Source organism: Triticum aestivum, chromosome 6A, assembly GCF_018294505.1.
Source record: "Triticum aestivum cultivar Chinese Spring chromosome 6A, IWGSC CS RefSeq v2.1, whole genome shotgun sequence".
Lineage (NCBI taxonomy): Eukaryota > Viridiplantae > Streptophyta > Magnoliopsida > Poales > Poaceae > Triticum > Triticum aestivum.
In genome coordinates this window covers 584,964,611-585,036,699 of record NC_057809.1, presented here as the reverse complement: position 1 = coordinate 585,036,699, position 72,089 = coordinate 584,964,611, and the positions used below count along the sequence as shown (strand labels likewise).

The following is a 72,089-nucleotide window of genomic DNA, read 5'->3' as shown; positions in this document are numbered from 1 at the left end:
TACAAGTGTTGTGATTGTTGTGTAGTTTCCACACTTATATTCTGTCTATGCTGCTTTGTCTTAAATAGATATGATTTGAACTGTATCTATCTTTATTTGGCAACATAAACTAGAATGATATAGACCATATAGTGAACATACTACATAGATATATGTTTGTTTCATGTTGTTATCCTATCCACCTTACTACTGAACTGGTTTACCAAAATGAGTTTCATATACTAAATTATACACATGTGATGTGTTTGTTTGTTTCTCTTTTAGAACGCGGATAAAATATTGGAGAAGAGTACCCCGTTATGCAATGGTAAAGGAAGTAATGCAGATAAGGTTCAAGATAGTGAGACATCCCTGTTGGTCTCCAAGAAAGCTGATAAAAACTATATTGAAGACACTGAGACAACCCCAAAGTCCTGTCTTGATGTAGTGTTCGAGTTACTGGCTACTACTGCTGGCACCAGCTCTTCGAACTCGCTGCTTGAGTCAGTTCGGCTTCTTGAGTCTCAACTTTAAGTTGAAAGACATTGATCAGATATTATGCGACAGGAAGCCGAAGGACTGAGGAAGTCCATGCAGAATTCAGATGCATACTTTCTGGTTCAATAGCAAGTGCTGGAGGATTTAAGCGCCAAACAAGAGAAAGTTAATAAGCTTGCTAAGCATCTTGCCAGCATTATGGGTACCCAGGATATTGTTTCTTGAGCTCTTCTGAAGTGGTTTCAGTTCTGGACTTGTTTTGTTGCGGTGTTTATATGATGCTTTGTTCCCTATATTTGCACTGGTGGCAAACTTTGATGCCCAGTGGATGTAATATGTGCAATAGCCGTGATAGCCTAGCGTAAGTTGCTTGCTAATTTATTTCCTTATTGTCTTGTTTATTTGTTTTCTTGTAGTTAGTGCAGTTCTTTTTCCGCGGCTTGCTAGTGGCTGCAATAACCTATTTTTTAAAACTAGGCCATAATAACCATGGGCTACATATTTACTGTAGTTAACATGGGGCTCCTACGGGCCGTAGAAACAATGGGCCTTCTACGGGGCGTAGAAACAATGGGCCTTATACGGGCCGTAGACACAATGGGCCTTCTTCGGGCCGTATCATCAATGGGCCTTCTCCGGGCCGTATGATCGGTTGGCCAAACATGAGCCAACAACAGACCACATTATGGTCGTAAATGGGCTAGAGTTGAAATCGTCCGTTCATGGGCCGACCATAACGGGCCGTCGTTAATCGGCCGTATTTGATGACGCTATGAAAATGGCCCAACATATTAACGGGCCACAAACGGGCCGATTGTAACCACGGGATGAATTTGGCCCACAAGCAGAAAATGACAATAATGGGCCGTAAGTAAACGAATACTAGAAATGAGCCCAAGAATAAATGGGCCCTGAGAAGGCCGAAAGATAACATGAGCTGGAAACAGCCCAACGGAATAATGGGTCGTTAATGGGTATAAAGTGATACACTAGTCATTACGGGCCAGTTTCACCATGTGTCGTTAATGGGCCGAGGGTTACTAAGGGCCTCATATGGGCCGAAAGACGTCATGGGCCATACATGGGCCAGAAGTTAAAACGGGCTGGAATTATATTGGACGTTCCAGATGACGCTACTAGGCCTAATTCGGATAGGCCGTAAACGGGCCCTGGGTTAGCGGGTTGTAAATGGGCTATATGCGAATAGGTCGTTAACAGGCTTGCCGTGGGCCGGCCCGCCACCTTTTGACCAAGTCAAACGGGCCGGCCTTTTCACAGGAATGGGCCTTTGTTGGGTCGTGCCACGTGTCGACGTATCATAGGAACTTTGGGTCCAATGAGTGGATGACATCTGTCCCAAAGGTGAGCCGACACGTGTTTCCTCCAGCCAATGATGATTTTACACGTGGAAAATCCCCATTGGTCGGGGCTGTTAACGGGTTATCGGATCCAAAGCCGGACCCGATAGCTTAACGGCATTCCATTATGGTGGATGCCACATGTTGCTCACCCTTGACGAAAGCACTTCTGTGATGCGTGATTTATCGTCATGGAAGTGGACACTTTCGTGATGATAATTTTGATAATGTCATGGAACACTTCTACGACAGCACGGGTATGACTATCTTGATTCTGTCATAAATTAGTCATGGATGTACATGCATGACAGAAAATGTGACCTACTATGACAAACACGTATCATCACAGAAGTGTATTTTTTTTGTAGTGTTAAGTCAGGGACTTTGAAGTAATCGGAGGGGGGACCTGCCTTGCAATGCCGAAGACAATCTGCACGCCGGACACCTCGTCATTGAAGTCTGGTTCGGGGGCTACTGAGGGAGTCCTGGACTAAGGGGTCCTCAGGCGTCCGATCTGTTGGACATGGGCCGGACTATTGGGCCGTGAAGATACAAGATAGAATACTTTCTCCCGTGTCTGGATAGGACTCTCCTTTGCGTGGATGGCAAGCTAGGCGGCTGGATGTACTATTTCCTTTCTATGTAACCGACTTTGTACAATGCTAGTTCTCTCCGGTGTCTATATAAACTTGAGGGTTTAGTCCGTAGGGACAACCATAATCAGATAGGCTAGACTTCTAGGGTTTTAGCCATTACGATCTCGTGATAGATCAACTCTTGTAACCCCTATACCGATAAATATTAATCTAGCAGGATGTAGTGTTTTACCTCCATTGAGAGGTCCCGAACCTGGGTAAACATTGTGTGCCATGTCTCATGTTACCATCAACCTCAGACGCACAGTTTGGGACCCCCTACCCGAGATCTGCCGGTTTTGACACCGACAGTTACGACAAAAACTGGATCCACTTCGTGTACAAAATGGACAATCTCTTTCAAAGTATTAGGGTTTCGGACGAAAACTCATCTGTTACAAAGGCATTTCATTTTTTAAAATAACCTAGGTATTACCAAATTGAATATAATGATAAAACAGACTAATATTAAATGAAAAATAAATAAATTAAAAAAGCCCGCCTACTGGGCCACAACGGCCTGCATACGACTAGAAACCCAACCTGTAGTTGGGCCAGGATGCAGGCCCACAGGGCAGCGCAGCACAGGTCGGCCTAGAAGGCCTGCTTTGGAGAGGAGCTCGAAGGAGCAGTTGCTACCTCTTGAGCACTTGTGTTGGTTTTCCATTGAAGAGGAAAGGGTGATGCAGCAGAGTATCCTAAGTATTTCCCTCAGTTTTTGAGAACCAAGGTATCAATCCAGTAGGAGGCCACGCACGAGTCCCTCATACCTACACAAACAAATAAATCCTCGGAACCAACGCGATAAGGGGTTGTCAATCCCTACACGGTCACTCACGAGAGTGAGATCTGATAGATATGATAAGATAATATTTTTGGTATTTTTATGATAAAGATGCAAAGTAAAATAAAAGGCAATAAAAATAACTAAGATTAATATGATGGAAGATAGACCCGGGGGCCATAGGTTTCACTAGTGGCTTCTCTCAAGAGCATAAGTATTCACGGCGGGTAAACAAATTACTGTTGAGCAATTGATAGAATTGAGCATAATTATGAGAATATCTAGGTATGATCATGTATATAGGCATCACGTCCGAGACAAGTAGACCGACTCCTCCCTGCATCTACTACTATTACTCCACACATTGACCGCTATCCAGCATGCATCTAGAGTATTAAGTTCAAGAGAACAGAGTAACGCTTTAAGCAAGATGACATGATGTAGAGGGATAAACTCATGCAATATGAAATAAACCCCATCTTGTTATCCTCGATGGCAACAATACAATACGTGCCTTGATGCCCCTACTGTCACTGGGAAAGGACACCGCAAGATTGAACCCAAAGCTAAGCACTTCTCCCATTGCAACAAAGATCAATCTAGTAGGCCAAACCAAACTGATAATTCGAAGAGACTTGCAAAGATAACCAATCATACATAAAAGAATTCAGAGAAGATTCAAATATTGTTCATAGATAAACTTGATCATAAACCCGCAATTCATCGGTCCCAACAAACACACCGCAAAAGAAGATTACATCAAATAGATCTCCACAAGAGAGAGGGAGAAATTTCTATTGAGATCCAAAAAGAGAGAAGAAGCCATCTAGCTAATAACTATGGACCCGTAGGTCTGAAGTAAACTACTCACACTTCATCAGAAGGGCTATGGTGTTGATGTAGAAGCCCTCCGTGATCGATGCCCCCTCCGGCGGAGCTCCAGAACATGCCCCAAGATGGGATCTCGTGGATACAAAAAGTTACGGCTGTGGAATTAGGGTTTTGGCTCCGTATCTGGTAGTTTGGGGTACGTAGGTATATATAGGAGGAAGGAGTACGTCGGTGGAGCAACAGGGGGCCCATGAGGGTGGAGGGCGCGCCCAGGGGGTAGGCGCGCCCCCTACCTCATGGCCTCCTGGTTGATGCTTGACGTAGGGTCCCAGTCCTCAGGATCATGTCTGTTCCAAAAATCACGTTCCCGAAGGTTTCATTCCGTCTGGACTCCGTTTGATATTCTTTTTCTGCGAAACCCTAAAATAGGCAAAAAAACAGCAATTCTGGGTTGGGCCTCCGTTTAATAGGTTAGTCCCAAAAATAATATAAAAGTGTATAATAAAGCCCAATAATGTCCAAAATAGAATATAATATAGCATGGAACAATCAAAAATTATAGATATGTTGGAGACGTATCAGCAGCCGCGGCTGGGTTTATAAACCAGTGCAGCTGCCCTTCGCTCGGCGAGGTGGGAATAAACTTCATGCACCACGCACACGGGAAGCACATGCCTTTAGTCCCGGTTGGTGGCTCCAACCGCGACTAAAGGGGGGAGTCATTAGTCACGGTTGGAGCCACCAACCGGGACTCAAGGCCTGCGCTTCCCGCCACTTGGCCTGGCCAAAATTGACCTTTAGTCCCGGTTGGTGGCTCGAACCGGGACTAAAGGTCCCTCCTATATATACTGACACTTCAAAAGGAATTAGTTTATTCTCTTCTCTTCTTCGTCCTCTGCTTCGACATCACCGTCGCCGCCTCGCGTGTCGTCATCGTCCTCATCGCCGCCCCCGTCCTCGCCGCCTTCCGCATCGTCACCACCCCCCATCCCCGTCGCCGTACGTCCCCGTCGCCGGCCCTGTCGCCTCGCCGGCCGTCGCCCCGATGTAAGCCCATGTGCCGCCATGGCGGCCCCTCCCATCGAGACCGCACCCCCCCCCCCCCCCCCGCACACACACACACACATTTTCTTAATTATTTTCTGTTTTCTGTTTTTTAGTTGAATTAGATATATGTAAATGTTAATTAGATGAATTAGATATATATATATATAAATGTTAGATGAATGTTTTTTTAGTTTTTTATACTTTTAGTTATAGCAATGTTTAGATGAATTTTAGATATATAAATGTTAATTAGATGAGTAGGAATTTTAGTTTTTTATACTTTATGTTTTGATGTTTTATTGAGTAGGAATTTTTTATGTATATATGTTTGTTTTGATGTTTTAGATGTTTTAGATGTTTGAATGTATTAAAAGTTTGTCATATTGAAAAAAGTTTGAATGTTGCATATTTCACGATGCAACATTTTATCCAATGTAACTAGATGCAATAATTTTGACAAATGTCAAAGTTTGATCATATGTCAAAGTTTGAATTTTGACATATGCAACATTTGTTCATATGTCAAAGTTTGATCATATGCAAAGTTAGAATTTAATGTTGTATTTGCAAAAGTTTGTTATGTATTTGCAATTAATTATTATATGTATGTATAGTACAATAGATTCTCTTAGTAGTCCTTTAAAAATAAGGGATTTATCAAGAATAATGCCCCCATTATGGATGTGCACAAGTTGATCCATTTTTTTTCTAATCTCATCTACGTACCCTAGCTTCTATGTCACGTTGTCTTGCGTCAAAGTATTGAAGAAATCTATGGTTTCATCATTAGCCGGAAGTAACAGGCGCATGATGGTATGAAGCTCTCCATAGTCATTTTGGAACGGAGTTCCTGATAGAATAATTCACTTTTTGGTACGAAGTTCAACAAAGGCCTTCCAAATAGCGATATTCGGAAGGCTCTTGCTGAACTTCATACCAAAAAGCGAATTATCATATCCTGGACTCCGTTCCAAAACAACTTTGGAGAGCTTCGTACCGTCACACGCCTGTTCTTCCGGCTAATGATGAAGCCATATTTTTCTTGAATCATTTGACACTAGACAACATGACATATAGAAGGGTAGATGAGATTAGGAAAAATATTGACCATTTTCTGCACATCCAGAATGGCGCCATTTTGTTAAATCCCTTCAAGGTTAAGAGAATCCGTTATGATTCTGAATCTTGTTCCTATAGCCAGGGACTAAAGGTTTTCCTCGTATATAAGAAATCACAATCCAATCATTTAGAAAAGTTACATTTGCATAGAATTTGTTCTCAATGTCAACGATGCCCGGCCCGCATCCTCGCTGTCGACCCGTTCGCAACGATGTCCTGTTTCAGAGGAGCCATGTCCGGGATTGGGCTCCGCCGGGCTGGCATTGGGAGGTGCTACCTTCAGGGGGGCGCCGCTTGGTGAGGAACCTGGCCCCGGGTCCCGTCGTCGACTCGGAGCTCCTTTGGTGGCGTTTGCGCGGGCCACTTTCGGTGCGGAGGCAGCTGGCCCCGCCGGAGGTGGTACATCGTCGTGTCAGGTAGGAGGACGAGCATGTCCGTTGCTACATGGCTGCGTTCGATGTCAGGTTCTCCAATACCTGGCAGGTTCTTTGAGGATCTCACCCGTGCTATGATCCTATGATGATTCCTTCTCTTTGGGTGTCCACCGCCCGCACCTCAGGAACCATGAGTGAACTAGATTATTCGATAGTATTCGATCTGTATTAGCTAGTGATGTATTCAAGATATTCGAGACGATGTATTTGAGATTATATTATTCGATAATATTCGAGACGATGTATTCGACATTATATTCGATGATGCATACTAATTATCTGGATTATTCAAGATGCATATTATGTACTATGATTCAGTTTTTCTTTATTGATTGTATGCATGCATTCTAATTTGAATACTTAATTGTTTTATATTTCTTTTCTATTAGTTAAATAAAAGTTATGGACAATACCGACAGAGAAGGAGAGGAGGCCATGTTCAACATCATACGCTCATCCCCTCGCCCACATGAGTTTGAAAAAGATGACGGCTCGCAATATTTGTAACCTACCCGTGAGGGTATGATATTTGATGAAGAGGAACGAATAGATAAAGTCGAGAACTATGATGACGAAGAAAATGTTGTTCTTGAAATAACAAAGACCGGCGAGGTATATTTATATAAGCAGGCATCTGGTGATCATCACATGTTTTAATTGATTTATATATATATATATATTAACGGATCGATCTTTCTTCTTTCAGCCCTCCGGATCGAGCAAATCTTCTACAAGCAGCAGGACAGTTCGAGGCCCGGCCAAAAAGTTGAAGGATGGCGTAAAGTACAACATCGATGCCATCAAACCTAATGGCGAACCGGGCGAACCTAAGAATAATGCGAACAAGTTCATTCGTCAATGCGGATTTCTTATGAAGGATCAAATAATCCCGATCTCCATTCAAGAATGGAAAAAGCCAACAAAGGAACGTCCAGATCTTTCTTTTGTCGACCAAAGAGCAAAAGATCGGCTTTGGGAATCTCTCATGTCACATTTCACCCTACCAGATCATTTTCGCAGATGCAAATGTGGAGAAAGTCAAGAATGCTGCTCTTAGGAAGATGGCGGTAGCATTCAACAACTTCAAGAAAAGTATATGGGCCAAGTACGTCGAAGGAGGAAAGATGACTCCAGAATTCAAGGGAACACTGGAGAAGGCAAGAGATCACTAGGACAATTTCATGAAATTCAAGGAATCAGAATTAGCTCAGGAACGGTCAAGAATAAACAAGATCAATGCCGCGAAAAAGGAGTGGCACCATAAGCTGGGGCCAGGTGGCTGCGAGGTGGCCCGACCTAAGTGGGATCTCGCTGAGCAACAGATGGTGGATGCAGGGGTCATTCCAGTTACGTTGAGCTGGCACCCTAGGTCCAGGACTTGGTTCTATGCGCATGGGGGCGTTGGAGCCAAAGACATGCAAGGTTTTGGAGCGGGCAAGTCTTAAAGGAGTCGACCTTAGTATACTTGTTGCAATAGAAGAGGCTCGAATGGGGGTGTTCACGCCCAACAAAGAGAACGACGAGCTTACGTGCACCCTAGGAAATCCTGAACACCCAGGAAGAACATGAGGCAAATGTGTTGTTCCATGGTTTGAGGGGTTTGCGGACTAGAACGCCGACTACAGAAGTCGTGGGAGAAAGAAGATGCATGAGGAGAAGAAGAGGAAGGTGGAGGAGGAGCAGAGAAAGCAGGAAGCAGACCGCCTTCACATCGTAGAATCAAAGCACGCGGATTTGGAACTCGCTTTCCAGCGGCAGTAGCAGCAGATCGACTCACTTAGCCAGGAAAGGGGATCTCAGCAGCGGCAGCGGCAAGTGGATCCCGCATTGGATAGCACCGTCCCATCCATGCCGAGAAGCAGCATGGGTTTCGCCTCGGGTGATGGGGCACTGTTGGATAGATACCATGTGGATGACATCATGGATAACACTAACTGTGAAATACACTTTAAAATGAAGAACATATCCATGAAGGTGGCGGATGGCATTGCTTATACAAATCCCCCAAAAGCAACCTTCCTTTGCAATCTGATTCTAGGTGGCTATGCTTGTGTCACGGTTGATGAAGTGGTGGCACAATATTCGAGGCTAGATCTTGACATTCCTGGAGGTGACGACGAGCGCACACTGGGAGAGGTCATACATCGTATCATTCTATGGAGAAAGGATTGCATCATCTTTCCAAGGCCACCGACACCGCGTCAGCCGACTCCTCCTCCATGTCTGCCACCGCGTCAGCAGACTCCCGCTCCTCCAAGTCAGCCACCGCCCTAGTAGACTCCAGTTCCTCCAAGTCCACCAATGCGTCAGCCCACTCCTCCTCCTCCTCCAAGTCCGGCGTCAGCCCACTCCTCCTCCTCCAAGTCCGGCACCGCGTCAGCCCAGTCCTCCTCCTCCAAGTCAGGCGCCACGTCAGCCGTCTCCGCCGCCTAAGCAACAGCAGAAGAGAGGCGCCGCAGCTACGGCGGCTAGTGGTACAACAGGAGGCAAGAGATACCAATTTGGTCCAAGCCTTAAGACTCTTCCTCGGTTGCCTTATGACCTGACCGAAGAGGAGAACGAAGCCAAAGTGAGGGCCCAGTTGAAGGCCCATTTTGGACCGAAATCGCCATCGCCGTCAGAGGAGAAAGTACCTGAGCATGTCATTGACCACTTTATTCGTATGGCTGAACCACCAGCTCCCAAGTATAGGGACTCAGATTATGAGCGCCAAATCAAGAAGCCATATCAAGCACACAAAAAGGAGTTGAGTGAAATGTCTCCAACGTATCTATAATTTTTGATTGGTCCATGTTGTTATATTATCAATCTTGGATGTTTTATAATCATTTTATATCATTTTTTGGTACTAACCTATTGACATAGTGCCAAGTGCCAGCTGTTGTTTTTCCATGTTTTTTATATCGCAGAAACTCAATATCAAACGGAGTCCAAATACCACGAAACTTTATGGAGACTTTTTATGTGTCAGAAGGAACACAACGGGTAGCCTACATCTTGAAGCAGTAGAAGAGAGTAGATGGTAAGTTAACCAAGTATCGTCGCATAGCATAATCCTACTTGGCGATTCTCTCCTCATCGCCCTGTGAGAGAGCGATCACCGGGTTGTATCTGGCACTTGAAAGGGTGTGTTTTATTAAGTATTCGGTTTCTAGTTGTCATAAGGTCGGAATACAACTCTGGGTCATCCTTTTACCGATGGAAACGGCTATTCGAATAGATAAACTTCCCTGAAGGGGTGCACCACATTACCCAACACGCTCGATCCCTATGGCCGGACAAACTTTCATGGGTCATGGCCGGCCTTAGAAGATCAACATGTCGCAGCCCTACCTAGGCACAACAGATAGGTCAGCACGCCGGTCTAAATCCTATTCGTGTAGGGGTCTGGGCCCATCGCCCATTGCACACCTGCACGTTGCGAACACGACCGGTAAGCAGACCTAGCCTCCCTAATACAAGAGCAGGCGTTCCAGTCCAATCCGGCATGCACCGCTCAGTCGCTGATGTCAAGAAAGCTTCAGCCGATACCACGACGTCGAGTGCCCATAACTATTCCCGCGTAGTTGGTTAGTGCGTATAGGCTCGTGGCGAGACTCGGATCAAATATCCAGATCTTGTTAAGCGAGTTATTTGAAGTATCCGCGGATGCCGGCCAGGGCCAGGCCCACCTGCCTCCTAGGTGGTCTCAACCTGCCCTGTCGCTCTGCCACAAAGTATCACTCGGGGGCCACCAGGAACCTAGTCCGACCACTACCTGGGTGGAACGACCGGCCCCTTCAGCCCCAATCTCTGAACAGTACCATAAGTAATGTAAAAGTATATAGTATATGTACCCACGATCACCCCCGAGGTGATCACAGCCTAGTACTATAGCATGGCAGACCAACAAGAGTGTAGGGCCACTGATGTAATACTAGCAACCTATACTAAGCATTTAGGATTGCAGGTAAAGGTAACAACAGTAGTAACAAGGACAGGCTATGCAGCAGTATAGGATCAAATCGATGAAACAACAACACTACTCTAATGCAAATAGTAGAGGAAAAGAATAGGTGATATCAGGATGAATAAGGGGGGGTGGCTTGCCTGGAAGCTCTGTAGACAGATTCAGATCCTCGACGATGAAGTAGTCGATCACCCTTTCAACCACGGTCTCGGGGTCTACCGAAAAGAAGTAACGAAGGGGGACACAATAAATAACAGAGCAATCAAAGCATCACAAAAGCATAACATGACAATATGTGGTGCTAGGGGTGACCCAACATAGTACTAGGTGATACTGGCGAAGGGGGAAAACATCCGGGAAAGTATTCCCGGTGTTTGACGTTTTCGGGCAGATGAAACGAAGGTGGGTTGTTGCATGTTCGCTATGCTAGGGATGTGCGGCGGGCGAACGGACTGCATGTTCGGATTCGTCTCTTTGTTCTGAGTAACTTTCATGTACAAAGTATTTTCATCCGAGTTACGGATTAAAGTTTTTCTGAAATTCTTGGATTTATTATTAATTCGAAATTGAAAACAGAATTTGCTAAGAGTGCCCAAAAGTAAACCCACCGAGAGGCTGACTGGTGGGTCCAGAGGGCCTAATTGACCAAGTCAACAGCCCAGTCAATAGTCAACTGGTTTGACTATTGACTAGTCAAATATGGCAGGTGGGGCCCAGTTGTCATACCCTGTAGTTTTCTAACAATGTTTAGTTAATTCCTAATTTAGGGGTTATTAGAGGGTGGCCCATGTGTCAGTGTACATCTATTGAAAATATTTTAGTTAAGCAGTTTAACTAAACACAAACTAAAAAGTAACTTAACAGGGGCTAATCCCCAATCATTAAGGGTCGACCTGATCTAGTACAACCAACCTCGGGGCCTGCATACTCGAGGCAAGGGCTGGCCACGACGGCAGAAGTGGCAGCGGCTGCAGCGGCAACTACAGCGAGCTGCAGGGGGAGCGCGGGCACGGGCCAGGCGAGGCCAGCGGCGGCTGGGTCGCAGCTGGCAGCGGTGCAAGAGCACGGCGCGTGGAGTGAGCAACATGGAAGAGAAGGCAGTAGCAGTGTTAGCAGCAGAACGCAGAAGCAGCGGTGACAGAGTGCGGGAGGCTGGGCGAGGCCACACACGGGCTCTGGGCTGTCCAAGCGGCCGGAGCACGACGGCAGTGCATCCAGGAGGCGGCTGGGCGTGGCCACGAGCGCGCGTCGCGTGCGCGACGGGTCGCAGGCGAGCACGGGGCGGGCGTGGGTTGCTCGGGTGAGGCACGCGGGCGTGCGGCGGCCGGAGGCGGCCTACAGCAGGGGCTTCGACAACAGGGGCGAGGGGGAAAAGTGGGGGACGCGGTGGCTCACCCCGGGGAGGTCGGGATGCGCTCGGGGTGCACGGGGCAACACTTGAGTGGCGGTTCCGACAAAGACGACAGGCGACAGAGGTTGAAGGAGGGTTAGATCCCGTTGATGGAGAGGGCCTCGGCTTGAGCCGAAGGGCGGAGCTGACGTTGACAACGACGGTGGTTCTCCGGGACGTCTGCATGAGGCGCGGGGTGAATGGAGGCCGTGGGATCGACGGCATCGCGGCGCCAGAGGCGTTCGGGAGAGAGTGACCGGGAGTGAGGGAGTGAGTGGTTGGTGCTAGGGTTAGGAGGGGAAGGAGGGAGGGGGCCTAGCGATGTTAAGTAGGGCGAGGGGGCGCAGATGTGCGCCACGACACCATGGCGTCCGTGGATGTGCTCCACGATGCCCCTGCTACAGGTTGAAGGAGGGAGAGATGGGCTGACCTGGGTAAGTTGCTAGATGGGCCAAAAGTGCCCAGTAGCTGAGGCCTTTTGATTTGTTCTATTTTTTTTCTTTTAACAGTCACCGTTTGCATTTAAATAAGCCACCAGATGACCTTGCAAAATTGTGAAGCTAGTCAAAACAAATACTAGGAAATATTGAGCATTGCCACAAAAAGTTTGAGGTCAGTATAGTTTCATTTGAATTTTTCATAATTTGAAAAAGCTTTTAGAACATTGTTTTGGCCCCTGTTTTAATTATTTTAGGGCACTTAACCACTTCATAACATGTTGGTTTCACCATGACAATTATTCAGGGACTATTTGCAACACTATGAACATTTTAGTTTTGCAGTTTGAAAAAACATTAATTTGACTTTCAACATAAATCTGAATTGGAGTTTGAATTTGACCAAGTGGCACTTAACCTTGAGAAACATGATGACATGGCAAGATTAGAGGGGAGATTACTGTAGCATGATTCTCGAGGTGTTATAGATGGCTTCCTCTCTCTCTCTCTCTTTATTCTCAATACAATGGTCTCTTGGAGATCCATATGATGTAACTCTTTTGCGGTGTGTTTGTTGCGATCCGATGAACTTTGAGTTTATGATCAGATCTATCTCTTTTTATATCCATGGAATTATTTGAGTTTATTTGATCTCTTTTATGCATGATTGCTTATACCCTCGTATTTCCTCTCCGATATTTGGGTTTTGTTTGGCCAACTTGATCTATTTATCCTGCAATGGGAAGAGATGCTTTGTAGTGGGTTCGATCTTACGGTGGTTGATTCCAGTGACAGAAGGGGAACCGACACGTATGTATCGTTGCTACTAAGGATAAAACGATGGGGTCTATCTCTACATAGATAGATCTTGTCTGCATCATGTCATCATTCTTATTGCATTACTCCGTTTCTCCATGAACTTAATACACTAGATGCAAGTTGGATATCGGTCGATGTGTGGAGTAATAGTAGTAGATGCAGGCAGGAGTCGGTCTACTAATCTTGGACGTGATGCCTATGTAATGATCATTGTCTGGATATCATCATGAGTGTTTGAAGTTCTATCAATTTCCCAACAGTAATTTGTTCACCCACCGTTTGCTATTTTTCTCGAGAGAAGCCACTAGTGAAACCTACGCCGGGTCTCTTTCTCATATTATTTGCCTTTGCGGTCTACTTTTATTTGCTTTTATTTTCAGATCTATTAATCCAAAAACCCGAAAATTCCTTGCTGCAGTTTATTTTTTTGTGATCTATTTATTCAATCTATTACAACTTTTTCCCGTCACGCACCAATTTCTGGCACCGTTACCCGAAAGGGATTGACAACCCCTTTAACACGTCGGGTTGCGATGATTTGTTATCTGTGTCTAGGGGCTGTTTACGTTGTGTTGCTTGGTTCTGCTACTGGTTCGATATCCTTGGTTTCATATTTGAGGGAAATACCTACCGCCTTTGTGCTGCATCATCCCTTCCTCTTTGGGGAAATACCGACGTAGCTTCAAGCGACATCAAAAGGAATTTCTTGCGCCATTGCCGGGGAGGATCTTCAACACATACCAGGTTCCTAATCACAAATATCATCTCCTCGTAATTTATATTATTTTCCATTTGCCTCCCATTTTCCTCCCCTCCCACTTCACAAAAATTTGCCGTTTTATTCGCCCTCTTTTTTGTTTCCCTTTTTCTAGTTCGATCTTATGTTTGCTTGTGTTGCCATGTGTCTTCTATATGCTTTCATCTTCTCTTGCTAAAAATATATTGATATGAATCCCCATCCACTTGCTAATCTTTTTAAAAGATCCAATCATGATGAACCAATTGCTAGTGAGTTGAGTGCACTAGATTATCTTTATGAAGTTTTGCTTGAGATTCGTGAATCTGGAAATTGTGATGAATAAATTTATGAAGTGATTCATGACAGCTCCTTGAATGAAAAGCATGATTGCAATGATTTTACTATAAATTCTATTATTGTCAGTTGTGCTAATAATATGCAAAACCCCAAGCTTGGGGATGCTAATTTTGCTATGTCCACTACTTGTTGCAACGATCATGATTGGGGTGATTCTTCTTATGATCTTGAAAATTTATTTAAGCCTCATGAATATTTTTGCAATAATATTGAAAGTGGGTTTGGAAGAGCATCAACTCTAGGTAAAAATAATCCCACGTATTTGGAGAGTGTTCAATCTTATGACATTTTTGATAAAAGTGGGATTGGAGAGGTCATGACTTTATTTGAGGATAATCCCACTATTTTGGAAGAGTGTCAACGTCGCATGCATGTGGATCATATAGATAATAATTTATGTGATAGTTATTTTGTTTAATTTGATTATGATCCTACATGTAATTATTATGAGAGAGGAAAATATGGTTGTATAAATTTGCATGTTACTAAATTACCTCTTGTTATGTTGACATCGTCAATATTTCACTCCTCTTCTTTGCATATGTTAGATGTTTCTTGTCTTGATAATTTGTTTGCTTATAAAATTCCTATGCATCGGAAGTATGTTATACTTAAATGTGTTTTTCATATGTTTCATGATGCTCTCTTTGTGTTTCTATTACTATCTTTCATGTGAGCATCATTGAAATCTTATGCCTAGCTAAGGGCGGAAAACTATAGCGCTTGTTGGGAGGCAACCCAATGAATAAAATTTATTTTTGCTTTTTTTGCTTCCTGTTTTCGAGTGTTAGCACAATTGTGCTACTGTTATGATTGTGTTTTTATGTTTTAATTAGTGTTTGTGCCAAGTAAAGCCTTTAGACTTCTTGGGTGATAGTTGTTTGATCTTGCTAAAAAAACAGAAACTTTTGCGCTCACGAAAATAATTCTCATTTTTTTACCAGAGAGCAATAAAATACCCATTCCACTTGCAGTAGATCAATATACAAATTTCTCAGGTCTTCCTAATTTTTCAGAATTTTTGGAGTTACAGAAGTATTCGAATAGTCAGATTGCTACACACTGTTCTGTTTTGATAGATTCTGCTTTCTTTGTGTTGTGTTCTTATTTTGATGGCTCTATGGTTTTCTTTTATGGTTTTTTGCCATAGAATAGTTGGAATACAATAGATATAATGCAATAACAAAATATGAATTGGTTTAATACAACACTTATAGTAGTGATTTATTATTCTTATACTAACGGATCTCACGAAGGTTTTGTTGAGTTTTGTGTGATTGAAGTTTTCAAGTTTTGGGCTATCTTACGATGGATGAAGGAATAAGGAGTAGAAGAGCCTAATCTTGGGGATGCCCCGGCATCCCAAGCTATTATCCAAAAATGAGCAACCAACTAAGCTTGGGGATGCCCCCGAGTGGCATCCCTCTTTCTTCTAACGACCATCGGTATTTTACTCGAAGCTATATTTTTATTCGTCACATACTATGTGTTTTGCTTGGAGAGTCTTGTATGATATGAGTCTTTGCTTGTTTTATTTTTCGTTTTAAGTCTTTATCCCTTGCTGGACACACCTATTTGAGAGAGCCAAAATTATGTCGTGACTTGTTAGAATTGCTCTCTATGCTTCACTTAAATTTTTTATGAGCTATGGACTTGCTCTAGTGCTTCACTTATATCTTTTTGAGCATGGTGTGCTTAGTATTTTTGAAGAAATGCTCTCTTGCTTCACTAAGATTTATTTGAGAGTTAGTAAAATTTTCAAGAAATTCTCTCTTACTTCACTTATATTAATTTGAGAGAAAGAAAAATTATGCTCATGATCTTCACTTATATTTGTTTGAGCTTGTCAAAAGCAACAAATGAAAATTAATCCCAAAGTGATAGATATCCAAGAAGGATATAATAAAAACTTTCATGAATATCATTGGATAAAATAAACTTGATTCTTAGTAATAGTTTTGAGATATGATGATGTGATATGTGAGTCATCTTGATGAGTAATTATGCTTTAGTGAGAATATTGGTGTTAAGGTTTGTGATTCCCTATGCAAGCACGAAAGTCAATAGTTATGCAATGAAATTATATCCTACTTGTGGTGCATTATTTGGTGTTAGTTATGCTTAACGCTTGCTTATGAGATTATTCGTTTCTTGGTTGGTCGCTTCTCAATCTTTTGCTAGCCTTCATTTTGCACTAAGTATGATCACTACTTGTGCATCCAAAAACCTTTAACCCAGTTTTTTCACATGAGTCCACTATATCTACCTATATGTGGTATTCTTTTGTCATTCTAAGAAAAATTGCATGTACCATCTCTAATTTTCAAAAATAAACTTCTCTTTTGTGTGTTAATTTTGCTCACGGAGCGGTGATGGGTGGCTAATATTTTCCATGCTAGATATGTTATTCTCGCGATGAGTGTTTATTCACTTGTCATTGCACGAGAGTAAGGCAAAGGTATTAGGGATGCCCAGTCCCGAAATGAAAAAAAATGAATTTACTTTATGTTGTCAAATAATAAATTCCTTGGAAAGTGTTGGTATGAAGGGCAACCATGGATACGACTAGCCATCGAAAGTGAAAGTATGGTGGAAAAAGGAATAAATTTTATTTTCTGTTTGGGAACCGCCTATGATATTTCTAAGCATGTAAAGTATTGGGAACTCTAACTCGTTTTCATTGGTGGGATGGATACACCTCCCAAAATGTTTTTATCTCTAAGTTTTTCGCTTTGAGCTCTGGCACCTGTACAAATCCCTACTTCCCTTTGCGAAGGGCCTTTCTTTTACTTTATGCAATTTTTATTTTTGAATTTGAGTCTCCATATTCTCTTATAAAAGCACCAACTAGGAAGCAATATGATCATACTTGAGTATTGGATGTAGCTAATATGTGAGTGTGTTTCATGAATGGATCAATGGTTGAGCATGATGGGCTAGGGATAGTTTATTTTAGCGTTGATATTTTGAAAGACATGGTTGCTTGTTGATATGCTTGAGTATTTAAATTATCATGTCAAAACTACACTATTTCTTTGAACAATATAAATGTCCAAATGTCCATGCTATAAAGAAAGAAATATGATATGACATGTTAGGCAGCATTCCACATCAAAAATTCTGCTTTATCACTTCCCTACTCGAGGACAAGTAGGAGTTAAGCTTGGGGATGTTGATACGTCTCCAACATATCTATAATTTTTAATTATTCCATGATGTTATATTATCAATCTTGGATGTTTTATAATCATTTTATAGTCATTTTATATGGTACTAACCTATTGACAGAGTACCAAGTGCCAGTTGCTGTTTTTCCATGTTTTTTACATCACAGAAAAACAATATCAAACGAAGTCCAAATGCCACGAAACTTTACGAAGATTTTTTATAGGCCAGAAGGAACACAACGGGCCCTGGCTGCACCTGGGGGGTGCCCCGAGGGGAGCACAACCCACCAGGGTGCACCAGGAGGCCAGGCGCGCCCTGGTGGGTTGTGCCCACCTCCAGTGCCCCCCAGACCGCTTCTTTGCTCTATAAATACCCCAATATTCCCAAAACCCTAGGTGAGTCAACAAAATATTGATCCAGCCGCCGCAGAGTCTAGAACCACCAGATCCAATCTAGACACTGCTACCTCTTGAGCACCGTTGGTTTTCCCTTGAGGAGGAAAGGGTGATGCAGCAAAGCAGCGTAAGTATTTCCCTCAGGTTTTGAGAACCAAGGTATCAATCTAGTAGGAGACCACGCGCAAGTCACCTCATACCTACACAGACAAATAAGAACCTCGCAACCAACGCGATAAAGGGGTTGGCAATCCCTACACTGCCACTTGCAAGAGTGAGATCTGATAGAGATAATAATAATAAGACAATAATAATAAGTTCATAAGAACAGAATAACGCCTTAAGCAAGATGACATGATGTAGAGGGATAAACTCATGAAATATGATATAAACTGCATCTTGTTATCCTCGATGGCAACAATACAATACGTGTCATTTCCCTTTCTGTCACTGGGATCGAGCACCGCAAGATTGAACCCAAAGCTAAGCACTTCTCCCATTGCAAGAAAGATCAATCTAGTAGGCCAAACCAAACTGATAATTCGAAGAGACTTGCAAATATAACCAATCATACATAAACGAATTCAGAGAAGATTCAAATATTGTTCATAGATAAACTTGATCATAAACCCACAATTCATCGGATCTCGACAAACACCCCGCAAAAGAGTTACATCCAATAGATCTCCAAGAAGATCGAGGAGAACTTTGTATTGAGATCCAAAGAGAGAGAAGAAGCCATCTAGCTACTAGCTATGGACCCGAAGGTCTGAAGTAAACTACTCACACATCATCGGAGGGGCCATGGAGTTGATGTAGAGGCCCTCCATGATCAATGCCCCCTCCGGCGGAGCTCCGGATAAGGCCCCAAGATGGGATCTCTTGGGTACAGAAGGTTGCGGTGGTGGAATTAGGTTTTTGTGGTGCTCCTGGATGTTTGCGGGGTACATAGATATATATAGGAGGAAGAAGTAGGTCGGTGGAGCAACGAGGGGCCCACGAGGGTGGAGGGCGCGCCCAGGGGGTAGGCGTGCCCCCTGCCTCGTGGCCTCCTCGATTGTTTCTTGACGTCCACTCCAAGTCCCCTGGATCACGTTTGTTCAAAAAATAACGCTCCCGAAGGTTTCATTCCGTTTGGACTTCGTTTGATATTCCTTTTCTACGAAACGCTGAAATAGGCAAAAAACAACAATTTGGGCTGGGCCTCCGGTTAATAGGTTAGTCCCAAAAGTGTAAATAAAGCCCATTAACATCCAAACAGGTTGTATAATAGCATGGAGCAATCAAAAATTTATAGATACGTTGGAGACGTATCAGACACCATCTCGGATGGGGTTCACCACCTCCATTGGTGCCTCTCCGATGATGCGTGAGTAGTTCTTTGTAGACCTTCAGGACCATAGTTAGTAGCTAGATGGCTTCCTCTCTCTCTCTCTCTTGATTCTCAGTACAGTGGTCTCTTGGAGATCCATATGATGTAACTCTTTTGCGGTGTGTTTTTTGGGATCCGATGAACTTTGAGTTTATGATCAAATCTATCTCTTTTTATATCCATGGAAGTATTTGAGTTTCTTTGATCTCTTTTATGCATGGTTGCTTATAGCCTCGTATTTCTTCTCCGATATTTGGGTTTTATTTGGCCAACTTGATCTATTTATCTTGCACTGGGAAGAGGTGCTTTGTAGTGGGTTCGATTTTACGGTGCTTGATCCCCGTGACAGAAGGGGAACCGACACGTATGTATCGTTGCTACTAAGGATAAAACGATGGGGTCTATCTCTACATAGATATATCTTGTCTACATCATGTCATAGTTCTTATTGCATTACTCCGCTTCTCCATGAACTTAATACACTAGATGCATGCTGGATAGCGGTCGATGTGTGGAGTAGTAGTAGTAGATGCAGGCAAGAGTCGGTCTACTAATCTTGGATGTGATGCCTATGTAATGATCATTGCCTGGATATCATCATGAGTATTTGAAGTTCTATCAATTGCCCAATAGTAATTTGTTCACCCACCGTTTGATATTTTTCTCGAGAGAAGCCACTAGTGAAACCTACGGCCCCCGGGTCTCTTTCTCATATTATTTGCTTTTATTTTCAGATCTATTAATCCAAAAACCCAAAAATACCTTGCTGCACTTTATTTTATTTGTGATCTATTTATTCAATCTATTACAACTTCCCGTCACGCACCAATTTCTGGCACCGTTACCCGAAAGGGATTGACAACCCCTTTGACATGTCGGGTTGTGAGGATTTGTTATATGTGTGCAGGGGCTGTTTACGTTGTGTTGCTTGCTTCTCCTACTGGTTCGATAACCTTGATTTCATATTTGAGTGAAATACCTACCGCCGTTCTGCTGCATCATCCCTTCCTCTTTGGGAAATACCAACGTAGCTTCAAAAGACATCATCGAGCTCGAGCTCAAGCCAAGCAGCTGCAAAAAAGCGGGAAAACTAATCCCCAGCTAGGAGAACAGGCGGTGCAATTGACCCCCCCCCCCCCCCCCCCGCTCATTGTACCTACACATGTGAGTACCGGCACCGATCAGTTGGTAATAACTGACGATCATAGAAGGCATGCTGAAGAGGCCGGTGTCATTGTAGACAACTCCTAGGCATCGAGCCCATGGAAACTTTTACCAAGGAGCAACTAAAACAGAAATATGCTCGCATCCAACCTCTGGTGAAGCCTGAGGACATCAAGAGTCTATCAACGAGAACGTATGAATTGCATGAATGGTACATCAAAGAAACCAAGACTACCGATCGAGAGTTCCTCATGGCGAGAGTCACGCCAGAGCATTACTACCATGAAAATGCTCTATATGTTGAGTTTAAAGAATTGTTTTAGTTATTCAATCAAGACGCACTTGACAAATATATCGTAAGTTGTTGTTGTTTGTAAATGTTTTTTTTCTGTAATTTAATTAAGTTTCTAGCTAGCTGTAGTGCTCGTTGATCATTACCTGTAATTATCCCCACTATATTCTTTTTTGTGATATTATGCAGAATGAAGATGTATGAAATGAGCCCATTGACCCAAATACCATTAATCAAGATATATGGACACGTCCATAAGAACGAAAAGACACAGAGAAAAGCTTGCTAGAGTTCTTGGTGTGCCTAAATACCTGTCCAAAAATACTACTTCCTTACAACTTCAGATGAGTCACACTGTCTTGTACTAAAAATTATATTTTTGCTTAATAGCTAGATGTTAATAAGTGTACAGAGGGTTTAGGTAGTTGATGAGTTATGCACATGCCTGCTTAATTATACATGCATGCCCGCTTAATTGTACATGCAAGCTATGCGCATGCCATTTCCACTGGATCTTGTTAATCATTGAAATTAACGAGGGAAAAGTTCAAGTACTGGACTCACTTCTTAAAGACGTTAACGACTACTCAATCGGTTTCCACCGGATGGTCGACAGGTAATTTAAATCATTATCGAACTATATGTCGGCCTGTTTAGTTCGTCATTTCCTGATATCAACTAATTAATAACTCATTTATTCATTTTACTTGCCGGCGGGCAGGGCTTGGGAAAAGTTCATCAAACAGGTTGATGGCCAATGGAAAAAAAGCTGAAATGGTGTCTACCCAAGGTAATTAATTAAGTACCTATCAGCTAGCTATCATCTCTTTAATTCTAGTTTTAATACCATTATCTTGCTTGATTAATTATTATTTGATTGAATTCTATTGTCCTAAAGGCCCTGAAGCAGACGTCGGGGACTGATTTATGTGCATACTATGTTTGCAAGAACATTCGCATGATGGCATCCGAAAGGACTAGAATTGATAGAGACTAATGGGTACGTTTGTCAGAACACTATTCATAATTTTTACATTATTATCTAATATACATACACACAACTAATACATGCATATTGATCTCTTTCTTTAAAAATGAAGGAGATGCGGGATAAGCTCCTACCAGCGGCTCGCGTACGAGCAATCCAAGAGGAAATAGCTGGATTTTTGCATAACGTGTACAATATGTAGTGTCGTAAAATATGTTTGAAATGAAAAAGAATTAAATGGAAAACACAAAACTAAAAGAAAAACTCTGAACGTTTTCTATGACAAGTTTATTGACGCGAGGATGACTCGGATAGCAAATATTAGTATTTTTTGTCTTTTTTTTCCTTTTCGGATGGCAATTTAGTTGTAAAAATGTCAAGGCGGGATTGCTTCGTGTCACACGCGTGGAAATTATCATTTTGGTAAATCTATGCTAACGGTAACTTCGTTGAACATAATTTCTATCAACATTGAAATCAACTGCATCCAACAAGCAAATTTTTTTGTCAGCCCATGTATAGAACACTTTATCAACATGTCTCTTGTTTGGAGATGTAAAGCCAAATATAACACTCGCAGTATTCTAAATTCATGTATGTCGTGCTTCGCACTAAAAAATTATTGGAATTTCTACACCTACGAAATATGATGACACTCAAAGCATTAATAACAACCAGACAACAACGGACAATAAGCGAGATCAATCATTTACCACTATCGTAATATACATCATCAAAAAATATTTCTTAATAACGCTTACTATTTACTAATAGGAAACTATCAAAATTGGAGCACGACCGACGCTGGAGATGCGGCTGCAGCTGCCGCCGGCGTCCTGGGAGGAGTACCAGCCCCAATCCCCGATTTTTGGTTCGCTGATCTACGATATGCTTCATGGAGGGAAGCCGCTGCCCGCCGAGGTCAGCTCCAACGACGAGGACGACGAGTGCTACGACAGCGACAATGGCTCCGGCGAGGACTCCGGCGACGAGTAAATCCCCTATGCTATGTTTTGATTATGTTTAATTATGGTTTGTACTAAGAACTTCCCTATGCTATGTGTGCTGAACTCCCATGCGCTATGCTATGTGTGTTGAACTCCCGTGCGCTATGCTATGCTACGTTGGTTTGATGAACTCCGGCGAGATGTTTTTAGCGTGGAGTATAGTTTGTTTAAATTTGTGTCATATGCAGGATCGTTATGCGGGATCTGTTCTTGCAGCGCGGCCGGCGTCCTACAAAAATCGTTTATTGGATACCGTAAACGATTTTTCAAGAACAATGGTTTACGGGATCTACTAAAGATGCTCTTACCGACTGAAAATTAGGCAATAGGTGGTCTCATATGCCACGTTCAACCACGAGGCTCTAATTTCTGGAAGCTTAGTAACTTTATTATACTGATATATTAGATGCCATAGGCATCATAGCATACATACATGGGTTGAACCAGAAGGAAATTTGCACGACAATGTTAAAAAGAAAAAAAAACTGTGAACACATGTTGTCCATGAAAACTTAAACCAAGATACATTCGCTTCTCCAACGACCAAGTGAGCTAGGTGAACTAGACTCAATCAATTTATATGCGGTGGAGTATTATTCTGCAAAGGTAGCGGCCGTAGGCAGACCGGGCTTAGTTCAGTCCAGGCAGCTTCTCCTTGATCTTGTCCATGAAGCTCTTCTTCTCACCGGTCCCGTCGGTGCCGTGTGTCCCAGTGCCAGTTGTTTCGTTGTGTCCTTGCTGCCCGCCGTCGGTGGCCGTGGTTCCATGCGTCTCCGTGCCGGTCATTCCAGTGTGTCCATGCTGCCCGTAGGTGCCAGCGGTCTGCTGGTGGTCACCATGACCACCGGGGAGCTTCTCCTTGATGTTCTCCATGGCATCCTTCTTCTTGTCGATGCCACCGGTGCCCTGTGTTCCCTTATCGGTCACTCCGGTGTGTTCGTGCTGCCCGTAGGTGCCGCCAGTGGACGGGGTGCCATGTGTCGCCGTGTCGGTGTGTCCTTGCTGCCCAAAGGTGTCACCGGTCTGCTGGCGGTCATTGTGGCCACCGGGGAGCTTCTCCTTGGTGTTCTTCATGATGCCCTTCTTCTCGCCTGTGCCGCCTGTGCTGTACGCCTCTGTGTCAGTCACTCTAGTGTGTCCGTGCTGCCCATAGGTGCCGTCGGTGGCCGGGGTGTCATGCGTCCCCGTGCCGGCGTGGTGCCCGTCGGTGCGAGCAGTCTGCTGGTGGTCGTCATGGCTGTCGGGGAGCTTCTCCTTGAAGTTCTCCATGACACCCTTCCTCTCGTCGGTGTCGTGTACCACTGTGCCGGTCATTCGGGTGTGTCCCTGCTGACCATCTGTGTCGTCTGTGGCTGTGGTGCTATGCATCCCCATTCCAGTCATTTCGGTGTCTTCCTGGCTCCCGTAGGTGCCACCAGTCTGTTGGTGGTCACCATGGCCACCAGGGAGCTTCTCCTTGATGTTACCCATGGCGCCCTTCTTCTCGCCGGTGCCATATGTCCCCGTGTCGGTGTGTCCCTGCTGCCCATAGGTGTCACCGGTGGCAAGGGTGCCATGTGTTGCAGTGTCGGTGTGTCGCTGCTGTTCATAGGTGTCGCCGGTCTGCTGGCGATCATCGTGGCCACCGGGGAGCTTGGGCTTGATGTCGTCCATGACGCCCTTTTTCTCAGTGTTGCCGTGTGTCCCCCAGCCGGTCATTTCGGTGTGTCCCTGCTGGCCATGCATCACCGCGCCGGTTTGTCCCTGCTGACCGTAAGTGCCACCGGTGTGCTGGTGGTCTTCGTCTCCACTAGGCAGCTTGTCGTTGATGTTCTCCATGACGCCCTTCTTCTCGCTGGTGTCGGTGTCATGCATCCTCGTGCCAGTGGCTCCGGTGTGTTTGTGCTGCCCGTAGGCACCATCGGTGGCCGGGGCGCCATGTGTCCCCGTACCGGTGTTTCCTTGCTGCACATTGGTGCCGCCAGTGGCTAAGGCACCATGCGTCGCCGCATCGATGTGTTCCTGTTGCCCGTAGGTGCCACCAGTCTGCTGGTGGTCCCCGCGGCCATCAGGGAGCTTGTCATTGATGTTCTCCTTGACGCCCTTCTTCTCGCCCGTGTTGGCGCCATGCAACCCCGTCCCGATGGCCCCGGTGTGTCCATGCTGCCCATAGGCGCCATCGGTGGCAGGGGCACCATGTGTCCCCGTACCGGTGTTTTCGTGCTGCCCATAGGTGCCGCTGGTGGTTGAGGCGCCGTGCGTCGCCGCATCGGTGTGTCCCTGCTGCCCGTAGGTGCCACCAGTTTGCTCGTGGTCCCCATGGCCACCAGAGAGCTTGTCATTGATGTTCTCCATGACGCCCTTCTTCTCGCCTATGTCGGCGCCGTGCATCCCCGTGCCGGTGGCCTCGGTGTGTTCGTGCTGCCCATAGGCACCATCGGTGGCCGGCGCGGCATGTGTCCCCGTACTGGTGCTTCCCTGCTGCCCATACGTGTCGTCGGTGGGCGAGGCGCCATGCGTCGCCGCAGCGGTGTGTCCCTGATGGCCGTAGGTGCCAGCAGTTTGCTGGTGGTCCCCATGTCCATCAGGGAGTTTGTCATCGATGTTCTCCATGTCGCCCTTCTTCTCGCCCGTGTCGGCACCATGCAACCCCGTCCCGATGGCCCCGGTGTGTCTGTGTTGCCCGTAGGCGCCATCGGTGGCAGGGGCACCATGTGTCCCCGTACCGGTGTTTTCCTGCTGCCCATAGGTGCCGCTGGTGGCTGAGGCGCCATGCGTCGCCGCATCGGTGTGTCCCTGCTGCTCGTAGGTGCCACCAGTCTGCTGGTGGTCCCCGTGGCCACCAGAGAGCTTGTCATTGATGTTCTCCATGACGCCCTTCTTCTCGCCTATGTCGGCGCCATCCATCCCCGTGCCGGTGGCCCCGGTGTGTCCATGCTGCCCATAGGCACCATCGGTGGCCGGCGCGGCATGTGTCCCCGTGCTGGTGTTTCCCTGTTGCCCATACGTGTCGTCGGTGGCCGAGGCGCCATGCGTCGTCGCAGCGATGTGTCCCTGATGGCCGTGGGTGCCAGCAGTTTGCTGGTGGTCCCCATGTCCACCAGGGAGTTTGTCATCGATGTTCTCCATGTTGCCCTTCTTCTCGCCCGTGTCGACGCCGTGCATCCCTGTACCGGTGGCCCTGGTGTGTCCATGCTGCCCGTAGGCACCATCAGTGGCCGGGGCGCCGGTGGCTGAGGCGCCATGCGTCGCCGCGGTCATGTGTCCCTTCTGCCCGTAGGTTCCACCAGTCTGCTGGTGGTCCCCATGGCCACCAGGGAGCTTTTCATTGATGTTCTCCATGACGCCCTTCTTCTCGCTGATGTCGGTGTCGTGCATCCCCGTGCCGGTGGACCCAGTGTGTTTGTGCTGCCTGGAGGCACTATCGGTGGCCGGGGTGCCATGTGTCCCCATACCGGTGTTTCCCTGCTGGCCATAGGTGCCACCGGTAGCTGAGGCGCCATGCGTCGCCGCGACAGTATGTCCCTGTTGACCGTTGGTGCCACCAGTCTGCTGATGGTCCTCATGGTCACCAGGGAGCTTGTCATTGATGTTCTCCACGACGCCCTTCTTCTCGCCGGTGTCGGCGCCGTGCATCCCCGTGCCGGTGGCTCCGGTGTGTCCGTGCTGCCCGTAGGCACCATCGGTGACCGGGGTGCCATGCGTCCCCGCAGTGGTGTGTCCCTGCTGCCCGTGGGTGGCAGCGGCCGGCTGGTGATCACCGTGGCTGCTGGAGAGCTTCTCCTTGATCTTGCTCATGATGCTCTTCTTCTCGCCGGTGCCGTGTCCCTGGTGCTCCATCCAGCGCCGAACTTGTCACTCGGGAAATCTACTAGTGGTGTTGTTCACTTGGAGCAGGTGGTTGTGTGAAGCAGGTGCTGCATGAGGCACTATTTATAGGCCGTTAGAGGATAGACGAAGCACGACGTGTTCTCTCGTGAGTCGATGGGCAGGTGAGTGCCGACTAGCCCATAATGAGGGGTGGTCACTGGTCAGATGGACGAATCGCCGCGGCAGGGCGCTACGTGTGGTCGCGTCAGTGGGTCGGCAGGTGGCTGCCGACTAGAGGAGCCGGGCCTCTCAAGCCAGTCGGCGCGTCCCGGTCGCCACGTCCGTCTCATTCGTCCCGGTCGGCGCGTCCCAGCTCATTCGTCCTCGTCCGGGAAGAAGATGATTCCCCAAAAACATCTGACCCTTCTTTTCTCTTGCAAAAGAAAATGAATTGTTTGCTTAAGAGGATGAAGATCGAAAGTGTCGGCATATAACGACAATGAGGCTACGAGAGTAACTAGACGAAGCATACGAGAGGTTAAGGGCTTTGATTCAAAATGATTTTATACAGTAGGATTTTTTGACTGATTTAGATCCTAGGGATTTTTCTATGTTGCCTATTTCATTCATAGGACTGAAATGCTTGGTGATTTTCCTTGGAATTCATTTGCACTTCATTTTGGAGAAAAACGCGCATCCACTAAAATCTCTATGCAGAATTCCATTGCTTTTGTAGGGATATATCAAACACTCTTTCATTTGAATTCATGTAGTTTTATAATTCATAGGATTCAGGACATGTCACTACTATCCCTCGTATTTTAGCAGTAAAGAATCACAACCACAATGAAATCAAAACTGTGAAGCAGGCAATTTGCAAAGACAATAGCAGAGAGTAACATCCTCAGAATTTTTGCATCAAACAAACTTGATTTGCTAAGCTATAGATAGTTTCAGTGCAGTATTTAAATGCAGGTTGGGGATTCCATTAGATGCATGCTAGTGAGCCAAAGCAGAAGTAAGAACAGATCACCCAAAAGTGGGGAGAAAATCGATCTCAATGATCTGTTCTCCACTGAAAACTGAAAGGGCTGCCTCCAGCGTACCTCATCACGAAAATTTGCAGGATGTTAAAACTTCCATCAATGCTTATCACAAAAAGAAATTCAGAATTTTTTGAATTTAATTTATTAATTTTTCGGATTGTATTGTTCATCGGGGAGCATGTGAGCTCGGGATAAAAAAGAGCACTTTCTTGCTGCGGAGCGCTTCTTTTGTTTTCATACAACGTTGTAAAATTGAACGTGATCACAGGCTTCTTTCGAGTAATGGAGCCAGGGCTGCTAACACTAACGATTCAGAATCAGAATGATGGGGTGCGGAGATACGTTTGGTCGTCTCGGCCGGGTGAAATCTTCATTTTCTCCTAATGCCGTCTTACCTTGTTGTTATTTGACATCCCGGACGCAAACATCACGCGATAACGCACCCCTGTGGCCAAGACATTTCGAAATGTCTTCAGTAAATCGTGTTCCTGCAAGTTCTTCGCGCTCTAGCTAGTGGTAACATGGCAGAGTATGGCGCTACCATCTTTGCAAGGGAGGACAAGAACAAACATTCAGACAAGTATATACTTCTTTTCAAAGCATTACTTCCATCGCACACGCTTGAAAATAATGGTTGCGTTACACACACATAACGTTACAGTTTTGTCCCAACATTCAGAATGAGGCTACATGATTTATCAACGAGCAAATGCGCAACTCTAAACCGCAAGGAAGCACACAATTCTACATTTGAGAAGAAGGCCGCAGAGAAACCAAACATAAAAATGACCAAGCTGCACAGAATGCGCTCGCGTGTGGACGGGCAGGTGAGTGCCGACTAGCCCATAAAGAGGGTGGTCAGATGGACGAATCGCCGCGGCTGGGCGCTACGTGTGGTCGCGTCAGTGGCTGCCGACTAGAGGAGCCGGGCCTCTGATGGGCATGCAGTTGGCGCGTCCCGGTCGCCACGTCCCAGCTCACTCGTCCTCGTCCGGGAAGAAGATGATTCTCCAAAATCATCATCCCATCCTTCTTTTCTCTTGCGAAAATGGTATTGTTTGCTTATGAAGATGATACTCCCTCCATTTATAATACTCCTATAAGAACGTTATTACTCCCTCCGTCTCTCCGTCTCTCCGTCTCAAAATGCTCTTATATTATGGGACGGTGAGTGTAGATTGAAAGTGTTGGCGTGTGACGACAACGAAAGTAACTTGACGAAGCATAAAAGAGGGTAAGACTTTTTTTTTCTTGCAATGGGGAGCAAGCCTCAGTTTTGCATCGAGCTATGTGCACACAACCATATTATTACGTAGTAGAGGCTGAGGTTTTGATTCAAAAGAATTTTATATTTTTTTAGAGTATTTATATCATGGGAAAATTTTCTATATTGGTTGTTTGATTCAGATGAGTGAAATGCCCGGTAGTTTTCCTTAGAATTCATTTGCACTTTATTCTAGAGAAAAGTGTGCACCCACGAAATCTCATTATAGAATTCCTTCGCTTTTATAGGGATATATCAAACACTCTTTCAATCAAATTCATGTAGTTTTCTAATTCGTTGGATTCAGGAGATGTGACTACAATCATTCGTTTTCTATTCCACGTTTGCCAGCACTATGGTCCTGTTTGGAAACCATGTAGACTCTCCTTCTTTTGTGGGGGAAACCATGTAGACTCCACCTATAATAAGATCACCTTGTATATTACTGTGCACAGACCATAATAATGGTTACAAGGGAAACGATTCCTCTTTTTTTTGGAAAAGGGAGGCTCACCCCCGCCTCTGCATCTGAAAGATGCATGCGGCCATATTATTAATAAAAGGTTTGAAAAATAACAAAACTAGGGAAACCATTCCTAGTGTAAACATATATTGTTTTCCACAATAGTTGTATGTAAGTCGCCTAAATTTGGAATTTGGGCTAGTCGATTTTCATGTGAAGAAAGGAACAGTTGGAGGGAAGGGAGGAGCTCGCCAGATAAGACTCCCATATCTATCTTAGGGGTGGTGCAAGTTTGCCGGAAAAAGGTCAGCGCCGGAATTAGAGATTGGCAGAGGGCGGTGGTTGGGGAGGGGGACGAGGCTGGCGCCGGAGCACCTCGGCCGAGGGCGGCAGCTCGAACGGTGGTAGTAGGCGGCAGGGGGGAGGGGGGATCACTGCTCGAACGGTGATTTTTAACAGAAAACTTATGATTAATTTTTTGCAGGTCATATTCCAGGCTACGGCATGGATCCGTATGTGGTCATTACTCACTCCTACGGCCTCCCGGGAGCAGCTGGCTACTGGGTGCAACCGATGGGAGATGGCAGCACGGATTTTTTTCAACCGGTTTGGATGGCGATCACTACATAGGATAGGTCCTTGGTGTATCCTCGTCCAGCCGGATGTGGCTTTGAGACTTGTACTCTTTATTTTTGCTTTGTTCCTTTTGTGGGCAGTACTATGCAGATCAGACTTTGTTACTGTCGGCTTTTTAATAAAGTGGCCGCATGCATCTTTCCGATGCAGAGGCCGGGGATGACCACTTTTTCCAAAAAAAAAAAGAGGGGAGGGGGAGATAGTGATCCGTTTTCTAGGAAGAAGAGCAGTTGGAGGAAGAAGACGTGAGCTGAACCGTTCATTTTCTATCCAACGGCTCAAAATCCTGCCAAATCAGCTGATGGCCCAGTTTAAGTTTTCAGGTGACTTGCAATTAGCCACTCACTTTGTTTTCTGTTTGGATAGGAGGGCTGTCGAAGCATGTAACCATGTGAATTAGAAGAGCACTAGTGGAATTTGCATTATCCAGTCAACGTAAGATTCACACAAATTCCTAAAATCTTAATCCCCCCCCCCCCCCCCCCCCTTATGTTTTCCTTCATACAAATGATCAACGAATATATATCTTACAGTCATGAGAGGGGCTATAATTCCATATATTGTTTTGCATATTAAAAAATCTGAACCATACAAGGTATATTTATACACTGTAGAAAACAGAATTCATATGTGAGGTCGAACAAACTTGATCTGCCAGACCATAGACGGTTTCAGTGCAGTATTTAAATGCAGGTTGGGGATTCACAGTGGATGAATGCTAGTTAGCCAAAGCAGAAGCAAGAAGAGATCACCCAAAAGGAGGAAAAAATATCGATCTCAATGATCTGGTCTCCACCGAAAACTTAAAAGGCTGCCACCATACATACATATAAACTTCAAAATAAAAGATAGGTTTATCTGTTCATGCAATAATCTCATAGCAGAGCAGCATATGATTTGCTTTCTAAATAAATAAACAAGGCACCACAAAAAAAATCTGAAACAATTTATAGGCACTTTTTTCATCCTACTCTTGCACGTGACTTCTAGCCATGTCAGTTATCGAAGGCTGTATGATTCAAGCGCAACGCAGCCGACCCTATCTCCACGTCCCAGTTCCTATCCACACACAACAGCACCTTCAGGGAGTGTGTGCACTGTCTACTCTCAGAGCATACAGATCTTACAAGGAATCAGCATCACCGAGAAGAACAAACTATGTTTTGCATCAAAGCTAAGACAAGAGTGTGCTTGTTTTGTTTTGAACGTTGTAAAACTGAACCTGATCACAGGCTTGTTTCGAGGAATGGAGAAGGGGTTATTCTAAAGAAGAGTTCGAAATCTGTTATGCCACTAGGAAAGTCCTGCAACAGTGCAACACAAAGCTATCATTTCTTTTACCGCTCCGAAGTACTCCCTCTGTAACTTAACATAGGACTTCTTTGACAGTCATATTGTCAAAAGACGTCTTATATTAAGTTACAAAAGCCTGTCGGATAATAAGATGGACAAAAGAAAAGGAACAAAAAGGAAATTTGCATGACGGAGTGTAAATAGACGAAAACTGTGAACACACTGTTGTCCGTGAAAACTTAAACCAGAGATATATTTGCTCCTCCAACGACCAAGTGAGCTAGGTGAACTAGACTCAGATCAATTCATATACGGTGGAGTATTATTCTGCAAAGGTGGCGGCCGTGGACAGACCGAGCTTAGTGCTGTCCAGGCAGCTTCTCCTTCACCTTGTCCATGAGGCTCTTCTTCTCACCGGTGCCGTGTGTCCCAGTGCCAGTCGTTCCGGTAAGCCCCTGCTGCCCATGGGTGCCGCCGGTGGCCGTGGTGTCATGCATCTCCGTGCCTGTCATTCCAGTGTGTCCATGCTGCCCGTGGGTGCCAGCGGTCTGCTGGTGGTCACCTTGGCCACCGGGGAGCTTCTCCTTGATGTTCTCCATGATGCCCTTCTTCTCGCCGGTGCCGTGTCCCTGGTGCTCCATGTTGCGCTGAACTTGTCACTCGGGAAATCTACTAGTGCTGCTGTTTACTTGTCTTGGTTGTGTGAAGCAAGTGGTTGTGTAAAGCAGGTGCAGCACGAGGCACTATTTATAGGCCGTTCGAGGGTGGACGAAGCTCCAGGTGTGCTCTCGTGAGTGGATGGGCAGGTGAGTGCCGACTAGCCCATAAAGAGGGGTGGTCAGATGGACAAATCGCCGGGCAGGGCGCTACGTGTGCTCGCATGAGTGGGCCGACAGGTGGCTGCCTACTAGAGTGAAGAAGACACTTCCCCAAAAACATGTGATCGCTCTTCTTTTCGTTTGCAAAAGTGGTATTGCTTAGCAGATCGAAAGTGTCGACATGTGACGACAACGAAAGTAAGTACACGAAGCATATGACAGGCTGAGCTGGGGGTTTGATCCAAAAGAGTTTTGTAGGATTTTTAGAGAATTTAGATCGTAGGGATTTTTTTTTCTGTGTTGGCTGTTTGATTCATAGTATATTGAAATGTTAGCAAGTTTTCTTAGAATTCATTTGCACTTTATTTTGGAGAAAAAAGTGCATCCACTCAAATCTCTGTGTATAATTCATTTTCTTTATAGTGATATCAAACACAAAAATGCCTTTTGGAGGCCGAGCTCCATGCAGGCCTCCAAAAGCATTTCTGAAATTTCATCAAAATTCATATTTCTAGATTTTAAAAATTATGAAAAAACACACATAGACATGAAGGCATAATATACATGTGTGTAAATTTTCAGGACAAAATATGTTGAAATGAGGCCTCTGTAAAACAAACAAATATGAGGTTTTTCAACACATGATACTATTAATCCTCAAAGACAACAAATTTGTATTTTCTGCACAGGTCGCATCTCAAGGTTTTTCATTCTGAATTTTTACACACATATACATTTCATCTTTGTATACTTGCATAAAATTTTCCAGATTTTTTTAAAACCGAAAAGTTCAATTTTTTGAAAAATAGATTCAAAAATAAAAGGCTGCATGGAGCTCGGCCTCCAAAACGCCTCACTTCATCAAACACTCTTTTATCTGAATTCCTGTAGTTTTCTAATCCTGTAGGATTCAAGAGGACATGTCAGTAAAATCCTTCGTATTTCTATTTCCCTCGTTTTGAGAAAAGATACCCTAATTTGGCGCCCCAAACTAGCAACTCACCCGTACAACCGGCTCCTTCATTCCTCTCTTGTCGTCCCTGTAGGACATAGTCAGGCAAAACTCTTGCGATGGTAAGATTTTTTTCCATGCCGTGCCATGCGGGATGTGGTGGAGCTGGCGCATGATCTGGCGTAGTGGCCATTGGTGTCGCGAGGTGCTTCCACCGATGACGCGGCGGTTCGAATCACATGCAAGGTAGCGTGGAGCCGACGATCGACGTGGAGGTGAGCACCAGAGCGGATGTGCGTTGGAGTTGCGTGCAAGAGGCGGACGACCAACAGCCGAGCTCGATCATGGACGTCGCGACTGCTCCAAGTCTTTCAACTTCCAAAATTTTGACAATCGTAATTTGAATTTTTTTAAATAATTTTCAAACGTTTCACTTTCAAAATTTGATCTTTTAGAATACTTTGAACTTACAAAATTTTGAACTTCAAAAAATATTTCAAAATTTTGAAATTATAGAATTTTGGAAAATTTCACAAAAAATAGAAAATGTACGTCCTACGTGGGGCCCACAATGTGATTGTGTAGTGGGAAAACTTGTGTGACCATACATGTCGATTACTACCTCCACAGGTCTAAGCACATGAGAGACTTACGAGGCACGTCTAAGAGCAACTCTAGCAGATTTGCCATAATAACTTCCAATAATTATGATTTTGGCCAAAAAAGGCATTGTAGCATGGTCCTCATATTGTTGGGCATCGTAGTATAGAAAAAAATGTCCTATGAAACAAAACTAGGATCACTATGAAGACATACATACAAGGTTAGATCTTTACCAACAACAAGTTGCAACGGAAAAAGAGTTTGTGAAGATCGTGTTCTTGAAGTCTCACGAACAGATCCCTCAAACAAGAACCGGACGTACGGCCCCTCTGTGCATTGCACATGTTCAACACCAGAGATCTGGCAGTGCTTCCTCGTCTGGGGCTTGATGATGCCAGAATAGAAAAGGAGGGAGGAGCAGCCCTTCGCGAGAAGAGCTATGGTGGAGAACTAGAGAGGGGGACACCGCAGATCGCGAGAGAACTTGTGTCTCAGTAGGGGGCGCCCCATGGGTATATATAGGTGGAGGGGCGAGGCCAAGTTGGAGGAGGGGGCTTCCCCTTGTGGCGACGGCCAAGGGGGTGCCGCCCCACCACCCTCTAGCTTGGGGGGCACCACATATATGGGCCTTTAGGCCTATGTGGCTGCGCCCTAATAGGCTTTAGTCTATTTGGGCAGCCCACGGTGCCTAGAATAATCCTGAGGGGCTCCATATAAATACTGGAACCCTCATATACTAGTATTACATCCTCCAGATCTTTCACACCTATCCAGTTTTATTTGGTTTTCTCTGAACTGCTTCTGATTTCCCCGAAACACTTCTGGTTCTCTCGCACAATAATTTCCGTTATCTCCGAAATTTTTTTGGTGATATACTCCAATACTCCCAACTCAATTAGAACTCAACAAATCAAAGGTTCTTAAGTATGTGAGCTTGTAGGTTTGGTGAAACACATACATGACCGAAAAAACTTTCGACCAATGATCAATAGCGGAACTATGGACATCCATATTGACCCCTATACTCACACAAATGTTTATCGACTGGACCTGTAGCTACCATATGATATTCATTTTGCTTTGCGATAATTTACAAAACCTGAGGTGATATATATCAGTATCCCCGTGAGTCAAATACATTCTCACTATACCTGATGATGATAGATGTCGTCACACCGAAGGCCCCTAAAAAAATCTCTCCATCGTCACAGGAACAAAATCCGAGTCTCGATCTATCTAGTTCCCCATCATATGTTTCCGATGAACATGCAAGATGCTGTTATGATCACCCTGTTACAACTGACATCAGAATAACCCCAAAGTGCATCATCCGGTATGGAGTGACTCTATACTCTCATGGTCTAACGAATTGTGCATATGTTAACTTCCCGTTTCATGGACTATAGACTTGTGACAATATCATCTCTTAGTAAAAGATACAACTTGGGTCATGGCAATATGAGTGTTCTTCCAACATCGTTACCTCAAATGTTCTCAGCATCATTGTCACACTTAACTATGCCCATGACCAGAAAAACAAGACCATCATACAACAACTAAGCTAGTATTAAATGCAAGACTAGGAATTGTTGGAAATATGCCCTAGAGGCAATAATAAAAGTGTTATTATTATATTTCTTTGTTCATGATAATAGTCTTTTATTCATGCTATAACTGTATTATCCGGAAATCGTAATACACGTGTGAATACATAGACCACAATATGTCCCTAGTAAGCCTCTAGTTGACTAGCTCGTTGTGATCAACAGATAGTCATGGTTTCCTGGCTATGGACATTGGATGTCGTTGATAACGGGATCACAACATTAGGAGAATGATGTGATGGACAAGACCCAATCCTAAGCATAGCACAAAGGTCGGTTAGTTCGTTTGCTAGAGCTTTTCCAATGTCAAGTATCTCTTCCTTCGACCATGAGATCGTGTAACTCCTGGATACCGTAGGAATGCTTTGGGTGTATCAAACGTCACAACGTAACTGGGTGACTATAAAGGTGCACTACAGGTATCTCCGAAAGTGTCTATTGGGTTGACATGGATCGAGACTGGGATTTGTCACTCCGTATGACGGAGAGGTATCTCTGGGCCCACTCGGTAATGCATCATCATAATGAGCTCAAGGTGACCAAGGTGTTGGCCACGGGATCATGCATTACGGTACGAGTAAAGTGACTTGCCGGTAACGAGACTGAACAAGGTATTGGGATACCGACGATCGAGTCTCGGGCAAGTAACGTACCGATTGACAAAGGGAATTGTATATGGGGTTTGATCGAATCCTCGACATCGTGGTTCATCCGATGACTTCATCGAGGAGCATGTGGGAGCCAACATGGGTATCCAGATCCCGCTGTTGGTTATTGACCGGAGAGTCTCGGTCATGTCTGCATGTCTCCCGAACCCGTAGGGTCTACACACTTAAGGTTCGGTGACGCTAGGGTTATTAGGAAGACAAGTATGTGATTACCGGAATGTTGTTCGGAGTCCCGGATGAGATCCCGAACGTCACGAGGAGTTCCGGAATGGTCCGGAGGTAAAGTTTTATATATGGGAAGTTGTTAAACGGGCACCGGAAAGTTTCGGGGTCATACCGGTATTGTACCGGGACCACCGGAAGGGTTCGGGGGTCCACCGGGAGGGGCCACCCCTCCCGGGGGGCCACTTGGGCTTGGGGCCCCAGGGCTGGCCCCCCCCTTGGGCCCATGCGCCTAGGGTTCGGGGGGAAACCCTAAAGGGGGCGCACCCCCCTTGCTTGGGGGGCAAGCCCCCCACCCCTTGGCCGCCGCCCCCCCTAGGGTTTTCCCTAGAGGGCCGGCCCCCCTTGCCCTTTCCCCTATATATAGAGGGGTGAGGGGAGGGCTGCAATACACCACAACTCAAGGCGCAGCCCCTCCCCTCCCCAACACCTCTCCTCCTCCGTACGTGCTTGGCGAAGCCCTGTCGGAATACTGCTGCACCAACTGCACCACACCGTCGTGCTGCCGTTGGAGCTGCCTTCCTCAACCTCTCCTTCCTCCTTGCTGGATCAAGACGGAGGAGACGTCTGCCGTCCCGTACGTGTGTTGAACGCGGAGGTGCTGTCCGTTCAGCACTTGGACATCGGTGATCCGAATCACGTTCGAGTACGACTCCATCATCACCATCCCCTTGACAAGCTTCCGCTCGTGATCTACAAGTGGTATGTAGATGCAAACTCTCTCCCTTGACTCGTTGCTTAGATGAACTCATAGATGGATCTTGGTGAAACCGTAGGAAAAATTTTAATTTTCTGCAACGTTCCCCAACAGTGGCATCATGAGCTAGGTCTATGCGTAGTTCTCTTTGCACGAGTAGAACACAATTTTGTTGTGGGCGTGGATCTTGTCAACTTGCTTGCCTCTACTAGTCTTTTCTTGCTTCAGCGGTATTGTGGGATGAAGCGGCCCGGACCAACCTTACACGTACGCTTACGTGAGACCGGTTCCACCGATTAACATGCACTAGTTGCATAAGGTGGCTGGCGGGTGTCTGTCTCTCCCACTTTAGTTGGAGCGGATTCGATGAAAAGGGCCCTTATGAAGGGTAAATAGAAGTTGACAAAATCACGTTGTGGTTATTCGTAGGTAAGAAAACGTTCTTGCTAGAACCCAATTGCAGCCACGTAAAAGATGCAACAACAATTAGAGGACGTCTAACTTGTTTTTGCAGCGATTGATCATGTGATGTGATATGGCCAGAAGTTGTGATGAATGATGAATTGTGATGTATGAGATCATGTTCTTGTAATAGGATTCACGACTTGCATGTCGATGAGTATGACAACCGGCAGGAGCCATAGGAGTTGTCTTTATTTTTGTATGACCTGCGTGTCATTGAAGAACGCCATGTAACTTACTTTACTTTATTGCTAAACGCGTTAGTCATAGAAGTAGAAGTAGTCGTTGGCGTGACAACTTCATGAAGACACGATGATGGAGATCATGATGATGGAGATCATGGTGTCATGCCGGTGACAAGATGATCATGGAGCCCCGAAGATGGAGATCAAAGGAGCTATATGATATTGGCCATATCATGTCACTACTTTATATAATTGCATGTGATGTTTATTATGTTTTATGCATCTTGTTTACTTAGGACGACGGTAGTAAATAAGATGATCCCTTACAAAATTTCAAGAAGTGTTCTCCCCTAACTGTGCACCGTTGCTACAGTTCGTCGCTTCTAAGCACCACGTGATGATCGGGTGTGATGGATTCTTACGTTCACATACAACGGGTGTAAGACAGTTTTACACAGCGAAAACACTTAGGGTTAACTTGACGAGCCTAGCATGTGCAGACATGGCCTCGGAACACGGAGACCGAAAGGTCGAACACGAGTCGTATGGAAGATACGATCAACATGAAGATGTTCACCGACGATGACTAGTCCGTCTCACGTGATGATCGGACACGGGCTAGTCGACTCGGATCGTGTAACACTTAGATGACTAGAGGGATGTCTAATCTAAGTGGGAGTTCATAATTTGATTAGAACTTAATTATCATGAACTTAGTCTAAAACCTTTGCAAATATGTCTTGTAGATCAAATGGCCAACGCTCATGTCAACATGAACTTCAACGTGTTCCTAGAGAAAACCAAGCTGAAAGATGATGGCAGCAACTATACGGACTGGGTCCGAAACCTGAGGATCATCCTCATAGCTGCCAGGAAACAATATGTCCTAGAAGGACCGCTAGGTGACGCTCCCGTCCCAGAGAACCAAGACATTATGAATGCTTGGCAGTCTCGTGCTGATGATTACTCCCTCGTTCAGTGCGGCATGCTTTACAGCTTAGAACCGGGGCTCCAAAAGCGTTTTGAGCATCACGGAGCATATGAGATATTCGAAGAGCTGAAACTAGTTTTTCAAGCTCACGCCCGGGTCGAGAGATATGACATCTCCGACAAGTTCTATAGTTGTAAGATGGAGGAAAATAGTTCTGTCAGTGAGCACATACTCAAGATGTCTGGGTTGCACAACCATATGACCCAGCTGAATATTAACCCCCCTGATGAGGCAGTCATTGACAGAATCCTTCAGTCGCTCCCACCAAGCTACAAGAGCTTTGTGATGAACTACAATATGCAGGGGATGGTAAAGACCATTCCTGAAGTATTTTCTATGCTGAAGTCAGCAGAGGTTGAAATCAACAAAGAACATCAAGTGTTGATGGTCAATAAGACCACTAAGTTCAAGAAGGGCAAGGGTAAAAAGAACTTCAAGAAGGACGGCAAAGAGGTTGCCGCGCCCGGTAAGCCAGTTGCCGGGAAGAAGTCAAAGAATGGACCCAAGCCTGAGACTGAGTGCTTTTATTGCAAGGGGAAGGGTCACTCGAAGCGGAACTGCCCCAAATACTTAGCGGATAAGAAGGCCGGCAACACCAAAGGTATATTTGATATACATGTAATTGATGTGTACCTTACCAGTACTCGTAGTAACTCCTGGGTATTTGATACCGGTGTCGTTGCTCATATTTGTAACTCACAGCAGGAGCTGCGGAATAAACAGAGACTGGCGAAGGACGAGGTGACGATGCGCGTCGGGAATGGTTCCAGAGTCGATGTGATCGCCGTCGGCACGCTGCCTCTACATTTACCTACGGGATTAGTTTTGAACCTTAATAATTGTTATTTAGTGCCAAGTTTGAGCATGAACATTGTATCTGGATCTCGTTTAATACGAGATGGCTACTCATTTAAGTATGAGAATAATGGTTGTTCGATTTATATGAGAGATATGTTTTATGGTCATGCTCCGATGGTCAATGGTTTATTCTTAATGAATCTCGAGCGTAATATTACACATGTTCATAGTGTAGATGCCAAAAGATGTAAAGTTGATAACGATAGTCCCACATACTTGTGGCACTGCCGCCTTGGTCACATTGGTGTGAAGCGCATGAAGAAGCTCCATGCTGATGGACTTTTGGAGTCTCTTGATTATGAATCATTTGACACATGCGAACCATGCCTCATGGGAAAAATGACCAAGACTCCGTTCTCCGAAACAATGGAGCGAGCAACCAACTTGTTGGAAATCATACATACCGATGTGTGCGGTCCAATGAGCGTTGAGGCTCGCGGAGGATATCGTTATGTTCTCACTCTCACTGATGACTTAAGTAGATATGGGTATGTCTACTTACTGAAACACAAATCTGAGACCTTTGAAAAGTTCAAGGAATTTCAGAATGAGGTGGAGAATCAACGTGACCGAAAGATAAAATTCCTACGATCAGATCGTGGAGGAGAATATTTAAGTCACGAATTTGGCACACACTTAAGGAAATGTGGAATCGTTTCACAACTCACGCCGCCTGGAACACCTCAGCGAAACGGTGTGTCCGAACGTCGTAATCGCACTCTATTGGATATGGTGCGGTCTATGATGTCTCTTACCGATTTACCGCTATGATTTTGGGGATACGCTCTAGAGACAGCTACATTCACTTTAAATAGGGCACCGTCTAAATCCGTTGAGACGACACCGTATGAATTATGGTTTGGGAAGAAACCTAAGCTATCGTTTCTAAAAGTTTGGGGATGCGATGCTTATGTCAAGAAACTTCAACCTGAAAAGCTCGAACCCAAGTCGGAAAAATGCGTCTTCATAGGATACCCTAAGGAAACTGTAGGGTATACCTTCTACTTAAGATCCGAGGGCAAGATCTTTGTTGCCAAGAACGGATGCTTTCTGGAAAAAGAGTTTCTCTCGAAAGAAGTAAGTGGGAGGAAAGTAGAACTCGATGAAGTACTACCTCTCGAACGGGAAAGTGGTGCAGCTCAGGAAAATGTTCCTGTGATGCCCACACCAACTAAAGAGGAAACTAATGATGATGATCAAGGTACTTTGGATCAAGTTGCTACTGAACTTCGTAGGTCCACAAGGACACGTTCCGCACCAGAGTGGTACGGCAACCCTGTCCTGGAAATCATGTTGTTAGACAACGGTGAACCTTCGAACTATGAAGAAGCGATGGCGGGCCCAGATTCCAACAAATGGCTAGAAGCCATGAAATCCGAGATAGAATCCATGTATGAAAACAAAGTATGGACTTTGACTGACTTGCCCGATGATCGGCAAGCGATAGAAAACAAATGGATCTTTAAGAAGAAGACGGACACGGATGGTAATGTCACCATCTATAAAGCTCGACTTGTCGCTAAGGGTTATCGACAAGTTCAAGGGATTGACTACGACGAGACATTCTCTCCCGTAGCGAAGCTTAAGTCCGTCTGAATCATGTTAGCAATTGCCGCATACTATGATTATGAGATATGGCAGATGGACGTCAAAACGGCATTCCTTAACGGGCATCTTAAGGAAGAGCTGTATATGATGCAGCCGGAAGGTTTTGTCGATCCTAAGAACGCTAACAAAGTATGCAAGCTCCAGCGATCCATTTATGGGCTGGTGCAAGCATCTCGGAGTTGGAATATTCGCTTTGATGAGATGATCAAAGCGTTTGGGTTTATGCAGACTTATGGAGAAGCCTGCGTTTACAAGAAAGTGAGTGGGAGCTCTGTAGCATTTCTCATATTATATGTAGATGACATACTCTTGATGGGAAATAATATAGAATTTCTGGACAGCATTAAGGCCTACTTGAACAAATGTTTTTCAATGAAGGACCTTGGAGAAGCTGCTTATATATTAGGCATCAAGATCTATAGAGATAGATCGAGACGCCTCATAGGTCTTTCACAAAGCACATATCTTGATAAGATTTTGAAAAAGTTCAAAATGGATGAGTCCAAGAAAGGGTTCTTGCCTATGTTACAAGGTGTGAGATTGAGCTCAGCTCAGTCACCGACCACGGCAAAAGATAAAGAAGAGATGAGTGTCATCCCCGATGCTTCAGCCATAGGATCTATTATGTATGCCATGCTGTGTACCAGACCTGATGTAAAACTTGCCGTAAGTTTGGTAGCAAGATACCAGAGTAATCCCGGCAAGGAACACTGGACAGTGGTCAAGAATATCCTGAAGTACCTGAAAAGGACAAAGGACATGTTTCTCGTTTATGGAGGTGACGAAGAGCTCGTCGTAAAGGGTTACGTCGACGCTAGCTTCGACACAGATCTGGATGACTCTAAGTCACAAACCGGATACGTGTATATGTTGAATGGTGGAGCAGTAAGCTGGTGCAGCTGCAAGCAGAGTGTCGTGGCGGGATCTACATGTGAAGCGGAGTACATGGCAGCCTCGGAGGCAGCGCATGAAGCTATTTGGGTGAAGGAGTTCATCGCCGACCTAGGAGTCATACTCAATGCGTCGGGGCCAATCAAACTCTTCTGTGACAACACTGGAGCTATTGCCCTTGCCAAGGAGCCCAGGTTTCACAAGAAGACCAGGCACATCAAGCGTCGTTTCAACTCCATCCATGAAAATGTTCAAGATGGAGACATAGAAATTTGCAAAGTACATACGGATCTGAATGTCGCAGATCCGTTGACTAAACCTCTCTCGCGAGCAAAACATGATCAACACCAGAACTCTATGGGTGTTCGATTCATCACAATGTAACTAGATTAGTGACTCTAGTGCAAGTAGGAGACTGTTGGAAATATGCCCTAGAGGAAATAATAAAAGTGTTATTATTATATTTCTTTGTTCATGATAATAGTCTTTTATTCATGCCATAACTGTATTATCCGGAAATCGTAATACACGTGTGAATACATAGACCACAATATGTCCCTAGTAAGCCTCTAGTTGACTAGCTCGTTGTGATCAACAGATAGTCATGGTTTCCTGGCTATGGACATTCGATGTCGTTGATAACGGGATCACAACATTAGGAGAATGATGTGATGGACAAGACCCAATCCTAAGCATAGCACAAAGGTCGGTTAGTTCGTTTGCTAGAGCTTTTCCAATGTCAAGTATCTCTTCCTTCGACCATGAGATCGTGTAACTCCTGGATACCGTATGTCACATCCCTAGCTTTACCCTGGCCTTGGACTAGCTTGGTTGCTGCATCATGTTTAAATTCAAATGAAATTTGAATTGAGGAATTTTCAAAGCCTCAGAATCCTTTAAAAAAAATGATCAAGATAAAAATTGCTTCAAATAAGTCCAAGAAAATGTTCTTGTTATCCTCTGGAAATATTGGCAAGAGGTAAAATTCAAACCAATATTTTTGGAGTCACAGAAATATTTGTTTTGGCCATTTGAATTAATTCAATAACTAATTGCATTGGATTTATATTTTATATATAATTAATATATGTCCAATAATTCTGGAACATTTTATGTGGTTTGGTATATTTTAGTTCTAGCCACATAATTATTTTCAGGATTTTATAAAATGGTTTAGTATTTTTACTAAACCAAAACAAAACAGAACAAAATAGAAAAACAGAAATATAAAACAGAAAGCAGAGAGAGAGAAGGAATCTCACCTGGGCTTACCTGGCGGCCCAAGTGTCCGGCCCAGCCCACCACCACAGCCTCCCTGTCGTCTTCCTCCCTGGACAGGAGGACGAGCGCGTGCCCGCCGCGCGCTGGCCACGCGCCTCGCCAGCTCCTGCTTACCGCTCTCCCCCGACGCTCTGGACGCCCTGGACGTCGACACGCGGCCTCCCGACCGCCCTCACTCTCTCCCGAGCTCTCCCCCTCCTCTGTTTCTCTCTCCCTCTCGTGCCGAGCGCAGCCGCCGCCACCGACGCCGATTGCCGCAGCCACCGTGCACCCCTAGCCTCGCCGATGCACCCAGGAGCTCCGCCTCGACGCCCCCGACCTCTCCATGGAGCTACGCAACACCGGGAGCCCTGCATCGCCGCCCACGCCGTCTTCTCCATCTCCGGCCGCCCGAGATCGCCGTCGTTGATTCATCGTCATCAAGCCATCCCCGAGCCCACCAGTCTGCTCTGCGAGTTCACCGTGAGCACCGGAATCTTTCCCCTCTCTCCCCTGCCTCGGTTGCACCGCGTAGCTATCAAATCCGCCGGAGCCGAGACGCTCCGCCGCACGGGCTCGTCGCCGGTGAAGCTCCGGTGACCTTTTGGTCCCACGCCTGCGTCCGTTGCACTCGTTGCATCCCGTAGAGTAAAACTAGCGCGACCACCGTCTTGTTTGCACACCGCAGCGCCGGTCCCGCGAACCCCCGAGCTCCGGCCGCCGCCGGGGTCGATGCCGCGCTCAACTCCGGCCACCCCACGCCCTCTCGTGGGTCCCCCTAGATGCGCGGGAGCACGGGCTTCCTCTTGGTGCCCTCAGCGCGACCAGCCGCGGGCCGTAGCGCCGTCCCGAGCAACTCCGGCGAAGTCTCGCCGTCGCCGTGGTCGCCGGCGTCACTCTCCGACGTGGCCACTTGGTTAGGGCGTAAACACCCCGCTAATCACCCACTAGAGCCACTGCCAAGTGGGCCCCCGTGCCTAATTAATTAGTTTAACCTCTCTGTTTAGATTAGTACTAATTTTGTGGGCCCCATAGGTCAGTTTGACCTGGCCCCGTCACACTTTGACCGACCCCACACGTCGGAGTTGACCAGGCTGATGTGTCCGTTGACTGGGCCCACCTGCCAGCGACCTAAACGAGCCCTAAGTCACTGACTAATGGGACCCCCTGGTCAGGTTTGACCCGGGGCAGCCCTGTTGACTTGCTGATGCAAGCATGACGCAGTGCTGATGTCATAACTCATTTTCTGGATTTAATTTAATTCTGAAATTTCAGAAAATGCCTAAAACTTCTAAAAATCATAGAAAATTAACCGTAACTCCAAATTAAATAAATTATATATGAAAAATTATCAGAAAAATTCAAGGAATCCATCTGTACCATTTTCATGCATGTTAGAACAACTTATAGGTGCTGTTTAGCACAAATCATATAAAGGGCATTTAAATAATCACATATGGAGTTTGAATTTGAATTTTGTATTCAAACCAACTTCATTTAATCTGTTGCTAGTTGCATTAGCTCAAAACACATTCATTTTGCCATGTCATGATCATGCATCATATTATGCATTGCATTGATTGTGTTCCTTTCTGTGTTGCCGGTATTTGTCCCCTCTCGATAGACGTGATACCGATGATGTGATCGTTGACACTGATGAAGACTCAATGTTATCTTCAGAAGTGCCAGGCAAGCAAAACCCCCTTGTTCATTCCGATACAATCCTACTCTCTCGCTCCTGCTCTCTTTTACTGCATTAGGACAACACCGATTCATCTGTTACTTGCTCCGGTAGCTGAACCCCTTTATCCTTTGCATGACCTGTCATTCCACAGTAAATAGATGAAACCCACTAGTATGAGTAGGAGTTGTTTGAGCCCTGTTGTGCCTACTCATTCATGCGTGTTTGTCATGCCTGCTACTGCTTAGAGTTGAGTCAGGTCTGATTCATCGGGGATGAATCAGAGGCGTGTGAACATGTCCCCATGTGTGTGAGCTAAGTGTGTGAACACGTTTTGGTAAAGGTAGCGGTGAGAGGCCATGTAGGAGTACATGGTGGGTTGTCTCATTGCAGCCGTCCTCAGGAACTTAGTTCTGTGTTTGTGATCCATGACCAGCTACTACCACACATTGGAATGCTTAAGTGCCCCTCTCGACTTATTAATCAACATGATCTCTGTCCAGGAGTTGCAACTAGTTTCTGGTGTTTGTAGGTAGTGTTAGTAGTCTACCAAGTGGCACCCGGTACAGGTGGGCTTGGGACAGACTAGGCACCGTGGCACGGTGTACCAAGTGGCACCCGGTTGGTGGGCTTGGGAACCCTGCACACATCGTTTGGGGCCGTGAGCGACACCCCGGCCGGATCTCCTTGCGGATGGAACCCGAATAGGCGATAAACCTGGACTAGAGACTTGTTCGGTTAGTCAGGTCATGGCCGACTCCCTCGCCCGGTTTCCGCTTGAAGGTTGCCGAGGTACATGACGTGTACAGGGCGGTAAGTGGCGGGAGCGTGTGTGAAGAAGTACACCCCTGCAGGGTTAACATCATCTATTCGAATAGCCGGATTCCTCGGATATGGAAACGTGGACCCCTTGCATAGTTCATAGACAAGTGAAAGTGGATACTCTAAAATACGCAAGATAAGAGTGAGTGCTATGGATGGCGTTCTCGTAGGGAGACGGGAGCGGATCCATAGTGGTGTATTGGTTGGTGAATATGTGGACTCGTGTGCGCCACTTCAAAAGAGTTACTTGCAGTCGTAGTTCAGGATAGCCACCGAGTCAAAGCTGGCTTGCTGCAGTCAAACCCTACCATCCCCTTTGTTGATAATGATGCATATGTAGATAGTTCTGATGTAAGTCTTGCTGGGTACATTTGTACTCACGTTTGCCTATTTTATGTTTTTGCAGAGAGACTTCGGTCTCGCTAGTAGTTCCACGTGGACTTCGACGTTTAGCTTGATACCTCAGCTACGATCTTGTGCCCTCGGCAGGATCTGATAGATAGTCAGGCTTCTCAGCCTTTTTCATTTATAGATGTCTGTACTCAGACATGATAGCTTCCGCTTGTGCTTTGACTTGTATGCTCTGATTGTTGGGTCGTGAGACCCATGTTTGTAATATCTCGCTCCTCGGAGCCTATTGATTAAATACTTGAGTCGTAGAGTCATGTTGTGATGCCATGTTGTGTTTGCACATATCGAGCATATTGTGTGTATGTTATTGAAATGCTTGGTATGTGTGGGATCTGACCATCTAGTTGTTTATCTTTAGTAGCCTCTCTTACCGGGAAATGTCTCCTAGTGTTTCCAACGAGCCATGGTAGCTTGCTACTGCTCCGGAACACTTAGGCTGGCCGGCATGTGTCCTTCTTCGTTCCTGTGTCTGTCCCTTCGGGGAAATGTCACGCGATGAATACCGGAGTCCTGCTAGCCCGCTACAGCCTGGTTCACCGGAGTCCTGCTAGCCCAGTGCTACATCCTGGATCCATTTGCTGATGACCGACACGTTCGATGCTGGGTCATGGATGCCTGTCCCTGTAAGTCTGTGCCACTTTGGGTTTACGACTAGCCATGTCAGCCCGGGCTCCTTATCATATGGATGCTAGCGACACTGTCATATACGTGTGCCAAAAGGCGCAAACGGTCCCGGGCTAAGGTAAGGCGACACCCGTGGGAATACCGTGCGTGAGGCCGCAAAGTGATATGAGGTGTTACATGCTAGATCGATGTGGCATTGAGTCGGGGTCCTGACAGCGCTGGTATCAGAGCTTGACTGCCTGTAGGATTACCAAGCCAAACTGGTCGAAGTTGAGTCTAGAAATTCTTTAGTTATATAAGGGAATTGATTGTGGGATGGAACGTAAGGCTCTTTTTACTCCTTATACCTCATGGCCTTCTGATCTGAGTCATCTTATCTTTCCTACGGGGTTAAGAACTAGGCTTTCCCTTCTTCCTATCAGGATCACGTGTTACTAATCCGTAGACTTATAAGATTGTTGGATTTAAGCTTGAGTTCAGTTTCTACTTCCGTATGTTAATTATTGATCTCGAGACCTTGATATTGTGCTTCTGAGTGGTTATGCCACCATTTTTGTGAATGTCTCAAATCTTTTCTGAGCATTTACAGCCGTTATGCTGTCCGAGTCATTCCAGGTTTCTAAATAGTCTGATGCATTTGCAAAATCCTTTCCCTCTGGTTTCGATGTTCCTTTATGCCAGCTCAATCACACTAATTGTTGAGTTGAGGTATTCTATTGCCTTGACATTATGTTGGAGCTACTACTATGACCCTAGGTGTCTTAGCGAGTCACCTAGTAATCTAGCAATGTTTTGTGATCCCAGTGTGATGATTCTGGCTTTTATTCTCGAAAGCATCCCGTGATGTTATTAGTTAGTAGGCATTCTGTTCCTGGGTTTTTGAACCCGAGATCCACCCTACTTATTTCATGTTGATAGTGTTTGCTAGTTCCTTTAGGATATTAGTAACCTTTGCGATAGTCCTCGATGTTCGTGGTATTCCTTTCTTCCAAATACTATGAACCGCTTATGGCAGATGTTCCTCGCTGATCGAAAGATCACAATCAGAGTGCTCTCGATGGGTTCTCGATTCTACATTGTAACTCTGCCAGTTCTACTTTTCTGCATGGGTTATCCGAAAGAAACATGTGGAACTCGTTCGACATGCTAACCATGCATCCACAACTCAGAAAATCGCATGTTCCTTTGAGTTGCTCTCTTTAGTTGCATTCTAACCCTCGTCTATCAATTGATACCAAGGGTATGCATGCAATCGTTCATCGATGCCTATCATTCTTGTGGTCCGTCAAGCCATTCTATTCAGGATGACTAGGAGAAAGAAACTCCAGTACCTCTCCCATATCCAGGATTGGGTCAAAGAAGTTGTGCTCCGCAGATCAAAATGCCAATCCAGCTTCTGGTCTGCTCTACCCTGAAGTATTACCTTCTTTATGACAGGAATTTCATGAGAATTGCACCACCTTTTGTGAATTCTTGACATAGTGATACTTCTCGCCATCCTTTTTCATTCCTCGGTTCCGTGTTGATGCAACCGGAATACCGACAAATGAATTGTGAGGTGTGGAATCAATACTCCTAGCAACCTCGTTGCTTGGTAGTTAAAGGATAATAATTTTATTCTTAGTATGTTGGTTATTGAATCATCATTCTAAGATTGATCGTGCTACCTAGTCCTTATTTCCTGGTGCACTCTTTGATTGATGAGTTAGGATTTGTCAAGTCCTCGCTCATTTGATCATATCATCTTGCCCTGAAAAGCAAGATTGTTCTCGAGCTTAGTAACATATCGGTGGCTCGTGATTTTCTGAATATCTTCTCAGAAGTATTACCAGGTTGTCACCTGACCGCTATGTTGAGCTCGTGATCAAGTTGGTTTCTTGTGAACCACCTTCTCTCCAAGAATCGGTGTTAGATATCCCTGAGCTAGTTGGTTAAGCTAAACAATAACTTGGAGGGTTGGAAGATAAAAGCTTGCCTGACTTAGTTCGTTCCAAAGGGATATTCTTGTGTAGTGTGTGTTGAAGAAAGATGATATCTTCATCGATTGGTCCCTGTGATCAGTTGCTGGACCTATTGTCTTATCAATCCTTTGATTTGAGTGTGGGCTACCGTCAAATCAAGTCAGAACCAACGGTGTTCGTAATGTTGTCTTACTCGTGGTTGATCCCTCGAGCATACACCATTATATCTTTTGGGGCTGACCAATGCTATCACCGTGTTCACACGATGGTGGAAGTCCAGTGATATGGAAATTCCGATGAGTTGTTGTTGAGCCCATTGACAACATTCTTATCTCCTCCATGATGTTGTTGAACATTAAGTTAGTGTTGGAAACTTTTGAAAGCATTTTCTTCATGCCCCGTTCATGAAGTATATGTTTGGATAAAAGAAGTGACTTCCTTTGATTCATGTGCATTTGATGTAAGTTGCCGACGTGAATTCGAGAAAGCATGTTTTTGCCTCCTCTGGAACCATCCCAAGTCAGTTATGCACGTGCGAAGTATTCTGTGGTTTGATAGACTGATCATCTTCATTCCATATGTGTATCCTAGCACATCAAGCCACCGACTGATTTGTTCAAGGAGAAGGAGTATCTTCGTAAGAGCTAATCCGGACTTATGAAAGAACTTCGATATCCTCGATGATGGCTCCCAACCAGAACTCGGTAGTGTTTTATTGTAAGACTACCATGTGGGCATGCTTGTCTGGAACAACGTGTTCACATGTTTGTAGCAGAACCAGCTCATGTTTTGGAGCTTACTATCGTAGTTCATTTCCCGAGAATCTCGCAACGTCATCTCGTCGATTTGTGTTGCAAACTTCCATTTTTCTTCCTAGACTCGATGAGTCTGGAATATCCTGACACCAACCAGATCTGAGTCTCAGGCAGATATGATGGTTGGAACATTTCCCAAGAACTATAATATTGGTCCCTCGATAACCGGTAAAGTGGATGTCGTGGCCAACACACCCAGCCGGAAGACCTATTATGGTAGTATCTTGGTTGAGGAAGTTAGCCACCTCCCCATAAGGATTTCGTAGGATTTACCTCCGTAACTGTTCCTTATGGATTCTATTGCTCCCGAAGTCCGACCTTTACTTGATGTTCCAGATATCAAACCATATCTATGAATGGGTTACCCTAGCACATCAAGGAGAACATTAGAAGCGGAGTGCTAAATGTCTCTCGGTCGATCATCCATATTTTATTTCCTTGGCCTCGCTAAGGTGAAATCTGAGAAGGTATTATCTTCCTTTGCATCTGCATCCTCCATCACCATTCATCATGGTAGCAAGTTGTGTTGCCAGGATCCTTGACACGGATGTTGGTAAAACCTTGATGAATGTGGAAATGCTCAAGTTCTTGAGAGCACGCACAAGCGCTACGTGTTATCATCGGCACTAACCGAGATTGCTCTCAGTTTCCTCGGCAATGCTATGATCTTTTCAAACATAGAATTCACTCTCTGTTGTTGGGTTCTTCCCCAGTTACCAGAATCATTCCAGCATTTGCATTTTGTTCCCAGCTTGCACCACCAATGTGCCATTCTACCGACCCCCTCCAAACGATCGTTGTGAATTGCCTCATGCTGATATAGAGAGTCTCAATGATCTCTATATCAAAAGTAATTCTTTTTGCCACTTAAGATAATAATCTACGAATCACCCTCCTCCAGGATGTTTCGTCGTGGTATCATGGCAACTCAACTCCTCGCTACGTTGACAATCGTTTGCCACCCTCTTAAGCGTGAAATTGTTGTCTACCTAGTGAACCTTCGTCATCTGCTTCACTCCATTCCCATGGATGTATGTTTAGTGTCTCAGCTCGAGAGAGGTTGCTATGTCTCATTCCGTGAGTTAATCCTGAGTTGTTCGATCTTCGAGAAGATCGACCCTTCTAGAGTCTCCTTCTTCTCTCCATGTCATGTTGGCAGGATTTCTCAGAGCAAGACTTCGAGACAATGATGGTGATCGAATCGACGTTCATTCGAAGCGCAACCTGGATCGTGAAGATTATACTAGTTTGCGTTTCCCCTTCATCCTACCCTACGCTTGAATCTCGAGACGAGATTCTTGTTTAGTGGGGGTGAGTTGTCACATCCCTAGCTTTACCCTGGCCTTGGACTAGCTTGGTTGCTGCATCATGTTTAAATTCAAATGAAATTTGAATTGAGGAATTTTCAAAGCCTCAGAATTCTTTAAAAAATGATCAAGATAAAAATTGCTTCAAATAAGTCCAAGAAAATGTTCTTGTTATCCTCTGGAAATATTGGCAAGAGGTAAAATTCAAACCAATATTTTTGGAGTCACAGAAATATTTGTTTTGGCCATTTGAATTAATTCAATAACTAATTGCATTGGATTTATATTTTATATATAATTAATATATGTCCAATAATTCTGGAACATTTTATGTGGTTTGGTATATTTTAGTTCTAGCCACATAATTATTTTCAGGATTTTATAAAATGGTTTAGTATTTTTACTAAACCAAAACAAAACAGAACAAAATAGAAAAACAGAAATATAAAACAGAAAGCAGAGAGAGAGAAGGAATCTCACCTGGGCTTACCTGGCGGCCCAAGTGGCCGGCCCAGCCCACCACCACAGCCTCCCTGTCGTCTTCCTCCCTGGACAGGAGGACGAGCGCGTGCCCGCCGCGTGCTGGCCACGCGCCTCGCCAGCTCCTGCTTACCGCTCTCCCCCGACGCTCTGGACGCCCTGGACGTCGACACGCGGCCTCCCCGACCGCCCCTCACTCTCTCCCGAGCTCTCCCCCTCCTCTGTTTCTCTCTCCCTCTCGTGCCGAGCGCAGCCGCCGCCACCGACGCTGATTGCCGCAGCCACCGTGCACCCCTAGCCTCGCCGATGCACCCAGGAGCTCCGCCTCGACGCCCCCGACCTCTCCATGGAGCTACGCAACGCCGGGAGCCCTGCATCGCCGCCCACGCCGTCTTCTCCATCTCCGGCCGCCCGAGATCGCCGTCGTTGATTCGTCGTCATCAAGCCATCCCCGAGCCCACCAGTCTGCTCTGCGAGTTCACCGTGAGCACTGGAATCTTTCCCCTCTCTCCCCTGCCTCGGTTGCACCGCGTAGCTATCAAATCCGCCGGAGCCGAGACGCTCCGCCGCACGGGCTCGTCGCCGGTGAAGCTCCGGTGACCTTTTGGTCCCACGCCTGCGTCCGTTGCACTCGTTGCGTCCCGTAGAGTAAAACTAGCACGACCACCGTCTTGTTTGCACACCGCAGCGCCGGTCCCGCGAACCCCCGAGCTCCGGCCGCCGCCGGGGTCGATGCCGCGCTCAACTCCGGCCACCCCACGCCCTCTCGTGGGTCCCCCTAGATGCGCGGGAGCACGGGCTTCCTCTTGGTGCCCTCAGCGCGACCAGCCGCGGGCCGTAGCGCCGTCCCGAGCAACTCCGGCGAGGTCTCGCCGTCGCCGTGGTCGCCGGCGTCACTCGCCGACGTGGCCACTTGGTTAGGGCGTAAACACCCCGCTAATCACCCACTAGAGCCACTGCCAAGTGGGCCCCCGTGCCTAATTAATTAGTTTAACCTCTCTGTTTAGATTAGTACTAATTTTGTGGGCCCCATAGGTCAGTTTGACCTGGCCCCGTCACACTTTGACCGACCCCACACGTCGGAGTTGACCAGGCTGATGTGTCCGTTGACTGGGCCCACCTGCCAGCGACCTAAACGAGCCCTAAGTCACTGACTAATGGGACCCCCTGGTCAGGTTTGACCCGGGGCAGCCCTGTTGACTTGCTGATGCAAGCATGACGCAGTGCTGATGTCATAACTCATTTTCTGGATTTAATTTAATTCTGAAATTTTAGAAAATGCCTAAAACTTCTAAAAATCATAGAAAATTAACCGTAACTCCAAATTAAATAAATTATATATGAAAAATTATTAGAAAAATTCAAGGAATCCATCTGTACCATTTTCATGCATGTTAGAACAACTTATAGGTGCTGTTTAGCACAAATCATATAAAGGGCATTTAAATAATCACATATGGAGTTTGAATTTGAATTTTGTATTCAACCCAACTTCATTTAATCTGTTGCTAGTTGCATTAGCTCAAAACACATTCATTTTGCCATGTCATGATCATGCATCATATTGTGCATTGCATTGATTGTGTTCCTTTCTGTGTTGCCGGTATTTGTCCCCTCTCGATAGACGTGATACCGATGATGTGATCGTTGACACTGATGAAGACTCAATGTTATCTTCAGAAGTGCCAGGCAAGCAAAACCCCCTTGTTCATTCCGATACAATCCTACTCTCTCGCTCCTGCTCTCTTTTACTGCATTAGGACAACACCGATTCATCTGTTACTTGCTGCGGTAGCTGAACCCCTTTATCCTTTGCATGACCTGTCATTCCACAGTAAATAGATGAAACCCACTAGTATGAGTAGGAGTTGTTTGAGCCCTGTTGTGCCTACTCATTCATGCTTGTTTGTCATGCCTGCTACTGCTTAGAGTTGAGTCAGGTCTGATTCATCGGGGATGAATCAGAGGCGTGTGAACATGTCCCCATGTGTGTGAGCTAAGTGTGTGAACACGTTTTGGTAAAGGTAGCGGTGAGAGGCCATGTAGGAGTACATGGTGGGTTGTCTCATTGCAGCCGTCCTCAGGAACTGAGTTCTGTGTTTGTGATCCATGACCAGCTACTACCACACATTGGAATGCTTAAGTGCCCCTCTCGACTTATTAATCAACATGATCTCTGTCCAGGAGTTGCAACTAGTTTCTGGTGTTTGTAGGTAGTGTTAGTAGTCTACCAAGTGGCACCCGGTACAGGTGGGCTTGGGACAGACTAGGCACCATGGCACGGTGTACCAAGTGGCACCCGGTTGGTGGGCTTGGGAACCCTGCACACATCGTTTGGGGCCGTGAGCGACACCCCGGCCGGATCTCCTTGCGGATGGAACCCGAATAGGCGATAAACCTGGACTAGAGACTTGTTCGGTTAGTCAGGTCGTGGCCGACTCCCTCGCCCGGTTTCCGCTTGAAGGTTGCCGAGGTACATGACGTGTACAGGGCGGTAAGTGGCGGGAGCGTGTGTGAAGAAGTACACCCCTGCAGGGTTAACATCATCTATTCGAATAGCCGGATTCCTCGGATATGGAAACGTGGACCCCTTGCATAGTTCATAGACAAGTGAAAGTGGATACTCTAAAATACGCAAGATAAGCGTGAGTGCTATGGATGGCGTTCTCGTAGGGAGACGGGAGCGGATCCATAGTGGTGTATTGGTTGGTGAATATGTGGACTCGTGTGCGCCACTTCAAAAGAGTTACTTGCAGTCGTAGTTCAGGATAGCCACCGAGTCAAAGCTGGCTTGCTGCAGTCAAACCCTACCATCCCCTTTGTTGATAATGATGCATATGTAGATAGTTCTGATGTAAGTCTTGCTGGGTACATTTGTACTCACGTTTGCCTATTTTATGTTTTTGCAGAGAGACTTCGGTCTCGCTAGTAGTTCCACGTGGACTTCGACGTTTAGCTTGATACCTCAGCTACGATCTTGTGCCCTCGGCAGGATCTGATAGATAGTCAGGCTTCTCAGCCTTTTTCATTTATAGATGTCTGTACTCAGACATGATAGCTTCCGCTTGTGCTTTGACTTGTATGCTCTGATTGTTGGGTCGTGAGACCCATGTTTGTAATATCTCGCTCCTCGGAGCCTATTGATTAAAATACTTGAGTCGTAGAGTCATGTTGTGATGCCATGTTGTATTTGCACATATCGAGCATATTGTGTGTATGTTATTGAAATGCTTGGTATGTGTGGGATCTGACCATCTAGTTGTTTATCTTTAGTAGCCTCTCTTACCGGGAAATGTCTCCTAGTGTTTCCAACGAGCCATGGTAGCTTGCTACTGCTCCGGAACACTTAGGCTGGCCGGCATGTGTCCTTCTTCGTTCCTGTGTCTGTCCCTTCGGGGAAATGTCACGCGATGAATACCGGAGTCCTGCTAGCCCGCTACAGCCCGGTTCACCGGAGTCCTGCTAGCCCAGTGCTACAGCCTGGATCCATTTGCTGATGACCGACACGTTCGATGCTGGGTCATGGATGCCTGTCCCTGTAAGTCTGTGCCACTTTGGGTTTACGACTAGCCATGTCAGCCCGGGCTCCTTATCATATGGATGCTAGCGACACTGTCATATACGTGTGCCAAAAGGCGCAAACGGTCCCGGGCTAAGGTAAGGCGACACCCGTGGGAATACCGTGCGTGAGGCCGCAAAGTGATATGAGGTGTTACATGCTAGATCGATGTGGCATTGAGTCGGGGTCCTGACACCGTAGGAATGCTTTGGGTGTATCAAACATCACAACGTAACTGGGTGACTATAAAGGTGCACTACAGGTATCTCCGAAAGTGTCTATTGGGTTGACACGGATCGAGACTGGGATTTGTCACTCCATATGACGGAGAGGTATCTCTGGGCCCACTCGGTAATGCATCATCATAATGAGCTCAAGGTGACCAAGGTGTTGGCCACGGGATCATGCATTACGGTACGAGAAAATTGACTTGCCGGTAACGAGACTGAACAAGGTATTGGGATACCGACGATCGAGTCTCGGGCAAGTAACGTACCGATTGACAAAGGGAATTGTATACGGGGTTTGATCGAATCCTCGACATCGTGGTTCATCCGATGACTTCATCGAGGAGCATGTGGGAGACAACATGGGTATCCAGATCCCGCTGTTGGTTATTGACCGGAGAGTCTCGGTCATGTCTGCATGTCTCCCGAACCTGTAGGGTCTACACACTTAAGGTTCGGTGACGCTAGGGTTATCAGGAAGACAAGTATGTGATTACCGAATGTTGTTCGGAGTCCCGGATGAGATCCCGGACGTCACGAGGAGTTCCGGAATGGTCTGGAGGTAAAGTTTTATATATGGGAAGTTGTTAAACGGGCACCGGAAAGTTTCGGGGTCATACCGGTATTGTACCGGGACCACCGGAAAGGTTCCAGGGGTCCACCGGGAGGGACCACCCCTCCCGGGGGGGCACTTGGGCTGCGTAGGGGTAGCAGCCAGCCCCTAGTGGGCTTGGCGCCCCCCCCCCCTTGGGCCCATGCGCCTAGGGTTGGGGGGGAAACCCTAAAGGGGGCGCACCCCCCTTGCTTGGGGGGCAAGCCCCCCACCCCTTGGCCGCCGCCCCCCTAGGGTTTTCCCTAGAGGGCCGGCCCCCCTCGCCCCTTCCCCTATATATAGAGGGGTGAGGGGAGGGCTGCAACACACCACAACTCAAGGCGCAGCCCCTCCCCTCCCCAACACCTCTCCTCCTCCGTACGTGCTTGGCGAAGCTCTGTCGGAGTACTGCTGCACCAACTACACCACGCCGTCGTGCTGCCGTTGGAGCTGCCTTCCTCAACCTCTCCTTCCTCCTTGCTGGATCAAGACGGAGGAGACGTCTCCCGTCCCGTACATGTGTTGAACGCGGAGGTGTTGTCCGTTCAGCACTTGGACATCGGTGATCCGAATCACGTTCGAGTATGACTCCATCATCACCATCCCCTTGACAAGCTTCCGCTCGTGATCTACAAGTGGTATGTAGATGCAAACTCTCTCCCTTGACTCGTTGCTTAGATGAACTCATAGATGGATCTTGGTGAAACCATAGGAAAAATTTTAATTTTCTGCAACGTTCCCCAACAGGAATCTTATTTTATCGCTTATAACTCTAGATGTGTAGATGAGTTTTCCTCTGATTCTCTTGGTTTTTGCGGGATTGAGAACCACGACAATTATAGCATAGAATATAAACATTAATCATGAATTATTATTGTTGGGGAATGTTGCATGGAAAATATAAAAAAATAAGCACATGCAAGATCTATCCATGGAGATGCATAGCTACGAGAAGGGAGAGTGCTTCTACGTATCCTCGTAGACCGTTAAATGGAAGTGTTTTATCACGCGGTTGATGTAGTCGTACTCTTCGCGATCCGATCACGATCCAACCGATCTAGTGCCGAACGGAATATGACACCTCTGAGTTTAGCACACGTGCGGCTCGATGACGTCTGCTCCTTCTTGATCCAGCAAGCGGGAGAGGAGAAGTAGATGAGATCACAACCAACACGACGTCATGGTGGTGATGGTGGTGGTGGAACACCGATAGCGCTTCGCTAAGCATCGCCGAGACGAGGCGGTGGAACTACGGAGTAACGAGAGAGAGAGGGGCGCCAAGGGCTTGGCGTGTCCTCTTGGGGAGCCCCCTTGTAACACCCACGATGCGGCTATATTCCCCACGTGTCGGAGCATGACTTAGAGGCATAACCGCATAGTAGGCATGTCGCAAGAGGGGTAATCTTTACTCATCCCATGTACTGAATAAGAAAGGGATAAAGAGTTGGCTTACAATCGCCACTTCACACAATACGTCAATATAGTATTACATCATCCAGAATACAATCAAGGTCCGACTATGGAACCAAATAAAGAAAGACAACCCCAATTGCTAGATCCCCGATCGCCCCGACTGGGCTCCACTACTGATCAACTGGAAACAAAAACAACACAACGAACACGATCTTCGTCGAGCTCCCATTTGAGCTGGGTTGCGTCACCTGCACTGGTAGCATCGGCACCTACAACTGTTTGGAAGTATCTGTGAGTCACGAGGACTCAGCAATCTCACACCCGCGAGATCAAGACTATTTAAGCTTATGGGTAGGAGAAGGTAGTGAGGTGGAGCTGCAGCAAGCACTAGCATATATGGTGGCTAACTTACGCAAATAAGAGCGAGAAGAGAAGCAAAGCAACGGTCGTGAACTAGAAGTGATCCTGAATCTACTTACGTTCAAGCAAAACACGAGACTGTGTTCTCTTCCCAGACTCCGCCGAAAAGAGACCATCATGGCTACACACGCGGTTGATTCATTTTAATTAAGTTAAGTGTCAAGTTTTCTACAATTGGATATTAACAAATTCCCATCTGCCCATAACCGCGAGCACGGCTTTCGAAAGTTCAAAACCCTACAGGGGTGTCCCAACTTAGCCCATCACAAGCTCTCACGGTCAACGAAGGATATTCCTTCTCCCAGGAAGACCCGATCAGACTCAGAATCCCGGTTACAAGACATTTCGACAATGGTAAAACAAGACCAGCAAAGCCTCCCGAATGTGCCGACAAATCTAGATAGGAGCTGCACATATCTCGTTCTCAAGGCACACGGGATAAGCAATCCGTACAACTAAAAACCAACCCTCAAGTTTCCCCGAGGTGGCGCTGCAAGGGGCTCTAGTTTGGACCAACACTCAGAGGAGCACTGGCCCGGGGGTTTAAAATAAAGATGACCCTTGAGTCTGCAGAACCCAAGGGAAAAAGACTTAGGTGGCAAATGGCAAAACCAAGGTTCGGCCTTGCTGGAGGAGTTTTATTCAAAGTGAACTATCAAGGGGTTCCCATTATAACCCAACCGCATAAGAAACACAAAATCAAGGAACATAACACCGGTATGACGGAAACTAGGGCGGCAAGAGTGGAACAAAACACCAGGCATAAGGCCGAGCCTTCCACCCTTTACCAAGTGACACGTCTCCGTCGTATCTACTTTTCCAAACACTTTTGCCCTTGTTTTGGACTCTAACTTGTATGATTTGAATCGAACTGACCCGGACTGACGTTGTTTCCAGCAGAATTGCCATGATGTTGTTTTATGTGCAGAAAACAAAAGTTATCGGAATGACCTGAAACTCCACGGTATATCTTACAATAAATAATAAAAAATCCTCGCCAAAGATGAAGACCAAGGGGCCCACACCCTTGCCACGAGGGTGGGGGCGCCCCCCCCCCTAGGGCGCGCCCCCTGCCTTGTGGGCCCCCTGGAGACCTCCTGACTCCAATTCCAACTCTATATAACTGCTTTCGGGGGAGAAAAAAATAGAAGAGAAGATTTCATCGCGTTTTACGATATGGAGCCACCGCCAAGCCCTAAAACCTCTCGGGAGGGCTGATCTGGAGTCTGTTCGGGGCTCCGGAGAGGGGGATTCATCACCGTCGTCATCATCAACCATCCTCCATCACCAATTTCATGATGCTCACCACCGTGCGTAGGTAATTCCATCATAGGCTTGCTGGACGGTGATGGGTTGGATGAGATTTATCATGTAATCGAGTTAGTTTTGTTAGGGTTTGATCCCTAGTATCCACTATGTTCTGAGATTGATGTTGCTATGACTTTTCTATGCTTAATGCTTGTCACTAGGGCCCGAGTGCCATGATTTCAGATCTGAACCTATTATGTTTTCATCAATATATGAGAGTTCTTGATCCTATCTTGCAAGTCTATAGTCACCTATTATGTGTTATGATCCGTTAACCCCGAAGTGACAATAATCGGGATACTTACCGGTGATGACCGTAGTTTGAGGAGTTCATGTATTCACTATGTGCTAATGCTTTGTTCCATTTATTCAAGCGCCTAGGGATTCGTCTCGAAACCCTCTATCCGTTTAACCAACTTAAACAAGTTTTTGTTACTGTAAAATTTGCCCTAGATCCAGATTACTAGAACGAAGTTGTTTTCTTTCGCCGTTTGACTTTCATTGCTTCGTTCAATTTGATTCTTTTTGCCAACCGGAGTTCTTAAGTTGAACCTTCTGGTTAGATCTCTTATTTGAGTTTTACCTGTGCATTAGATGAGTACTTATTGTATGCTTGTTTGTTTGTCTGCGATAGAATACCCGAAGTGCGCCGACTGTTACTTCGAATCGTTAGGTTTCGCGGATCATCAGCAAGACAAGTAACACTTTGATCATACCTTTTCCTACTACCCAGTTTTATTGCATTAGATCAATCCTAACACATTACATGATTAGGATCTAATTAAATTGTGGGATGGTAAGTAGATGAGGTAGTACCTATTACCTGTTATTATCAAACCTTTGGGAGTTACTTCTACGTTTGCTTATTACGCCATGCTATGCTAGTAGACGTGGATTGGGTGAGTGATATCCATGACAGATGTGAGATTGTTAATTAATGGTTTATCTAAGGTGGCAACTTAAACACACATCTGGGTGGACTGAGGCACCTGGGTATTCCAGGACTTGCCTATTTTCTTTTGGACCGCCACCCAGGCTCAAAGGGATCATGAGACTATTCCTACTAGAAACTTTCGTGTGCAGCCACAAGCTATTATGGGCTCTAGCATAGTTGACTAAGTTGTGCGAACTCTTATAGTGGTAGACTAGCAGATGTAGGTGGTACGGTCTACCCGATCGTAAGGTGCTAGCGCTTCTGAAAGACTATGTCTCGGTCATCCGTCTTCTCAAACACCATGTAGTGCGAGAAACCAAACGGAGGTGATCGAGTCTTGTGGGGAAAAGTGCGCAAACCTCTGCAGAGTGTAATAAACTAATCATGATTAGTCGTGTCCCCGGTTATGGACATCTTGAGTATCTAGTACTTGGATTTTCATGTGAATCTCAACATGTTACTCTAAATTAATTTTGTTGGGTTATGTTTAATGATGATGCTTAATTGGGATTGAGAATGCTGTCAACCATTCTCAATGTTTAACTACCACCATGATAGTGATTAAATTTTATTCCTTTGAAGTAGGGAAAAATTGGCTTTACGCAAAACTGTAACCATAGAGCTTTCCACCAGCCAAATATGCATATAGTATAGCTGTTTCATTCCATTACTCTCTATGTGTTACCTTGCCAGCATATTCCATGTGCTGACCCATTTTTGGGCTGCAACGTTAATGTTGCAGACTTTTCAGATGACGATTAAGGAGTTTTTAGGTCGTGGTTCTATACTCAGTGATGCCGTTGGAGTTGATGGACTCACTTATCTTCCAAGCCTTCCGCTATTATCGTTATTAGATGGCCTTAAGCCATATTTATTGTAATAATTTCTCTTTTGAGACACTCGATGTAATAAGTGTGTGATTGCTACTCTGCTATAAATCCTCCGAGTACTGTATGGTGTCAGCATTGCTAATCCAGGGATGACATCGGAGCACAGAGATCAGACTGTCTGAGGTCTGGTCGCTACACCACATCATGATGATGTGGAGGGGTTTATTGATACTATCACTGTAGGAGAAACTAGGAAGGTTTCCGATGCACAAATCACTAGCATACATTTTCCTGTTTTACGTTACTTTGCAGTATTTGCTAGTCGTTGCTTAATTGGATGCGGAAACTGTGGAAACCTTAGTATCCCTGATATAATTATTTTGCTCCACGGTTCATACAGTGATAACATTTTTAGTATGGGCGGTATTATTGCTAAACGGTTAAGTCTGAACCGTACAAAGGGCCCCATCTTTGGAGGCATCTATGCTACACACCTAGATGCACATTTTAACATACCTATTAGGCATGCTGAGAAGGAAGAAAAAGTGCTGCCTCGTGTTTATCTAGATTATAAAAGTATGGTGGCACATGATTTTATTATTAAGAATAGGGCAGGAGAGCTTAAATATCAATTGTTCTTTAATAAACATCATCCTGAGACTATTACCTTGCCTGCTCCTTCTTTGTTTGATTTGACTGTAGGCACGTACCTTGTTCTGTTGACGGCTATCCATGCCTACCGGAACCTTGCACCAGCCGAGGAGCCAGAACTGGAACCACAATTTGATCCTTCACGACAGTCTAACTATCAGTGGGATCCAGAGATGATTGCCAGCCAGTGGCAATCGGAGCCTTCTTCTTCCTCATCGCAGTACGACCCCAACTATTATTATGGATATCAGCCAGGCCAGCCGTGGCCATAGACCAACTTAGGCCAAAAGCCTAAGCTTGGGGGATTACGTATTTCTCACCGACATTACATTTATGTTCACACACACTCATTGCTAGATGTCGGTGTTCATACTTTTTCATTGTATCATCCATGCTAGTTTATTTCCTTCTATGCTTTCTTCTTGTGTGTTTAATAAACCTTACGAAAAAAACAAAAAAAAATTAGTTGTAGCTTTTAATTAATTTAATTTCCCTTCTTGTAGTAGTAATTAAAAAAGAAAACCCAAAAAGATTTCCTGTTCTTCTTTTGCTTGTTGGGAGCTTTCCCGTGTAAATAGTTTTATTTCTTTTCTTTTCTTTGGGGGTCAGTAGGAGAAGACCATGATTAAATTGTTGAAGTGGCTCTTATATGCTTTATTGTTGATTTAACCAAGAGCCCATATTGCTTTGTCTTCTCCTGTTTATTGAATGCTCGCAGATTCCAGCTTAGTCCAATGCACGTGCACTCTTATTATTATTCACATCGTTCGGTCGTGAAACTGAAAGGCAATTATGATGATATATGATGGACTGACTGAGATGAGAAAAGCTGGTACGAACTCGACCTCTTTTGTTTTTGTAAATATGATGAGTTCATCGTTCTTGATTCAGCTTGTTATGAATAAACATGATTCGCAATGACAATTAGAGATCATAGTTGCTTGTGCCATGCTTGATTAGCCATGAGTTATAATGGTTTACCTTGCTTGCCAACATGCTATTAAAATGGTTATGATGTGGTATGATAGGGTGGTATCCTCCTCTGAATGATTTAAGTGACTTGACTTGGCACATGTTCACGCATGTAGTTGAAACAAATCAACATAGCCTTCACGATATTTATGTTCATGGTGGATTATATCCTACTCATGCTTGCATCCAATGTTTATTAATTTTAATGCATGTACATGGTTGTTGTCGCTCTCTAGTTGGTCGCTTCCCAGTCTTTTGCTAGCCTTCACCTGTACTAAGCGGGAATACTGCTTGTGCATCCAATCCCTTAAACCCCAAAGTTATTCCAGATGAGTCCACTATACCTTCCTATATGCGGTATCTACCTGCCGTTCCAAGTAAATTTGTATGTGCCAAACTCTAAACCTTCAAATAATTATCTTGTTTTGTATGCTCGAATAGCTCATGTATCAACTAGGGATGTCTGTATGTTCCATGCTAGGCGGGTTATTCTCAAGAGGAGTGGACTCCGCTCCTCACTCACGAGAAAATGGTTGGTCACCAGGATGCCCAGTCCCATGCTTTATGCAAACTAAATCAAAATAATTGCAAAACAAAACTCCCCCTGGGACCTGATGTATGTTGGAGGCACTCGTTGTTTCGAGCAAGCCATTAACTGATGTTTGTTGGTGGAGCGGGAGTATAAACTTTACCATTCTGTTTGGGAACCGCCTATAATGTGTGTAGCATGGAAGATATCGCCATCTCTTGGTTGTTATGTTGGCAATGAAAGTATACCGCTCAAAATATTATTCACCTCTATTTCAAAACAAGCTCTAGCACCTCTACAAATCCCTGCTTCCCTCTGCGAAGGGCCTATCCATTTACTTTTATGTTGAGTCATCACCCTCTTATTAAAAGCACTAGCTGGAGAGCGCAGCTGTCATTTGCATTCATCACTGTTAATTTATATTGGGTGTGACTATGATTGGATCTCTTTTACCATGAATTACAATGTCTAGTCAGTCCTTGATCTTTAAAGGTGCTCCGCATTTATGTTTTGCGGTCTCAGAAAGGGCTAGCGAGATACCATCTTGTTATATCATATTATGATTGTTTTGAGAAAGTGTTGTCATCCGAGATTTATTATTATGGCTTGCTAGTTGATTATGCTATTGATATGGGTAATCATGAGACCTGAGAATTATTGCAAATATGGTTAGTTATAATCTTTGCTAAAAACTTGAATGCTAGCTTGACATATTTACAACAACAAGAGCAAACAGAGTTTGTAAAAGTTTTTCTTCATTTCTTTCAGTTTGTCAACTGAATTGTTTGAGGACAAGCAAGGGTTTAAGCTTGGGGGAGTTGATACGTCTCCGTCGTATCTACTTTTCCAAACACTTTTGCCCTTGTTTTGGACTCTAACTTGTATGATTTGAATGGAACTAACCCGGACTGACATTGTTTCCAGCAGAATTGCCATGATGTTGTTTTATGTGCAGAAAACAAAAGTTCTCGGAATGACCTGAAACTCCATGGAATATCTTACAATAAATAATAAAAAATCCTCACCAAAGATGAAGACCAGGGGGCCCACACCCTTGCCACGAGGGTGGGGGCGCCCCCCCCCTAGGGTGCGCCCCCTACCTCGTGGGCCCCCTGGAGACCTCCCGACTCCAACTCCAACTCTATATAACTGCTTTTGGGGAGAAAAAATAGGAGAGAAGATTTCATCGCGTTTTACGATACGGAGCCGCCGCCAAGCCCTAAAACCTCTCGGGAGGGCTAATCTGGAGTCTGTTCAGGGCTCCGGAGAGGGGGATTCGTCACCGTCGTCATCATCAACCATCCTCCATCACCAATTTCATGATGCTCACCGTCGTGCATGAGTAATTCCATCGTAGGCTTGCTGGACGGTGATGGGTTGGATGAGATTTATCATGTAATCGAGTTAGTTTTGTTAGGGTTTGATCCCTAGTATCCACTATGTTCTGAGATTGATGTTCCTATGACTTTGCTATGCTTAATGCTTGTCACTAGGGCCCGAGTGCCATGATTTCAGATCTGAACCTATTATGTTTCATCAATATATGAGAGTTCTTGATCCTATCTTGCAAGTCTATAGTCACCTATTATGTGTTATGATCCGTTAACCCCGAAGTGACAATAATCGGGATACTTACCAGTGATGACCATAGTTTGAGGAGTTCATGTATTCACTATGTGCTAATGCTTTGTTCCGGTTCTCTATTAAAAGGAGGCCTTAACATCCCTTAGTTTCCATTAGGACGCCGCTGCCACGGGAGGGTAGGACAAAAGATGTCATGCAAGTTCTTTTCCATAAGCACGTATGACTATATGCGGAATACATGCCTACATTACATTGATGAATTGGAGCTAGTTCTGTGTCACCCTATGTTATGACTGTTACATGATGAACCACATCCGGCATAATTATCCATCATTGATCCGATGCCTACGAGCTTTCCATATACTGGTTTACGCTTCTTTACTTTCTCATTGCTATTGTTACAATCACTACATAATACCAAAAATATTACTTTGCTTTCATTACTTTCTTCTTACCGTTACCACCACTATCGTATTACTTTGCTACTAAACACTTTGCTGTAGATACTAAGTTTCCAGGTGTGGTTGAATTGACAACTCAGCTGCTAATACTTGAGAATATTCTTTGGCTCCCCTTGTGTCGAATCAATAAATTTGGGTTGAATACTCTACCCTCGAAAGCTGGTGCGATCCCCTATACTTGTGGGTTATCACCAAGTATATAGATGCATTAAAGTAAACAAGATATAATAATGATATCCCAACAATATCCATGTTCCAACAAGGAACAAACTTCATCTTCACCTGCAACTAACAACGCTATCAGAGGGGCTGAGCAAAACGGTAACATAGCCAAACAACGGTATGCTAGGGCAAGGTGGGTTAAAGGCTTGACATGGCAATATGGGAGGCATGATATAGCAAGTGGTAGGTATCGCGGCATAACAATAGAGCGAGCAACTAGCAAGCAAAGATAGAGGTGATTTCGAGGGTATGGTCATCTTGCCTGAGATCCCGCAAGGAAGAAGAACGAGTCCATGAAGAAGACAAACGGATGTAGTCGAACGGATCCTCACAAACGTGACGTTATTGGAACTAACCCGAAGAAGCAACACCGGAAAGAAGCAAACAACATAGTAAACAACCATCACATCAACATGGCATGATGCACAACCAAGTATGATGCATGTTCGGTTTAATGAAGCATGGCATGGCAAAGTGCACAAACAACACTACAAGTTAAGTGGAGCTCAATATGCAACGAGTTGCATATTGACGGAACACCACATTCAAGTTATTTAGTTCGATCTCGTTTATGTACCCAACAATATTAAATGTTGATTAACATGGCAAGAGGTGAAGCAAAATAAAACTACCTATCTAGGCAAGTTTAAATGAGGCCGGAATAACAAGCAACAAGTCCGGAAAATCCTCATGTGCATATTTAAGGATTGGTACTGTTCTGCCCTATACACAATTTTAGAGTTTTTAAACATGCAAAGTAAAGCCACCATGTTAAACTAGGCATTTTTCTACCCCATTTACATAAAGTTTAATTAATTCCGAGCTACGGTTAATTAGTTATGAATTAAATCATTTTAACATGGCATAGGAGCAAATTTAGCCAAACAGAATTTTAAACATTTTAAACATAGATGGAAGTTGCAAATTATTACTCTACGCAAAATTATAAGCAAGTTGCATATATAATTTACTTAGATCCGATGCACGGTTGGTGAGTTATGATATGCATGATGTGCAAGGGTGTTTCTGCAAAATGGCAAATCATGGGAAAATCGTTAAATTGCATATCTAGGAAAAAATGCCTATGGGCCGAAACTGCACATGGGCCAATAGTGCAAAAGGAGAGGGGGTGGCTCACCCATGGGCCATGGCCCAGGTCGGTGATGCTAGGCCCGGTGCGGTGCGGGAGTGGCTGGAGCTGGGCCAGTGGCTGGATAGGCCCATGTGGGCGGCACATGGTCAACGGGCAAGACGAGCGGGCGTCCTTTGCTCGACTGGAAATAGAGCTGCAGCGGCGCTGGGACTTGGCGAAGGAGAAGCCTCTCCGGCAAGGCAAGGATGGGGCAGTGGTACTTGGCGCGATGGAGGAGCTGGCCCTGGAGCGAGGCGGCCCACTATGTGACGCAGAGGAAGCGAGCGGGACGCTGGGGGATCAGAGGACACAGTGGCGGCCCGGCGCGACGGCGAAGTACGGGCAAGCACAGGCGAGACAAGGGGACTTGGCGGGGCGACGGCTCCCTGGTGGCGACGAACGACTGTAGTACTTGGCGCGGCGAAGGAGGAGTCTCTTGCTCCGGCGTTCGTCATGTGCCATGGAATCGATCCACGACGAAGGGTTTGAACAGGAAGGCGGCTTGGAGCTTCCGGCGACGACGATGAGCGAGGCAAGGCGGGTGCGGCGGGACTGACGACCGACTGCACAGCCGCGGTTCCAGGGAGGCACGGCTCTGGCGGGCAGGGGCCAGAGACGAGGTGTGGAAGGACGGCTTCCATGGCCTCCTCATGTTCCTGTAGAAAGAGAGAAAAGAGAGAGATTTGAGATGGGAGGGAGCAACGAGATGAACAGGGAGAAAGGAGGGGTGGAGCGGGGACGCGGGGTCCTGCTGGTGCGGCGGCTTGCTGCGGTTGTCGATCGGGTAGAGCAAATCGGGGAGGAGCAGTGGGGAGCGTTGGTTGGTGGGTGGAGGAAAGCGAGGAGAAGGGATCCCGAGGTGGATCGAGACCGGGTGGCGGCGGCGGCGACGGGGACAACCTTCCTAGAAATTAGGGTTTGTCCAAAATAGGCATAGGTTGATCTATATATAGCAAAAGGGCTAAATTTAGGGGCATTTGGTCCCTCCGATCTTAATCGGACGGTCTCGGATAAATAGGCTAGGGAGATCAAATAATAAAACGGAGATGTTTTCGGGATGTTTGGGGATGATCCGGATCCAACGGTGACGACTGTCCGGGTCGGGTTCGGGTAAGTTTCGGACACGCGCGAGGGGTCAATGCACTATGCAAAGAGGGTAAGATGGACCTAGGCTGTGTAGGAGAGGTCTCACGCTGATAAGAGAGAGACGGAAATGCAGCCCGGCAAGGTTTTCGGAGACCGAAAACGTTCGACGTTTGACCGACTATAATGTCGCTATAGTTATCCGTTGGGACATCAAACGATCTCCGAATGCGATGAAATTTGACAGGCATTCTAACTACTCGATAACAACACTGCATGTCAACTTTCAACCCATTCCGAGAACATTTCTGGCCACTTATGAAATACTATTTTGGACGTGCCGCGTGCGCGTGCAAGTGTGGTCGGGCTCAGAACGGACAACGGAGAGAACGGGGAGACCCGGACGAATGCAAGTTTCGAAAACATGATGATGCAATGCGGATGATGACATGGCAAGATGCAACACGCAAGCGAAAGACATGGCAACACCAACGAATAACTGGAAGACACCTGGCGCATCGGACTCGGGGCGTCACAACACACCACCACTATGAGAAGATCTCGTCCCGAGATCTAGGATGGCACCGGAGGGAAAGGGAAGAGGAAGAGAAGAGGTAAAACTAAGTTGCTTCTTTGACAAAAGAGTGAAACCGAAGAACCTTGAGAGGTTGAAAACTTGAAAGAAAGAAAGAACACAACAGAGATGAACGAATTTGAGAGCACTCCGGTAGAAAAGAGAAATAAGGAACATTACTAGAACCTAGTAGGTTGAAACACATAAGAAAAAGGTTTGCAATGGACAGGAAGTACATGCAAGCACTCTGGTAGAAACGATATGTACAAGGAACGATAAGGATCAAATATGACAACACTCTGGTTGGAAATGGAAGGTAAAGAATATGAGCTTGGCAAAATGAAAGCACTTGGATGAGAGTCCGGTTAGAAGAGGAATGATAGCCACAACACTCCGGTTAAAACGAGATAGAGAAGGAATAAGAATGATATAATTTGGGAAGCACTCCGATTGAAAATGGAAGGAATTGAACATGAACTTGACAAGATGAGAGGATACTTGATGAAATCAACAACACACTGCCTCCGTAACTATTGAAAGAATGACACAAGGGGTAAGAAAGATTTCAGACAGCACTCTGGTTGAGAAGGGAGGCAAAACTTGATAAGATGAGAGAACTTGAATGAAGGACACGACACTCTGGTTGAATGGATAAGCACGAAAAGAACACGATCCTCGCAATTCGAGATGATGAGTGAAAACAGCAACATCACAATGCCTCCAGAAGAAAGACTAGAAGAAAGATCGTCAGAACAAAAGAACGGAGAAGAAAATGACAACTTCTACCACAAATGAGCTTGGAAAGCACACCTCCAAGAAAGGTTATAACGGAGTTGTTGGAAAACCAACAACAAAAAGAGTAAGCTTGTAGTGGGCTTATGGAGAACATCTCAAAACTATGAGGTGAAATTCTACCACTAATGGAAACAATAGATTGGATTGATATGAACAAGGAGACGAGAAACTTATTTCACCGGGAGGATAAATGAAGAACTTGGATCATTTATAAGCACCATAACTAGCAACAATCCTTAGGAAAGTTTCTGGTGAAATATAACCCAAGATAACTCCAATGAAACGATTGATGGGATGCAAAGGATCTCATGAATGAATTGAAAATGATGGGTTTAAAATATGTCATTTCGGCCAACTTGTGAATCAGGAAAGATGAAGGAAGCTGTCAAAACGACATAACACCACCTCAAAAGATAATGTAGAAAGAATAGCACTTCAGAATGCAAGATGAAGAATACTTGAACTCCTCAAAACAAGACATGTGTTGAACACCATGTTTATTTCAGAGTATAGCTTGGCGGATCTTAGCTTCGAGAGAAAACTTGATGAACAATTGAAGAATGAAAAGAATCCTTGATGAACCACCATGTAGAGCCTTCATGAAGAACTCTGGTAAGAAAAGATGAAGCATCTCGACCCGAGAATGTGATATGATGAACAACTCCGGAAAGAAGAAATTAGGTCACTTGGATGAAACAATAATAAGAATTACGTTATGCGTATCCTTCACCAATTTAAATTGATGACAAGCAACAGATTTTGCATACTACTTATTCTCGTAGAAAGGATTAAAGAGAGGTATAGCTAACTTGATAAGGTCTTCAACGAACCACCGGTAGGATTGAAACAATGAATGAATTAATATGATAACCATGGAAGAGAATCTTGAGCAAACCACCGTAAGACTTGAAAATGAAAGTAGCAAAAGCACAAAACACCAGGAAGATTTTGAAAATGAATAAAGATACTTGTTGGGATTTAGATACATGAGAACGAAGAGATCACGAGCTGATAAAAGAATACTTGAATGATGTACCGGTAAGATTTGAAGAACGAGAGCTGAAAGCTGGAATGAATAATTCTGAGATGATGGACTCCGGAGAATCAAAAGTGAAGAGGTTGAGCCAACGATGAACGAATTTGAAAGATCTTGGAGGAAGACATATGGCTGATGACAGTTCATTCTTACGTCAAACTTGAAATGAATTTGAGAATAACACCGGGAAAAAAAGAGTCAGGTAAAATCCTGTGAAAAACTTTTGGGTTAGGGCCCACTCAAAAGAAACATCGTTGAAAAGATTGCTTGAAAATAGAGATTGCACCGGTTGAATTAAATGGCTTGAATGAGATAACATCCTCGAAAGAGCTTGAACAAATGCAGAGTGGAAACACGAATCTTCGAGATATCTTCAGCACTTCGGACCAATTGAATTGCAATAAGTGGATGATTAAGAGGTGCACCAACATGAGAAGGCATTTTAAACAAGGAAAGGAATATGATCAACAAGGCTTGAATTGAATCCACCGGAAAAGAAAGAGAACGAAGAGTGATGAACTAGAAGCTCCGTTAGAATCTTCCTGAGAACCACCAGATAAGAACATTGACGGAAAAGAGTGGAGAGACTTCACACCCATACGATGGATACTTGATTAAGAAATATGAGTCCTTGAAGAAAAAAGGGTGGGAGGGCGGGAAAACAAAAGACAGCTTGGGACGGATGAAATGAACATGATGATGCAATGCGGATGATGACATGGCAAGATGCAACACGCAAGCGAAAGACATGGCAACAACAACGAATAACTGGAAGACACCTGGCGCATCGGACTCGGGGCGTCACACCCCTCCCCACTATATATAGGTGGAGGGGTGTGGTAAACAGCCCCTCCAAGCCCTAGGACGCAGCTAAAGGGGAGAGGACTTCTGTCGGTGTCAAAACGGCGGATCTCAGGTAGGGGGTCCCGAACTGCGTCTCTAGGCCGGATGGTAACAGGAGGCAGGGGACACGATGTTTTACCCATGTTCGGGCCCTCTTGATGGAGGTAAAACCCTAAGTCCTGCTTGCTTAATATTGATGATATGGGTAGTACAAGAGTAGATCTACCACGAGATCAGAGAGGCTAAACCCTAGAAGCTAGCCTATGATATGATTGTATGTTATGGTTGTTGTCCTACGGACTAAAACCCTTCGGTTTATATAGACACCAAAGAGGGTTAGGGTTACACAAGGTCGGTTACAAAGGAGGAGATATCCATATTCGTATTGCCTGGCTTGCCTTCCACGCCAAGTAGAGTCCCATCCGGACACGAGACGAAGTCTTCAATCTTGTATCTTCATAGTCTAATAGTCCAGCCAATGGAGATAGTTCGGCTGTCCGGAGACCCCCTAATCCAGGACTCCCTCAGTAGCCCCTGAACCAGGCTTCAATGACGATGAGTCCGGCGCGCAGTATTGTCTTCGGCATTGCAAGGTGGGTTCCTTCTCGGAATACACCGCAGAAGAATTTGAATACGAGGATAGTGTCCGACCCTGCAAAATAAGTTCCACATTCCACCGTAGAGAGAATAATATTTTCGCAGATCTAATTTGTTGGCTTGTTTTGGCAGCATGACGTTACGTCATGGCCCGGTGATTATTCGAACCGTTTCTTTTAACCAGCCCCGCACATAACGCGAGGCAGTTTTTTGACACGTCTTGTCAAAGCAGAGATTGTGTCCCCTTATTACGGGATTCTCATCAATACGGGCGTGGGTAACCCAACCGCGCCATGAATTGCGGTGCTTGGGGGATAAGCGAGTTTTACCAGGCAAGTGGGGATGCTTAGTTTCGTCCGCCCATATAAAGCGATAAGGATTCACCTTTCTATCCACGCCTTCTTCCTCCTTTGCTCATCCATTTCCGCACACTCGAGATCTAGCGCCCAAGTCCGCACTTCCCACCTCGACCTTCTCCAATCATGTCCGGAGCGGGAGGCAAGTGGATGGTCTTCTCCATCACGGAGGGAGACATCAAGAAACTGAGGAGAGCCGGATACCTGCCCGACGACATCGCGCACCAGCTCCCAGATGAGGGGCAGCTCATCCCCACCCCCAGGCCCCATGAGAGGGTAGTATTCCTCACCCATTTCCTCCCCGGACTGGGGTTCCGTCCGTTGGGGAACGTTGCAGAAAACAAAAAAAATTCCTACGTTTCACCAAGATCAATCTATGGAGTCAACTAGCAACAAGAGGAGAGTGCATCTACATACCCTTGTAGATCGCGAGCGGAAGCGTTCAAGAGAACGGGGATGATGGAGTCGTACTCGCCGTGATCCAAATCACCGATGACCAAGCGCCGAACGGACGGCACCTCCGCGTTCAACACAAGTACGGAGCGGATGACGTCTCCTCCTTCTTGATCCAGCAAGGGGGAAGGAGAGGTTGATGAAGATCCAGCAGCACGACGGCGTGGTGGTGGATGCAGCAGTGATCGCAGCAGGGCTTCGCCGAGCTTCTGCGAGAGGGAGAGGTGTAGCAGGGGAGAGGGAGGCACCAAGGCTTTTTGTGTGGCTGCCCTCCCTCCCCCCTTTATATAGGCCCCCTGGGGGGTGCCGGCCCTAGGAGATGGGATCTCCTTGGGGGGGCGGCGA

The 72,089-nt window shown here is 45.6% G+C and overlaps 2 protein-coding genes across 2 annotated transcripts; both read right to left on the bottom strand.

Moving 5' to 3' along the window:
• Window positions 1-23,230: 23,230 nt before the first annotated feature.
• On the bottom strand, window positions 23,231-26,660 carry LOC123128712 (filaggrin-2). Its single transcript, XM_044548793.1, has one exon. The coding sequence runs from the start codon at window positions 26,579-26,581 to the stop codon at window positions 23,393-23,395; it is 3,189 nt and encodes a 1,062-aa protein (XP_044404728.1). The 5' UTR covers window positions 26,582-26,660; the 3' UTR covers window positions 23,231-23,392.
• A 4,600-nt stretch (window positions 26,661-31,260) lies between these two features.
• On the bottom strand, window positions 31,261-31,966 carry LOC123128713 (cold-shock protein CS120-like). Its single transcript, XM_044548794.1, has one exon. It carries the CDS (start codon window positions 31,892-31,894, stop codon window positions 31,613-31,615), a length of 282 nt encoding a protein of 93 aa, XP_044404729.1. The 5' UTR covers window positions 31,895-31,966; the 3' UTR covers window positions 31,261-31,612.
• Window positions 31,967-72,089: the final 40,123 nt, after the last annotated feature.

Coding starts and splice junctions, on each gene's coding strand:
- LOC123128712 (XM_044548793.1), bottom strand. CDS start 26,581: ATGGAGCACCAGGGACACGGCACCGGCGAGAAGAAGAGCATCATGAGC.
- LOC123128713 (XM_044548794.1), bottom strand. CDS start 31,894: ATGGAGCACCAGGGACACGGCACCGGCGAGAAGAAGGGCATCATGGAG.